Source organism: Tenrec ecaudatus, chromosome 5, assembly GCF_050624435.1.
Source record: "Tenrec ecaudatus isolate mTenEca1 chromosome 5, mTenEca1.hap1, whole genome shotgun sequence".
Lineage (NCBI taxonomy): Eukaryota > Metazoa > Chordata > Mammalia > Afrosoricida > Tenrecidae > Tenrec > Tenrec ecaudatus.
In genome coordinates this window covers 10,433,785-10,505,873 of record NC_134534.1, presented here as the reverse complement: position 1 = coordinate 10,505,873, position 72,089 = coordinate 10,433,785, and the positions used below count along the sequence as shown (strand labels likewise).

Sequence of the window (72,089 nt, the reverse complement as noted above, 5' to 3'; positions counted from 1 at the left end):
GTACATTATTTAATCCAATCCTTCTCAAGCCCAGTGAAACAGGGAGAGTGGGAAATGATGCAGCTCAGAGAACTTGAGTTTTCTACATTAAACTCTATGTCTATCCTGCAGTACAAACCTCAATACCTCTTTCCATAGCTCTCCTAAGATACAAAGCTGTTAGTGGTAGCATTATATTCAGACATCTACTAGAAAAGCCTGCGAGCACAACTATGACTCACCAACCACTAACAGGAATAGCAAAGTAATTCAAGACAGCTACCAACTTCTGCAGTCGAAAACTGATGGAAAACCAACCAAGATGCATTGGTCATTACTGTTCACTCAAATGTAAAGATTGGAAACAAAGAAGGATTTGCAGTCAGAAAATATGGCCACAGTGGAAGAAGCAATGCTGGAGATCACATGATAGAACTTTATAAGACCAAAAACGTATTCATTGCACATACTTGTTTCCACAGCATCAATATCCACTATACATATGGACCTCACCCTATGGAATACACCCAAACCAGATTCACTACATCCAGAGAAAGACAAAGTAGAGAAGGACATATCATCAGGGTCAAGAGCCAACTCTGGAACAAGCCATAAATTGCTCATATGCAAGATCAGGTTGACACTTAAAAAGGCTTCAAGAGACTTGAAGTATATCCCATCTAGTTCAGAGATCGTCTCAAGAACAGGTTTGATACAGTGAACACTAAGAGCTGAAGCCCTGAAGGGCTGTGGGGCAACATCAAGGACACCAGACACAAAGAAATTTAAAATACAGGAAAGAAATATATATATATATATTATATCAGAAGAAACTCTGACAATTTCTCTAGGACATAGAGTAGCCAAGACAAATGGAAGGAACGATGACCTACCAAAGTTGAACGGACTTCACCGCGGTTCTCAAGAAGACAAAGTATAACAGTGAAATGAGCAAAGTCCTGGAGTTAGAGAACCAAATGTGATGAACATGCTCAGCATTTCTCAAGCTGAAAGAAGCCTTGAGTTGCAATACAGAAGGCATTGAGAGATGCAGAAGGCATCGAGAGGAAATGCTTCAAGAGGAGATGCTTCAAGAGCATGCTTCGAGAGCATCGAAGCATCTTTTCTTCAGCTTCAACCTGAACTTGCATATGAGCAATTGATGGCTTGTTACAGAGTTGCTCCTTGGCCCTGGTGATATGTCCTTCTCTATCTTGTCTTTCTCTGGATGCAGTGAATCTGGTTCTGGGTGTAATCCATATGATAAGGTCCACATGTATAGCAGACATTGATGCTGTGGAAACCAGTATTTTTGGTGAATAATGGAAGCATTGCAGTGCTTATTCATAAGTTATTGAGCAATACCATCCTCACCATACACAGGTACATTTTTGCTCAGACAAATTCAAAAACGGTCACAGCAGTACCTACCCAGTGATTTGGAGTCAGAAGAGGAAGTGGAACAAGAGACATCATTGTTCATGTCAGATAGATCCTGGCTGAAAGATTTACATACATTTTAGTAAATATGCAAAGACATTTGACTGCATGGATCACAACTAATTATGAATAATATTGAGAAGAATTGGGAATTCTAGAAGGCTCCATTGTGCTCATGAGGAGCTTGTCCATAGACCTAGAGGTAGTCATTTGAACAGAATAAGGGGATATTGCCTGGCTTAACATGAGGACAATTGTGTCAGGGCTGTGTCATTTCACCATACTTATTCAATCTGTGTGCTGAGCAAGTGATCCACTCACCTGGACCAGATGAAGAGAGCTGGAGGAAGATGCCCTAACAACCTGTGCTATGCACGGCATGACCGTGCTGGCTGATGTGAGAAGGGTGGAAGCACTTAGTGATGAAGATCAAGGATTGTAGCCTTCAGTATGGATTATACCTCAATGTAAAGAAAACTCAAATCCTCCCAACTGGACCATAATGGATGGAGAACATACTGAAGTTGTCATGGATTTTGTTGTCCTTGGATCCACAATCCTCTTTAAAGTGGTCAAAGTCAACGACGGCACTTTGAAAACTAGTGTGTGCCTAACTCAAGCCATGCTGTTTTCAATCGCCTTATATGTTTGCAAAAGCTGGAGAAGACCAAAGAACTGATGTCTCTGAATGATGGTTTGGAGAAGAATATTGACTACAAAACAGACTCCTACAAACCCTAACAAAACTCTCTTGGAAGAAATGCAGATAGAATGCTCCTGAGAAGTGAGGATGGTGAGACATTGTCTCACGTACTTGGGAAATGTGAACAGGAAACCAATCCCTGGAGAAGGACAACACGCTTGGTAGAGTAGAGGGTCAACGAAAAAGAGGACGACTCTCAGCAAGATGGACTGGCACAGTGGCTGCCACGATGAGCTCAAACAGAGTAACTATTGTGGGCATGGTGTGGGATCTGGCAGTGTTGCCTCCTGTCATCGGTACGGTTGCTAAGAGCTGGAGCTGACTCAACAGCTACACCTAACAACAAAACTAAGTATACATCACAAAACTAGCGTCACACCTGCCTCCAAACCGTGAGTTCTCTTAGCCTCCCTGATACCGCAATCACATGTCTCCTTCCTGTTTGAAAAGAAGCTTTCTGTTTCCACCATGTCAATCTGAAGGTTCCCTCCACCCTCCTCTCTTAAGTTTAACTGCGGGAGAGTTTAGTGTCCTGTGAATTTATTCAGAAATAATATTTCCCTGATTACTCAGGGTACTTGAAAGCTCCAATGCTAGCTTGTCCCAGTGTGAGAAGATCAGATGTATCATCACAGAACCCATAATAAGTCCATCATCTGCCCTGACATTTCACCAAGCCATGATGGTGTTAGGTTCCCTCGAGCCGGTTCCAACTCGGAATGATCCCAGGAGACCAGCGTTCATCTACTCCTTCTTCCCTGCCCTCATTGTCCCAGTTAGCCCAGCATGGATGAGGCTGAAAGGGACACGGAGAAGGAATGGGGAAAGGGGGGCCTGTGAGCAACCAGTGAAGACCTCTCTTAATGTTAAGTTCCCAAAGCAAGTCAAATGGAAACATCACTGGAGCATCAAGTTCCCTGACGTGTGGCAATGCTGCCACCTTCTGGTATAAATTGGAAAGAGTAGATACTGTCAGCTTCCCTGAAGAAGCAGTCTTGGAAACACCATATACAGGTGCCGTGTGTCTGCATCAATTCAGTGGCAGTGGATTTGGTTTACTTTGTTTTCTAATTTTTTGTAAACAAAACAGTCGATTCCAACTGCGTGTTTCAGAGTCTAACAGCCGTTGACAAGGTTTTCAACAGCTGTGATCATTGAAAAGCCAATTGGCAGTCCTTTCTAGCAAGCTGCTCTTGGTGGATTCGAACCACCAACCTCTCTGGCAGTAGCTGGGTTCTTAATCATTTGAATCACCCTGCACCAAAACTCAAATCCACTGCCATCGCCTTGATTCTGGCTCATAGTAACCCTATACAGCATCTCCAAGAATAACTTTTTTCTTTTTTATGAAAGCAGAGTTTCATCTATATCTCATCAAGCAGCTAGTGGGTTTGAATCAACAAACTTGCATTCAGTAGCCCGACACTTAACTAACAGCATCACCAGAGTTAAGGTCAACAAAACCTCTAAACTCAAACTCACTGCCATCGAGTTGATGCTGACTCATAGCAACTGTCTGTGAGTTTCAGCGACTGTGACTGTTTACAGGAGGTGAAAGCCCAGTCTTAAAGAAGTACAAAGCCCAGAGTTAGTATTACTGTCACCCCCCAGATCCAAACTAACTGCCATCGTGTCATGGCAGACTCACAGAGCCCCCCATAGGACAGGGCAGAGCTGTTCCTGGGGGGCGCTGAGACTTGGAGTGGGAAGCCTCACCTTTCTTTCTCCAACACTGCCCCCCAAGGACTTCAAAACACTTCATCTCAGTTATCAAATCAGCAAATGTGTTGCTAATCCATTTTTTAAATTTTGATCCGATATAGTTATATTTATAGTATATACCAAAAAGGTTAAAAACAATACAACTCGGTACCAGGCACCCCTGAGACGTCTTTAAACTTTAATTGAATCTATTCCATTTTCAAAGACCCATCATTTACCACCACCACTTGTCCAGCAGTTTGTCATCCTGTGGTGGCTTTTGTGTTGCTGTGATGCTGGAAGCTCTTGTCACCAGTAGTTCAAAGACCAGCATGGTCATCCAAGACAAACAGGTTTCAACAGAGCTTCCAGACTAAGCGGACTATGAAGAAGCAATGGGCTGTCTGCTTCTGAAGGATGAGTCACCAAAAACCTAATGAATATCACATACAAGTAAAACTTTGCTGAATATCATTCAACAATGGTCCTAGCTGTGCATTGACATAGAACTACCAAAAATTCAAGAAAGATTCAGAAGAAGATGTAGAAAAAAAGGTTATACGTTATGATGTTACATAGGTCTTGGCATAAATCAGAGAATACTAGAAAGATGTTGTGTTTTATTGACAAGGCAAAGACATGTGACTGTGTGGATCATCACATACTATGGATAACATTGAGAAGAATTGGAATTCCAGAACACTTCATTGTGTTCATGTGGAATGTGAACTTGGACCAAGAGGAAGTCATTTGAGAAGAACACAGGGGAATGTTGTTGTTGTTGTTGTTGTTGTTGTTGTTGTTGTTTCCACTGTCATCAAGTGCCATCGAATGGATTCTATGTTAGCCTGGGTTGACCAGAGAAACAAATTCCTAAACGCACACATGTGTATAAGAAAGCTTTATGTACAAGAGCAATTGAATATTGAGAAAACATCCCAGTCTAGTCCAGAACAAATCCATAAGTCTGGTATTAGCCCATAAGTCTGATACCAATCTATAAATTCCTTTTCAGACTCATGAAACCCATGCAGTGACACCGAATGCAGGAAAATCACAGGCCAGGGGGTGGGAAGTCTTGTGGATCCAGCAGCTGTGTAAGCATCTCAGTACTGGCAGAGGTCTCCACATGGCTTCTCCAGTTCAGGGCACTAGGCAGCTCCATGTGTCTTGTCAGCTGCAATGTCTCCCAGGGAGTCTGCCTGTGCCCCACCTCCAGCAAGCTATTTATCTCCTTAGCACCTCCAAAGGAGGTCATCAAGCTACGACCTGATTGACAGGCTAGACTCCACCCCTTCACTCTTAATCCTTTCAAATTGACAACAGATTATGTAACAACCACAGGTCCCCACTCATAGCACTCGCTGACTCACTGCCTGCTCTGCGCCATTCTCACAGTTGCTTTTATGTTGGATGTTTTTATGTTTTTGTTGCAACCACTTTGCCAATCCATCTCATCAAGGGCCGTCCTCTTTTCTCTGCCCCTCCACTCTGCCAAGCATGATGTCTTCTAGAGGGACTGGTCTCTCCTGATCACACATATAAACTATGTGAGATGAAGTTTCACCATCCTTGCCTCTCAGGAGACACACCTCAAGATAACAGACAAAAACAGGCTGAGAATCAGAGGCTGGAGAAAAACATACCAAGCAAACAGCAATTCAAAAAAAGCTGGGGTTGCAATGCTAATGTCAGAAAAAAATGACCTCAAAGTGCAAACCATAAAAAGAGATAAGGAGAGACACTATATAATGCACAAGGGAACAGTACACAAAGAACCACTAAGCATTCTAAACATTAACTCACTGAACAAGCATTCAGCAGAACATGTCAATCAAATGCTCCAAAAGATGAAAAAAGAAATCACAGTTCAGCAAATTTCAATGGAAGTTCTGGGAATAAGAAGGCCGCTATGAAATGTGTACCATGGGTTCTGACTGACCAGCAAGAAGAGTGGCCAGTGGGAATATGCTGGAACAGTTCCAGAAAAGCCCAGACTTTTTTTCCCAAGACCATTACTGGTGATGAAACATGGTTCTATTCTTAAGACCCTGGAAGCAAACATCAATGTAGTCATCATCACCTCGCCCCAAAAGACTTGTCAAGTAAAATCAAAGAGATGCTCATTTGTCAACTAAAATCAAGATGATGCTCATTTGTTGTTTGTTTGTTTTTTTAAATCATTTTATTGGGGGCTCATACAATTCTTATCACAATCCATACATGCATCTATTGTGTCAAGAACATATGTACATTTGTTGCCATCATGCTCATTGTTTTTGAAGTGAGGAAGATAGTGCATTTGGAGTTTGTTCCACCAGGTCAGACTGTTGTTAATCAAGTTTTCTATTAGAGGTTTTGAAAAGATGGTGTAACAGTGTGTGACAAAAAAGGCCTGATTTGTGGCAGACAAAGGGCTGATTTTGCCACCACAACAATGCATCTCCTAAGGCAACTATCTCAGTACACCAGATTTTTGACAAAAAAAAAAAGCATGCCTCTCTTATACCACAGACTTGACTCACCTGACGTTGCTCCATGCAACTTTTTTATTTCTGCCCATGAAGAGGGATATAAAAGGACAGCTGTTTGATGAAATAGAAGAGGTGAAGAAAAAAATGAGGGAGGTGGTGTCAGTCATCCAAACAGATGTGTTTGAAAATGTTTCAAAGAATGGAATCGCAGAATTGGGAAGTATATTGTCATGGAGAGTACTTGGAAATGGTTGTGCTCCAGAGTGTCATGCTTAATCATGCCAAATGCCATGCATAGTCAATAAAACATAAGTAAACATCTTTCTAGTATCTATCTGACATAATCAATGATATCATTTGGTCCATGTCCTCTTCTGAATCGAGCAATTTCCCCCCAACACCTGCAGCTATTTTAAAAATTATCTTCAACAAAATTTTATTTGCATGTGATATTAATGATCGTGTTAAAAAATGTCCACCTTCTGTTGGGTCACTTTTCTTTGGAATGGGAACAAATATAAATCTCTTTCAGTTAGTTGGCCAGGCAACTGTCTTCTTGATTTCCTGGTGCAGATGAGTGGGGGCTTCCAGTGCAGATTCAGCTTAAGGAAGCATTTCAATTGGTGTTCTGAGAATTCCTGGAACCTTGTTTTTGGTAAATGCTTTCAACGCTGCTTGAGCTTCTCCCTTCAATTTCATTGGTCTGTTTGTTTTTTTTAAACTTTAACTACTTTTTATTGTGAATTAGGTGAGGGTTTACATTTCAGATCATCAATTTTGTACTCAACAGTTAAAACTACTAATCAACCCCTCAAGATTTTACATTTACACCTTCCTTTGATTTTTCCTCTCTCTCTTGTGGAATTCTATTTTTTTTTCTTTCACCCAAGTTAATACTGTCAACCCTTAAGCCTAGTGTGTCATCTTCCCTCTCTCTCCCTTCCTTTCATGGGACCTCCAAAGTGACACTATTGGTTCTTGATCATATGCTACCACTTCAAATGGCATTTCTTTTTGTTACAGTGTCTCTGTGCAGCCCTTTCATTGTCTATTGATGCTTCCTCCATCATTCAATATTGTATCCATAAAATCCTTCAGTTTTACAACTCAAGGCTTAAATTTTTGTCTTCAGTTTTCAACTTGAGCTATAGTGAGTTTGTTCCTCATTTTGGGCTTCCTAATTCTGGGTCTTTGCACATTTCATTACAAATGCTTTCATGTGTGATGATCACAACAAATGTACAAAGTGCTTAACAAGTTGAATTGGATGCATGTATGGATTATGATAAGAGTTGTACAAGCTTCCAATAAAATGAATTTTAAAAGATACTTTCTTGTGTATTCTCAAGCTGCCTTTTGCAATTGTCCAATGCTTACTTCATTGTTTCTTCCATTCATTTTAGCTACTGAACTTTCAAGAGCAAATTTCAGAATCTCTTCTGACATCCAACTTGGTCTTTTCTTTCTCCCCTGTCTTTTTAATGATACTGTACTTTCTTCATGTATGATAGTCTTGGTTTCATCCCACAACTCTTGAGTTCTTCTGTAATTTGTGTGCGAAGTTCAAATCAGTTCTTGAGATGGTCTGTAATTCGGATGGGATACACTCAGTCATATTTTGGTTCTTGTAGATTTGTTTTAATCTTCTTCAGCTTCAACCTGAATTTATCTCTGAGCAATTGATGGTGTGTTTCACAGACAACCCCTGGTCTTGTTTGTGGAGCTGATATTGAGCTTCTGCATCCTCTCTACCTATTAATGTGGTCAATGTGATGCCAATGCATTCCATCTGGTGTCCAGTACATATTAATGTACATCCATCATATTAATGTACATAATGTACATCAGTCATATTAATGTATATCAGTCATAGTAATATACATAATGAATTTGAATATCAGTCATATTAATGTACATCTTTGTAAAGGGATAGATATTATCCTATCACAGACAGTGTTGTATTTCAAGATTGACCTTGAACTTTCCTTTTTAACTATCAATGCAGTGACATGCATTCTTTTGAGATGTATCATCTCTGGCATAAAAAATGATATAATTGTTTGACTAAAAAAGACCAGCAACATTCCATTTCAGCTCAGTAATGGCTAGAATATAAATCTTCTGTTTCTTACTTTTATTGGGGGTTCTTACATCTCTTATCACAATCCATACATTCACCCAGTGTGTCAAACACATTTGCACATATGCAATACGTACACATAAATCTTCATGCATTCCATTTCATGTTTGCCCACTCTAAATTTTCCTACATGCATACTTTATGCATTCCTATTAGTTATGTTGCTTCTCATTTTCTTTGTGCCATGTCAACCCGTGTTGCCCCCAGAAGCTCTGCTCAATCCATGTCCTTAAGACCGAGTCTTCTTTGGGGAAGCACATCTTCGCTAGGTCTTACTCTGAGAACCTTCCCACCTGAGGAGCTTATCTTCTGGTTCTAGAGGAGACAATATTCTGATGTTATTCATAAGGTTTTCCATGGCCAATTTTTCCAAAGTAGGCCAGTTCCTCCTTCTTCCAAGTCTGTAGTAGCCTGGAAGCTCAACTGCCACTTGTCCACCACAGGTGACCCTGCAGACATTGTTACCTACCACTGGCATGCACAAGCCACCACAGTACACAGAAAACATATGAGAAATAGACAAATACATACATATGAACACACAAACATGCTTATACATACATAGACTCAGATAATCAAACACTGGCAACTATTCCGCAAGGAAAATCTTACTATCACAACTTCATTGCTAAGGACAAGACTCTATGATTTCCAATAACTTGCCTGAGGTATGATGAAGATGTGACTCCTTACCCTGACAAAGTGCTTGCCCTCTCTGTTATGCTACATGTCTCTTGATTCTTGCAAAAGTTCTTTTCTTTTTGAGCTCAAAGGCCAACTTGTATATCTGACAATGTTTCTTCCAGGTAAGGAGCATCGTGAAGCCAAATTTCAAATCCCCCAGGAACATGTGCATCCCCCTCCATCCGGAGCCTTGCACCCCTCCAAGATGAAGGCGCTGACATCACTTATGGCCTGTGGGAGGAGTGTTGTCTGATAATAGAGTTGAATAGTCCCAAGTTGACTTGGGATTTAGAAGTCAAGGAGCCTCTCTCTACCTATGTCAGAACTCCCTCGCTGTTGCAGCAACTGGCTGGTCCCTAAGCCCTGGCTGAAATAAGCAGTCAGTTCAGAAAGGTCTGGTCCCTCCACATGCCTGGGCTGGGAATGTCCCCTGTGGATTCAGAAGACATAGGCTCCTGCCTATCTGCTTTCTGTGATGAGTAAAGACAAGTGTCAACTAGAGGGAGACTTGAGGGAAATTTCTGAAATGAGGGAAACATTTCACATCTCACATAACTCACAAAATTCATTGAATCAAATGTTCAATATTTGACCATTTCTCTAAAGGAAGATTTTGCTTCAAATCTGTAAAAAAAATGAATCATTAACTCTTGTGAGCAATATGGCTTCTGATTTGTTTGGCTTGTTTGCTAATTGTTTGTAACTTGCTTTGGAACGTATCATGCACACAGAAATAAGGTAGCTGAATGGATGGCTAGAGAGCCAAATCAATATGGTAAAAAGGTAATAACTGGGGGCCTAGGTGACGATTATAGCAGAGTCGTTCCTTATTCTTGAAATATTTTGTAAACCTGAAATGGAATCAAAATAAAAAGTTCCAAAAAGATGTATACAGCCAATTCTCATTTCCTGAAGGTGTGTACTATAAAGTCAACACAAACACTAGACTATCAAATAAGAAACACTGATTTTAAGAAAAATATAGGGTTGAGATCCTGTGAGCATCTTGATGTCGTTAGATGCCATCAGACTGGTTTTGACCCACAACCATCCAATGCACAACAGAAGGAAATGGTGCATGGCCCTGGGCCATCCTCACAATGGTTCCTATGTCCAAGCTCATGGTTGCAGCCTTGATGTCAGTCCATCTCATGGACGGCCTTGCTCTTTTCGCTGGCTCTCTACGTCTTCAAGGACTGGACAACATGTCCAAAACACGTTGGAGGAAGTCTTGCCATTCTTGTCTCTTAAGAAGCCCTCTGGTCATACTTATTCTGAAACAGATTGGTTTGTCCTTTTAGCAGTCCATGGAGCTTTGTTTGTTTGTTTTGTTTTTAATTTATTAACTGGGAGTTAATACATATATGATTCTATTCTTGAATCACGTCAAGACTTGGACAGTTGTTACCACAATCAGTTTCCAAACATTTTTTTTCTTCCTATTCTTTTTAACTTCAGCTCCCTTTTACACGCCACCACCACTGTCCCTCCTGACCCCCGATTCTACTTGCTGTCCCTATAGGTTCATCAGTCCTGGGTTTCATAGAACAAAAAGCAGAAAAACATATAACACAACTTCAAGAGGGTGACTTCCAATGACATAACACCTCTGAGATACAAGCTAATGTGAACAAACAAAAACAGAGCAAACCAAACCACACATACAGAAAATGTTGGAAACCAGATCTAGTCCCGCGTCCATCAGAGGGGTGGTCAACTGACACAGTTTTAACTGTTCAAGTCGGATTTGCCCTTAACCTTCTATACTCACCTCTCTAATCCCCTTTGTTTAGTAGCCACTTTCCTCCCATCCCTCAACTGTGGGCATAGGAAGTTCACCAGAAGTTTATTTCCTATGTAGTTCCCACAAATGAGTCTTTCAATATTCTTCTCCAAAACCATAATTCAAATGCATCAATTCTTCTTTAGTCTTCTTTATTCAATGTCTAACTTTATTTTTTTAAATCATTTTATTGGGGGCTCATACAACTCTATCAAATCCATACATCCAGCCATTGTGTCAAGCACATTTGTACATTTGTTGCCATCATCATTCTCAAATCATTTGCTTTCTACTTGAGCCCTTGGTATCAGCTCCTCTCAATGTCTAACTTTCACATACACATGAGGTGATTGAAAATACCATGGCATCTGCAAATAACGATAGTTTCACCTCCTCCTCTCCCAACTGGATCCCTTTGATGTCCTTCCGCTGTCTTATGTTGTTAGCCAGAACCTCCAAAACGATATTGAATAGAAGAGGGGACAGGGGGCATCCTTGTCTTGTACTCTTTTTCAGTGGTATTGTTCTTGTCTTTTCTCCATTGACTATGATGTTGGCTGTTGGTCTTTCATAGATAGCTTGTATGAGCTTGAGGAACTTACCTTCCAATCCTATCTTCATGAGTGTTTTGATTAGGAATGGATGCTGGATGTTGTCAAATGCTTTTTCTGCATCTATGGATATTATCATATGGTTTTTATCCTTTTTCTTCTCGATGTGGTGTATGATATTGATGGATTTTCGGGTGTTAAACCATCCCTGCATCGCTGGGATGAATCCTACTTGGTCGTGGTGAATGATATGTTTGATGTTCCTTTGTATTCTATTGGCCAATATTTTGTTAAGGATTTTTGCATCTATGTTCATTAGAGATATTGGTCTATAATTCTCTACACTTGTGGGGTCTTTTCCCTGTTTGGGTATCAAAGTAATGCTGGCTTCGTAAAATGAGTTTGGGAGCTTGCCGTTCTTTTCTATGTTCTGGAATACTTTGTGGAGGATCGGTGTCAGCTCTTCCCAACTACCATGATCCGAATTCTACCTTGCAGGGCTGGATAGGACAGAGGCTGTACACTGGTACATATGAGGGTTGGAGATACAGGGAATCCAGGGTGGATGATACCTCCAGGACCAAGGGCGTGAGGGACGATGCTGGGAGAGTGGAGGGTGAGTGGGTTGGAAAGGGGGAAGTGATTACAAGGATCCACATGTGACCTCTTCCCTGGGAGAGGGACAGCAGAGAAGGGGGGAAGGGAGACCCCGAATAGGGCAAGATATGACAAAATAACGAGGTATGGATTACCAAGGGCATATGAGGGAGGGGGGAAGAGGGAGGGAGGGGGGGGAAAAAAGGAGGACCTGATGCAAGGGGCTTGGGTGAAGAGCAAATGCCTTGAGAGTGATTGGGACAGGGAGTGTATGGGTGTGCTTTGTACAATTGATGTATGTATATGTATGGATTGTGGTAAGAGTTGTTGGAGTCCCTAATAAAATGTAAAAGAAGAACAAAAAAAAAAAAGAAAATACCATGGCTTGATTCAGACACACCTTAGTCCACAAAGGTGTTTTTCAACATTTTAAAGAGGTCTTGGGCAGCAGATTTACCTATTACAGCCCATCTTTTATCTCTTGACTGCTGCCTCGATCACCACAGATTGTGGGTCCAAGTGAGATGAATTCCTTGACAAATCAATCTTTTCTCAGTTTGTCATGAGGTTACTTAATGGTCCAGCTGTGAAGATTTTGGTTTTCCCTACATTGAGTTGTATTCCACTGTGAAGGCTGCAATCCTTGATCTCTATCAGAAGTGTTGATTACATTGTGTGAAATCCCATCATGGAGGATTACTAAATCTTAACGGGCAAAGCATATCAACTCCTGACCCATGCAAGCGTATTCAAAACTGTAGCCATCACATTCCCTGATACGTATTTTTAACTAATTTTAAAATGCCAGCAGCATTTAAATCTATTGGCCATTTTCTTCCCCTTAAAACACCTTTTCTAGATTATCAATAGTTCAAAAGCTCCTTGTTTCACTCCTACCCTCTGACCACCTGCAGAAGTTTTCTACTACAGGGCAGCAAAGTACTACAGGCTTAGTAGCCTCTTAAAACACACTCTTGTTATTTCATACCTCTTTCGGTCAAAAGCACACCGACTTGGCTATCTGGTTAGTGTCTCACATGGAGCTGGCTAACTGGGCTCTTACCAAAAGATTCTGTGAATCATATGCTTTTGTATGAAACATATGAATTCAGGTTGATGGACAATTCCTAACAGTTACAGGACCAGGGTCCTGAATGATAGTGACCTATCTGTCAGCTCCTTGAAGGTGCCCACATTGCTCCTCATGTGTTGCGCACCCACCTTCAACATCAGCAGTGATACATCCATTCCATCTCATACTTCAAACTACTCGGACTTCCCCTGCCCTCCTCTTTTGCCACCAGCTAATGAAAAACTCTGCTTTAACGAGTTTATGTACAATTTTTCCTTTGGGAGCTATCACTGATGGAGCAGCAGCCGACATGAAGTTTAATCCCTTTGGGACTTCAGACCCAAGCAAAAACCTGAATATTTCAGTGCACCTTCCCATGTTTGCAGGAAGATTATGTCTTCCCCTCTTTCCAAAGACCTGAGACAAAAATATAATTTTTGACCATGCCCATTGGCAAGGGTCATGAACTTCAAGTTGTACCAGGACACTACAATTTTAGCAGACTGGGAAAGTGGCCCAGGTTTACAGGAAGCAATATGTCATGGACATTGAGCAAATGCAGTGAGGTAAAGCTAAACAGCACAACTGCCCCTGCAGGCATTCACCCCAGCAAGGATGGTTACCATACCCCAAGGCTCAAACTGGACAAAGACTGCAAAAAGACCCTCGAACAGAAAGCCAAAGCTCAACAAGTAGGACAGGAAAAGGGGCAAACACAAGGCCGAATCACTTGCAAAGATGCAAGAGTCAAATGTCTTGTACACAACTTCCATGAAACTGGGCCCCTGGTGGGGTGGGGAAGCACTTCTATAACTAGATTCACCCAGTGCAGCTACTCGGGTGATTTGCTCACCATGCAGACTGAGTAAGTGAGCAGGAAGACATGGGGAAAATGCAACTGACACACACCTGCCCAATAGTTCCTCTGGAATGACTGCCTCATGAGCTCCGTGTAGGGCCCACATGAGCACAATGCAGGGTTTTGGAATTCCCATGTTCCCAGTGTTATCCATGATTTCTTATGACCCACGCAATTTAATGCATTTGCATAGCCGGTAAAACACATTAAACACCATTCTGGTACTCTCTGCTTTCAGCCCAGATTCACTTGACACCAATAATGAAATTCTCTCATCCCATGTCCTCTTCAGAATATCTGGCAGGTTCCTGTCTATATATTGTTGCAACTATTTTTAAAGTACCTTCCGCATACTTTTACATGTAAGTGATACTATATGATCATTTGTGCATTTTATTGGAAAGAACACAAATACGGATCCCTTTAAGATAGCTGGCCAAGTAGCTCTTTTTTCTGGAATGAAGGAAGACTCATTAAGGACCAGCAATATGCAGATGACACGCTTTGCTTTCTACCAGTGAAGAGAAGCTGAATTTCAGCAAGATGACAAATGAGGCACACAAGTTAGACACATCCTCTACCACAAAGACACCAAAGACCAAATGAAATCAATACAGATGATTGTTCTGGGGCACTAGCTTCAGAGGAAAGAATATAGAAGTGAAATAAATATTGATCAAGAGAAATAGTTGAACAAAAGTGAGCAGAGAGGAGAGAGAAGGCTGCCCTGTCAGCTGGCCTGAAGGGATGCAGCCATCTGTGCTTTGGCACCAACGTGTCATTGACACAGAGCCTTGGTGGCACAAGTACCCACCAGGGGCTGACCAGAGGAAAGGTAAGATCCCCTTTGTTCCACACCATGTCATGGTGACCAGAAGGACTCCCATCTTCTCCCACTCAGAGGCTGGTGACACCCTACTACACAATCCTGTTCTACCTGAAGTCAGAGCATTGTGCTTCATGAATGATTTTGCAATGTCCTCTTTGACAACGAATGCTGTGCCATTCCTCTTGATTGAGTTATTCCTGGCATAGGAAATCACATGATTTTTTAATTCCAAATGGCCAATACCAGTCCATTTCAGCTCATGGATACCCAGGATATTGATCTTTATGCATTTCATTTTTGATCACTTCCAATTTTCCTAGATTCAAACATTGTACATTCCAGACTCTGGTTATTCATAGATTTCTGTAGCTGTTTGTTCTTCACTTGCGTTGTGTCCCATCAGCAAATCCCACAGGCTTTCCTCCATTCATGCCGCCATGGCCGACGCTATGTTGAGAAAGCAGCTCCTCCTCGAGCACATTTTGAGTGCCGTCCAAGATCCAGGCAGCTGATTCCTTCTTGGCTGTCTGTTCTTACTTTGGCAGCTCCACTGAGGCCTGTTCACTCTGTGCCGACCCTGCCAGCATTTGAAGTGCCAGTGACAGAGCTTCCAGCACCGCAGCAACGCATGAGCCACCACAGGACAGCAGCAAAACATCTCTGCCTCTGAGCTAGGTGGCCGCTTGTTCACCTTCAAGCCTTTAAGACCCCAGACACTATCTCTTTTGATAGCCGGGCACCATCAGCTTTCTTCACCACATTTGCTTATGCACCCATTTGTCTTCAGCGATCCTATCATGGAGGTGTGCAGTCAATGAAATGATTTTTTGTTCTTTGATGCCTGGTAACTGATCCCTTTGTGACCACACGATCACACAGGCTGGTGTGTTCTTCCATGTGGACTTTGTTGCTTCTGAGCTAGATGGCCGCTTGTTTATCTTCAAGCCTTTAAGACCCCAGTCACTATCTCTTTTGATAGCCGGGCACCATCAGCTTTCTTCACCACATTTACTTGTTCACCCACTTTGGCTCCAGCCGTTGTGTCGGGAGAGTGAGCATCATAGAGTTCCAATTTAATAAAAGAAGGTATTCATGCATTGAGGGAGTGTTTGAGTAGAGGCCCAAGGTCCTTCCGCCACCTTAATACTTGACCTATAAATATAGACACATAGATCTATTTCCCCATCCTCCTATATATATTTGCATGTACATGTCTCTGTCTAGACCTCCATGGATGCCCCTTGACTCCTAGTTCTTTCCTCCATCTCCTTTGACTTTCCTCCTGCCCTACTACCATGCTTCATCGCCACCTGGGCTAGAGTATACCTCTTCTCTAAGCAACCTTACCCTTGATCATTTCCCACCAGGCCTGCCACTCCCCCTTCTCTACCATTTGGGTTCCCATGTTTTTCCCTTGTCCCTGGGTTTGTTAACACCACTTCCTTACCCCCCCATATCCCCCACCCCAAGTCCCCCCGGAACTGTCGGTCCCGTTGTTTTTCATCCAGATAGTTCATCCAGCCTGTCCTATTCAGACAGACCTGTGGAGTCACTAACATGCACGAAAACAAGACAGAGGAAAACAAAGCAACAGTATACAACCAGACAACAAAACAACAAAATCAAACCACTGACAAAGAACAGAACAAAACAGTTCACAAGAGAAAAGCTTGTAGTTAGCTCAGGGATCGTTTGCTGTCCCTTAGGAGCGTTTTCCAGTCCAGTCTGTTGGGGCACCACACCCTGGTCCCAAAGTCCACTTTCAGCATTCCCTGGGGACCTTGCCACTCCATTCCCTTGCTGTTCCGCTGCACTCCCCCAGTGATTTGCCTCGGTGTGGTGGGATCAGGTCAGGTGCAATTCCCACACTGTGTCTCCGGAGCCCACATGGAAGAAGCACACCGGCCAGTGCGATCACGAGGTGCCAAGGGACCAGGTATAAGGCATCATGCAAAAAAAAAAAAACAACAACGACATAAGTGTGTGTATGTATGTGTATATATGTGTATATGTATATGTATATATATACCATATTAAATGAAGGGGAAGTGCAGAGTGGAGACCCAAGGCCCAAGTGTCGGCCAATGGAGATCCCCTCATAGAGGCGTTTAGGAGAGGAGATGGGTTAATTAGGGTGCAAGGTAGTACCGATGAAGAACACAGCTTTCCCCCAGATCCTGGATGCTTCCTCCCCCCAACTACCATGATCCGAATTCTACCTTGCAGGCCTGGATAGGACAGAGGCTGTACACTGGTACATATGAGGGCTGGAGGTACAGGGAATCCAGGGTGGATGATACCTTCAGGACCAAGGGTGTGAGGGACGATGCTGGGAGAGTGCAGGGTGAGTGGGTTGGAAAGGGGGAAGTGATTACAAGGATCCACATGTGACCTCCTCCCTGGGAGAGGGACGGCATAGAAGGGGGGGAAGGGAGACTCCGGATAGGGCAAGATATGACAAAATAACGATGTATAAATTACCAAGGGCACATGAGGGAGGGGGGAGCGGGGAGGGAGGGGGAAAAAATGAGGACCTGATGCAAAGGGCTTAAGTGGAGAGCAAATGCCTTGAGAATGATTGGGGCAGGGAATGTATGGATGTGCTTTATACAATTGATGTATGTATATGTATGGATGGTGATAAGAGTTGTATGAGTCCCTAATAAAATGTAAAAAAAGAAAAGAGGAGAAAAAAATGATTAGGGCAAAGACTGTACAGATGTGCTTTATACAATTGATGTATGTATATGTATGGATTGTGATAAGAGTGGTATGAGCCCCTAATAAAATGTTATAAAAAAAGAAATAAAAATGTTGAATGCAAAAAATATAAAAATAAATTTTAAAAGTATTACTTCTCTAAAAAAAAAAATCTCTGCCTTCAACACTTTCAAGAGGCCTTGTGCAGCAGATTTACCTAACGCAACTCATCTCTTCGTTACTTAACGGCCGGTTCCAGGAACATTGACTGTGGACACAATGCAAGCAAGGCAAAGTCCCCGACAACTTCCATCTTTCTCCCCTGTCATGATCCTGCTTATTGGTCCAGTTATGAGGATTTTTGTTTTTCTTTACGCTGAATTATAATCCATAGTGAGGGCTACAATCCTTGATCTTCATCCACAAGAGCTTCAAGTCCTCCTCACGTTCAGCAAGCAAGGTTGTGCTAGCTGCCTATCACAGGCTGTTCACAGCCTTCCTCCAATCCGATGCCATATTCTTCTTCATTAAAATCCAGCTTCTCTGATCATTGGTCAGCCCACAAGTTGAATGAGTATGGTGAGAGGCTGCTACCCAGATGCAAGCCTCTCCTGAGATTAAAGCATGTAACATGAGTGTGTTCTTTCTCATAACTGACTCTGGATCCACCTACAGGTTCTTCAGCGGTGGTGTCGGGAAGGTGAGCTGCACAGAGTGCCAGGTTATTACGGAGTTTTTGCACTGACGGAGGACTTGAGTAGAGGCCCAATGTTCATCTGCCAACGTAATACTTACATATGTACATAGGTCTATATTCCTAGCATTATATATCAGTATATTTACATATAAACATACTTATATTTATGCCTTTTGCCTCCTACTTCTTTCCTTTATTTCCTTTTACTTTCCTCCTGTCCCACACTCATGTGTGACCTTCATTTGGCTCTCAGTAATTCCTCTCGACTGCATTACATTTGACCAAACCCCACTAAGCATTCTATGTCCTCCTTGCCATCGATTTTATACCTCTTGTTGTTCCCTTGTTCCTGCATTTGTTGGCTCCCCCTCCCCTTCCCCCACCCCCTCCTCTCCTATGTCCCCAAGAACCATCATTCCTGTTATTTTTTCCTCAGGATTGTAAACGATCCTGCCAATCTTATACACATAAACATGGTGGGTTTGGGGGTGGGGGAAGCCTATAAATAGTTTCAGGTCTGTCTGCTGACCCTTATGATTGATTTCTGATAGGGTCTGATGACGTGCCAAACCCTACCCCCCAAGTCAGAAGTCTGTTTTCAGACAAATCGCCCACAATTATCGATGCATCTTGACTATATGTTTAATCAATTTCTGACTGAAGACATTAGAATTTTTTAATTTCTTTATTACTGGTTTTTGTGCTTGGTGCCTAAATTTGAAAAATATTCGTACTGACTGAATTGCTTTGTATGTGGATAGATACTCTCCCATCTCGGACAGCATTACACTTCAAGACGGATCTTGAGATAGCCTTGTTGACCATGAATGCAGTCCTCCTGAATCTGTCATTTCCACCATAGGAAACCATATGATTTTCTGATTCAAAATGATCAATACTAGTCCGCTTCAACTCACTAACCCCTAGAATATCAATCTCCATGCCTTACATTTCATGTGTTATGACTTCCAATCTTCCTAGATTCATACTCCCTACATTCCAAGTTCCAATTTCTAATAGAAGTCAAACTATAGATGACTCAAATAAACAATACTATTCTAGTGGAAATTGTTACTTTGAGCAATCAATTGCATGAGATCTAAAGGACATTGGCCCAAAACAAAGATGTGCAGACAGAAATGGATAGAAAATCAAATGAAAGGAGAAGGAACCCAGGCAGAAGAGGAGAGATGTTCAAACGTTGTGGGAAATGTCACCAACGTTGAACCCCAAGCGAGCCAAATTCATCATTGTCCCTTGTCTTCTTGTATAAGACTGCAAACAGGTTGCCAAATAGTTGTATTTTATTTTTTAATAATACTTTTATTGGCCTATCTTACACAATCTAATATATCCATTCACGTTGTACTGTGTAAATGAACTTCATCACAGCAAATTGAAGATGAGTAATGAGCCAAATAAGGTGTTGCAACTACAGTGACTGTAAATCTGAGTCGAAACTTGCAAAAGTTACTATTGTCGTCATTAAAGAACACTGCTCCGGGAGTCCCCAGCTGCCTTTCTCTGGACGATTCAGCAGTGACAGGTACCGAACACTATCAGATTCTGCTCCTCATCCTGCGCAGGAGAAAACTTGCCCGATCCACAGAGACACCTTGGCAGGAAGAAGGCAGAACAGAATCCCTGAAGAGTATCCCTGGAGACATCAGAAAACCTGAAGGTTGGCAGAGCCCATACTTCATCTCACTTTTCCTCAGCAAACAATTGTCATCTGGTAAGTTCTCGCTGGAGACGGGGGCAGGAATAGGAGGAGACGTACTCTGGGCAGAGCCTGAGATATTCAGGCTGGATTTGGGAATGGAGTAGACGGATTGTTGTTTGTTTGAACATTTTCACCCCAAAGCGAGGCAGCATATCTCCATCAGTTCTCCTTAATGGGGGGGCAATCTTGAGAACATCCACAGGCAAGCCTGCCAAGGCAACAGTTCATCTTTGTCAGATTGACTTTACAGACGCTGCTTGTTTCCCACCTTCCCTCATGATCACTGATTTCTTCCTTGGCCAACACCACACCGGATGGAATGCTCCCGGGGGCTTTTCCATGAACTCTGGTGTCAGATGTATGGGACATGTTCCAACTGTGTTCTACCTGGAGTTATGTGCCTTTTTGAGTTCCTCAATCAACGTGTTTGTTCATTTTTCCCTCCTGTTGTTTCTTACTAGTCTTGCTATTAGTGTATCTACTATATTTTTATCTTCCTAAAGCCAGTTTTGATGATTGTTCCTGTTCTCCAGCAACATTTCCCTGTGGGGGTCATTGATTTCTAATCTCCCCTTTAAGTATCTTCCCTCTATTTGTTCCTTTGTGTTATAATTTCTTTTTTGAACTTCTTGGTTTAGATGGGTGGCTTGTCTCTCTTCAGCCTTTTTATTTAGTAAAAGTATCTCTTGGTCCATCTTAGCTGTATGCAATAAGCTTTTATTTGTGACATTCCCATTGTCATTTTTCTTTGATCTAGCAGTACTTTGGTAGGAGTGTGCTTTTATTGGGTTTCCAAACATTGGGATTCTAAATCTATTTTTATTATTTATTTATAATTTATTGACATTTATTTATAATCTAATGACATTGTAATAAAAATGTAAATTGTAGGAGTACATTTTAAAGTATACTTTTTATATCACATGCAGATTTTTGTATATTCCCATTAGATAAAGTTTGCAATTGCATTTCTCTCATCATCTAAATCTTTATTTTAGTATTTAAAATCATTTAAAATCTTTATTTTAATATTTGACCGAGTTAGTTATTGATATCACTAAATAGCAGTATTTACATGGTTTGAGGATGTCAGATTTAGTTCACAGAAGTTTTGAGCAGTTATTATTGAATTATCCTCTTTAGCTTAAAAGTCTTTTGGGAGTTTCAGTTAATTTTGTCTAATATGAATATGTATGTGCTATTTACATATTCAGTAATTTTGTCATTGGCTTGTTTTGTCTTTTTCCATGCCTTCAGATTTCACTTCCTAACCTTAATATAGATGGAGCCCTGGTAGCATAATGGTTATATCTGGGGCTGCTAACTACTAGGTCAGAAATTCAAAAGCACCAGCCACTCTGAGGGAGAAAAAAAGACGTTCTGCTCCTGTAAAGAGTTACAGTCCCAGAAACCCACAGGTGCAGTTGAGTTGGCATAGACTCTTGGTTGTTGCGAGAATTTTAATATTCAAAATGCATTTTTTGTCACAATAGCATGTTTTTAGATTTTTGTTTCTTATCTAATATGACAACTTCTGATTTTTACTTTGGGGAGAGTTAATCCATTTATATTCATTTTATATTTTTATTTACCTCTGTACTTTTAACACGAGTAGTCTATTTTTTTTCTGCCTTTTCTGTGCTCCCTTCCTTTTTCCTCTCACTGATCTAGATACTAAATATTCCATTTTTATCCACTTAGTACTTAGCCTTGAATTGTTAACATGCATACTATATTATAAGACTGCTACTTCCTTGCAAAGGGCCTGGGTGGTGTAGTGGTTGAGAGTCAGGCTGCCAAACTGAAGGCCAGCAGTTCAAAAGCACCAGCCGCTCTGCAGGACAGAGACGAGGCTTTCTACTTTCATACAAAGTTACAGTCTCAGAAATTCACAGGGGCATTTCTATCCTGTGCCTTAGGGTCACTGCGTCAGAAAAAAACTTCATGGCACTAAGATTGGAGGCCTTTTAGTTACTTCCTTGAAAAAAATGAGAAGATATTTTAATATTTTATTGTGATTTCCCTCCCCCTAATTTCTATTATTATAATCTAGAAATTTAGTCATAGCTAGTATTGCAGCCCAAATTAGTTGCTATAGATAATTTGTAATGTAGATACAAAGTTTTTTTTTAATTTGCACATGTTTGCTCATGCTTCCTTCTTAGATTTCAAAACTATCCTTATTGGGGAAATGTCATTTCATCACAACTGCACAATCCAGGAGTCCTGTCAAGGAGAGTCCATTATATCTCCCTTTGTTGGTTGTTTACCTGATAATGGCCTTATTTGTTATTAATGTTAGGAGGGCAGTTTTGTCAGTGTGTTAGTCTGGGTAGACTAGTGACCCAAATTCATAGACACTCTTATGTGTACAGGAAAGAGCTTTATATATTATATATTAATATTATATACTGAGAAAACATCCAGCCCAGTCCAGATCCAGTCCATGTGTCTGATATTGTCCGATACCAATCTATAAAGTCCTCTTCAGGCTCACACAACACAAGAAAGGACGCCAAATGCAGGAAGATCACAGCCAGTGTGCGGAAGGTCTTGTGGATCCAGGGCCAGTAGAAACATCTCAGTGCTGGCAGGGGTCTCCCGTGGCTCCTTCAGCTCCAGGGCTCTAGCGTAACTCCATGTGTCTTGTCAACAGGAATGTCTCTCAGGGAGTGATCATGTGTTCGCCTCCAGCGAGTTAATGATCTCGTTAGCGCCTCCAAATGAGGTCATCAAGCTCCCACCTGATTAACAGGATAAACTCCATCCCTTCATTCTTAAGTGTCAAATTGGCAACATGTTATGTGACTAACAGTCGGAATGAAATTTTGATAGAGAGTAACTTTTCTTAGTATTTCGAAAGTGTCATTCCATTATTTTCTGGCATCTACTGTGGCACCTGACAATTCTACCCTCGACAAACTGCTGTTGTGAGCTTCCTGCCTTTCAACCTGGGATCACGACACCTTTATGTGCAGCAGGTGGGAGTGCTGTCTCCTCCTGTGTCACTGCACAGTCACCAGCATGTGTCGATCTGGGAAGGTACCGCTGCATGGCCATCACCCCAGGTCTCTGTTGGCCTCACCGGCTCTCAACTTCACCCAACACCACATCCTCCAATGGCAGTTGATTCCTGCTGAGGAGGCACCCAAGCCAGTCAAGCGATGTTCGACTGAAATCTGTAAGAGCTTCCTTGGCTGGTTTTAGGAAAGAGGTCACCAGCCCTTTTGTCCTAATCACCTTAGTCTGCAAGTTTCACTGAAACAGGGCTCTGATGAGTTTTAAGATACAAGTGGCATAGCTTTCCACATCACAACTACACATAAGCCACTTCAGTGCAGCAAATAGCCAATGAGTGGAATTTCCATAAACGTCGTACCGCTCCAGATGATCCCGCTTTTGTTTGGAGAGGTATTGAAAATCTTCGCGTGTTGCTATTCCACAGTCTCATTATCATGTGATTATCTGTGGATTTCTTTATTACTTATCTATTCAAGACTCATTGTGCTACTTAAACTGAACATTTGTGTTCTTTAAATATGGAAAATATAGTCATTTTTTCTCTTTGACTAGTGCTTTGTCTCATTTTTTCCTATTCTAACATATATACATTATATCCCTTATTATATCCCCATGTCTTAATTTTCTAAAGTTTTGTTTCTTTATATTTCTCTACTGAACTGTAGTTAAGTTCTAAAACCCACCTGCTAGTTCACTAGTTCTCTCCTACATTAACTCTATTAGACTTAGATCTTATTCATTGACTTAATAGCTATGATGCTATGTTTCATTTCTAGTGTTTGGGGGGGACATCTTTTTTCCAATTTTCCTGGTCATTCATAAGGCAACACTATCTTTTCTCTCAGTGTTTCCTTTGTTATATGTTTAAAAAATTGGATATGCTTCTCTTATAATTCACATTTACTTATGGTTAAGTTGATTCCCCCTTGGGTTTCATGTTATTGTACTGCAAGTTCACCTTACAAGGGACTTTACCTATGCATCTCCTATGGAGCCTGTATTGAGTGGGTTTGACTTTTCCATCTAAGGACTAATCGGCCAAACCCTTAGTAGCTTCTTAGATGAGATCCAATCTGTGTTCAGGGCAGCACAACCATAGGCAAGTGATGTTTGCTCCAAGGAGCGTTTCCATTTGTATCTACCAAACACCTCAGGATGACTACCAGCTGAGGCTCATTTATATTAATCACTCCTCTTTAAAGCTTTATGCTGAGTGTAATTTTGCTTTTAGAATACCCAAGGCCCCAAATTACTTATAGAGAATGGCCTGGCATGAATGCTACCAGAACTTTTTCTCCCCCCAGTTCATGATGTCTCATTCCACTCCCACCACTGGTTCCACTACTATCTATTTCCATCATGGGTCTCCAGCTCTACCACCTGAGATGGTTAAGGTTTATTGTGCCAACCTGGCCAAGGTTAAGCACATATGGGATTAATTGAAGGACAGAGTGCTAAATGGCTCAGTGAGCCTCACCTTTCTGGTTCTATGGTCTCTTGTTCTCTGATGGTAGGACCATTGGCCGACTGTCTTAGCTGGCAAGGCTCACTTCCTGTGAGACATCCCTGAGGAGAAGCCACATGGACTTACCCAGATGCAGCCCTGGGTGCTTGAGTAGCCATGTGGAGACCCCTGCCAGCACAGAGATGCTTACACTGCCACTGGGTTTAAAGATTTCTTCCCACTGGCCTGTGATCCTCTTGCATTGGGCGTCATTGTGTGTGTTTGTGAATTTGAGCATGACTTTGTAGATCTGTGTCAGACATTTGGGCTAAGGCGGACTTAAGGGCTTGGAGTGGACTGGGTTGAGATGCTTTCTGAATGTATACTTGCCCCATATATAAAACTCTCTCCTATACATATGAGCTTATATGAATTTGGTTCTCTAGTTTACCCAGATGAACACACCACAAGGGCTATGTACTGCTGGCTGTCACTTCTGCATGTGTTTCTCTTTCCTCCCTCCTGTGTTAGTTGCCACTACTCATTCTTCACATCTACGTAATCCCTTCCTTAAGGAGCACCTTCCTTACTTCTCCATTGCCCCAACAACCAATTTGCAAGGACCCACAGCACCCCCTCTCTCACCCCCTTCATTGTTTAACCATTCCATGTCTATTCCCATGCAGGCTAAAACCTGCTCTTAAGTCAGTCACAGAAAGATTGTGTACAATCCTGAAGGACAGAGGCTACAAGTACTGTCTACAGGGAGTTTGCACCCATATATAAAACAGCCATCTAGTTGGTAACTACAAATCATGTCCCTTGACCAGTTGGATCTTAACCCACTATGAGCTAAGAACATGCATGTTTATCCTCTACAAGGGAATGAGTCTTCTTTGCTACTTCCAACACATTAGCCAAGTGCTCTCTAGGGTCCCCTGTGTCCTGGCAGGAGCTTAGTCTAGCTATGGTATCTCTGGTGTCTAAATACCATCCTGCTACATGGTGATTTAAGTCAGATTTCAGTAAACCGATCTGTTGGAATTACTAACATGGGCATCACTAGTGTGTGTAAGCTGTTCTATTGTGTGTCTATTCCAAAGGCTGTAATCAATGGGTGAAGTATTCAGTTCACCATGCCAACACTCTCTCTGTCTGACAAGGTTTACTTAACAATGACCTTCTGAAATTACCAAAGGGGTGAGTCCATGGCAATTAACCCAGCTTGTCCTTAAAAGTATTGACAGTATTTTACGTGCCAGATACATGTATCCTTTATTCTCCGGAAGTTTCTGGGCCAGCTCCTGCTTTCTTATCTTAGCCACTTTGCCAGTGTGGGACCCACCCTCCTTATCTTACTTTATGGCGCTGACTCCCTAACAAACAGCCCAGTGCAGGCCATTCTCCTTCTCTCTGACACACAGCACTTTCCCCAGGTTCTTGTACTCCATGTGTCGCTTCTCTGTACTGCGTGCCAACACTGTGGCCCAATCCAGCGCCAGCACTTGTCTGTCTTATTGTAATTCCTGTCAAGCGAGACTTTCCACTTACACCTTTACAACAATCCCTTGTCAACAGCAACCCAGATTTTTAGAAAATGCATCAGCTATGCCGTTCCTGTCTTTAAAGGCCTCCAAGGTGCCTCAGGTGCCACACCCTCTGACCTCCAGTGTTTTTAAACTCATCTGATTCTTTCCGCCTCACTTTTCCCGGGCTAAGCTTGCTCTAGAGTCTTTACACATACTGATTCCTCCTCTTGAAATCTTTTTTCCCAAGATTAGATATAGGGTTTGCTTCTTTCCTGCACTAAGTCTTTGTCCAAATGTCATTTTTTGGTAAAATTGCAAACTTACCATCCCCCATCCCCATGTCCTCTTTTCCCACTACTAACATTCTCTCTGATCCTTCAGTTGACAACAAAATCAAGGGCAGGTTGTGGGGGAAACAGGTAGCTAATCAGTGAGGACAAGAAAGAATGAATGTTCGAAAACTGATTGTGGTAATGATTATATACAGCTCTTCTTGATATCATTGAACAATAGAGTTGTATATGTGGATTATGTGCCAATAAAATTGTTTTAAATTGATAACAAAAATCAAAAAAATCCTGGGATTTCACACTCTCCTTGGGTTGAGGGCTGAGGAGCCTCGAGTCTTCCTTATTTCAGTCACAAGGAGCAAGGAATTTGAAAGTTTAGAGGGTTATAATTTAGTCCCTATTTCATGCTTAGCGCTGGCAATTGCGTAACTAAATCATTTCTCTTTAGGAAAAATGTCAAAGATCTCTAAGAGAACTCTCACCTTCTTCTCCCTTCCAATTTAACTTTTAACTTTGTACTCCCTTCCTGTCTGATCCTAGCAACATGCCTTCCACATTGGAGAATTATGTGAAGAAACTGCTCGAGAAGACTGGAAAAGGAGATCTGAAGCCCATCAAAGACATCAGTGTAGCCAACAAATTGCAACAGTTTAACGTGATATGGAAGGAGCGCCGCTCATTTTCATTGTTTTCTAAGGTAGAGGACAAGCCAGCAGAATTCTCCATCTTGGACATCCTGGAGGACTCGGGTTCTTCATCAGCCCCAGGTACTGCCAGACAGTGGTGAGGGGACAAGGAATACAGTAGAAGGTGCCCAGATAGAGGTAGCTCACCAAGAAAGACTCCCTGAAACACCAGACGGGCAGGTCTCTGGATCACCCTTCTCTACAGACAAGGGACAATGAATTAGATTATATCAGAATCCACTGACTAACTGGGTCCAGGAACCATGGGGTCATTTAGGACTTACATCAACTTGTAGAGGTAGGGATGTTATACATGAGAAAGAGAAGGTAATAAAACCATTTGGTCAAGGCTACAGTCCTGGTTGAACTAGGAGACAAAGCAATGTTTGTCTGCTCCAAGCAGTTTCGGCTCCAGTGTGCTGCCACCCAGGAACAGGTGCTGTACCTGCTCCACCAGGAGACACTATGTCAGTAAAGACAATTCTACGAGGCTCCGATCCAAGTGATGTTATCATTTCTTAGGATAAAGCTATAACTCTGCTAATCAACCCTTGGACGGAATCAAGCATATGAGATTCTGACTTAAAACATTAAACAAGATGAAGGCCTGAAGCAAAATACCCAGTAAATGGTTGCACAGAGCCCTGGTGGCGAGGGGCTTATACTTAGCATTGCTTGCTAACCATGAGGTGGCTGTTGGTATTGTTATTGTTGTTGTTGTTTCGTTGAAGCCACCATCAAGTCGGTTCCAACCCACAGAGTAACAGAACAATATATAACACAGTCCTGGGCCATCCGCACAGTCTTTCCCTGCTCAAGGCCATTGTTGCCGTCACCGTGTTAATCCACGTCTTTGAGGGTCTTCATCTGTTTTGTTGCCCCTCCTCTTCACCAAGCACGGTGTCCTTCTCCAGGGACTGGTTTCTCCTGACAATATATCCAAAGTATTTAAGTCAAAGTCTTGCCATCCTGGCCCCTTACGGAGCATTCTAGGTGTATTTCTTCTGAGACAGATTTGTTTGTCCTTTTAGTAGTCCATGGTACTTTCCGTACGTAATCTTTGCCAGCCCTATAATTCAAATGCATCTCTTCTTCTTCAGTTCCTTATTCAGTGTTGAGTTTTCACAGAGAACTTTCTGTTTCTGTGAAACACCAGAAACTACCATGGCTCAGACCAAGTGAACCTTAGTCCTCAAAGTAATATCTTGGCTTGTGAGAACTCTAAAGAGGTCATGAGCATCAGAGTCATCTAATGGCAATCATCTTTCAGTCATCTAATGGCACTCATCTTTTGATCTCTTGACTGTTGTTCCCATGAGCATCCATTGTGGATCCAGGCAAGACAAAGTCCTTGACAACTTCAACCTTTCTCTAATTGTTATGATGTTACCTATTGGTTGAGTTGTGACGATGTTCGTCTTCCTTACATTGAGCCCCAATTGATATTGAATGCTACAATCCTGGATCTTCATCAGCAAGTGCTTTAAGTCTTCCTCACTTTCAGCCAGTAAGGTTGTGTCATATGCTTAACACAGGTCGTTAATGAGCCTTCCTCCCATCCTGATGACACATTCTTCTTCATATAATCCACTTTCTTTGATGATTTTGCTCAGCATACAAATTGAATAAGTATAGTAAGAGGATACAACCTTGAATCACCCCTTTCCTGATTTTAAACCATGCGGTATTCCCTTGTTCTGTCCCCACAACCACTTCTTAATACATGTAAAAGTTCCCGATGAACTGTTAGTCTGTGTTGACTAGAGAAACAAATCCAAGGAGACTCATTTGTGTTTAAGACAGAGCTTTATATACAAGAGCAATTGAATATTGAGGAAACATTCCAGCCCAGTCCAGAGTAAGTCAATAAGTCTGATGTTAGGCTATATGTCTGATACCAATCTATAAATTCCTCTTCAGACTCACAAAACACATGCAATGAAGCCAAATGCAGGAAGATCACAAGCCAGTGGTTGGAAAGTCTTGTGGATCCAGCAACAGTGTAAGCATCTTAAATCTGGCAGGGGTCTCCCCGTGGCTGCTCCAGCTCCAGGAAGCTAGCATAGCTCCATGTGTCTTGGACTGTCTTGCAGGGAGAGGGCGTGTGCCCCACCTCCAGCAAGCTATTTATCTCCTAAGTGACTCCAAATCAATCCATCAAGCTGCCACCTGATTGACAGGCTAAACTCCACCCCTTTGTGCTTTTTTTAAAATCATTTTATTGGGGACTCATACAACTCTTATCACAATCCATACATTGATTGAATCAGGCATGTTTGTACATGAGTTGCCTTCATTCTTTCCTAGACATTTATTTATAGTGAGCCCTAGGTATCAGGTTTTCTTTTTTCCCCTCCCCACACCACCCTCATAACCCCCTGATAGATTATTATTTTCATCTCTCACACTGACCACTGTCTCCCTTTCCCCATGCTTTCTGTTGCTCTTCCCCCGTAGATGGGTGTGTTGTTATGTGTTGATCATTGTGACCAGTTCTCCCCCCCTTTCTACTCCCCTTCTTCTCCCTACCCTTCTGGTATCACTATTACCATCTCTTATCTATACTTGTGTACATGTTCTGGTCTACTCTGAATTGAGACACAGCACAGGGGGTCATGATAATGGGGGTGAGGAAGCTTCAAGGAACCAGAGGAATATAGTGTGTTTCATGGATGCTTTACTGCACCCTGGTGACTCGTCCCTTCCCTGTGGCCCCTCAGTGGGGTGATTGTTCCCTTGTCTACAGATGTGCTTTGGGTCTCTGCTCCAACCCCATCCCCTCATTCTCAATAATATATTTTTGTTTATTATGTGTCTGCTGATGTCTATTAACTGCTCCCTATGACTCCTTATGATCGCACCTGCAGTATGCTTCTTTCATGTGGACTTTTTTCTTCACTGCTGAATGGTGGCATGTGTAACTTTAAGCCATTAGACCCCAGACACTACATCTTTTAATAACCTGCCACCATCTGCTTTCCTCACCACATTTGCTTATGCACCTGTTTTGTCTTCAGCGATTGTGTCAGGATCATGAGCATCCCAGACTGCCCATTTGTTAGAACAAAGTGTTCTTGTATTGAAAGGAGGGTATGAACAGAGGCCCAAAGTCCATCCTACCTCAGTGTAATGCCATATAAATACATGTACATGGGCCAATACCTCCATTTTGTGGATTAATGTATTTGCATATATACACTGCTATGTTTATATCTGTACCCATTACTTTGTTTCCTAGGTCCTTCCACTGTCACTTTCCCCGTATTTCTACCTCTCAGTACCTCTTCTTAGCTAGTTTGCTGTTGCTCCGACACCCACCCCCCTTGGATCCCAATCTCCTCCTTGTCATTGACTCCAACACCCCAGTTGTTCCCCTGCCCATAGCGCAGCCTGCTTACCACCCCCTCCCTCCACTGCCCTCACTCCAAGGTCTTCCCAGGACCATTTGTCCCACTGCTCACTCCTCAAGCATGCCTTCTGTGCCTTCCTATATAAGTCGGCACACTGACTATGACATAGCCCGAACTGATAACAAATAATAATAAATAAGAAAAATTTTTACAACTTTTTAAAGAGATTAAATATACAAAAATCCCAGATCTGTTTGCTGTCCTTCGTGACAGTCTAGAAGGTGTCCCTCCAATGCTGCAGTGCCCCCTTGGGGGCCCCTCAGGGCCTTCTTAGCTCTGCTTTGCCCCAGTTGCTGATCTCATATGCTCCTTTCTTAATTAACTAAGTTTTGCGGTTTCAGACCACACTGCCTCCCCACCATGTGGCCCGAGAAACATTCTCTGTTGCAGTCTGCTCCAATAAGGGGACAGTGTGACAGGTGCTATTGTCAATTGTCCAGTGCCCTCTGTGTCCCATTAGCTCCCCGCATGGATGTCATCCTCCAGGCCTGGTGTGCCAGTGTGGGGTCCAGTCCCACTCTCTCTTTATCTTCCTCCCTCCTGGCCTGCCTCCGTGTGGGTGTAGTATGCTGTCTCCTCTCCCCAACTTGTAATTTCAGTGCTGCTGTCTGCCACAACCACTTCCAGGGTGGGGGTCAGTTTGGCTCTGGTTGGTGCCAGCCCTGTACCTCTCTCTTTTCATGCATTCTTCCAAATGGCCACGCTGTCCTCATGGTTTGGTGCACCATGGTAGGAACTGCATGCCCACTCCCAATTCTGATAAGAGCAGCCAAGTACTGTTGGTTAATGCCCTGCACACTCTGTCATCCCCAATTGACAAAAGATTATGTACTGACCACATGACCATAATCAAATGTTCTGGAATTTCCATCCTTCTCAAGGTTATCCGTAGTTTATTATGACCCACACAGTCAAATGCCCTGGAACAGTCCATAAAACACAAGTAACATTTCCTTGTTTGCTCTACTTTGACCCAAGATCCACTTGATATCAGCAATGTTGTTCCATGTCCTCTTCTGAATCTGACCTCAGGCAGTTGTCGGTCAATGTATTGCAGCATCCATTGTTGGGTGATCTTCAGCAGAGTTTTGCTTGCACATGGTATGAGTGATGTATTTCTATTGCTTGAGCATTTTATTGTGTCACCTTTATTACAATGGGCACAAATATGAATCACTTCCACCTATTTGGCCTATTGGCCGTGGCCTCCAAATTTCCTGGCATAGACTAGAGCGCTTCCAGTGCTTCATCAACTTGTTGAAACAGCACAATGATAGCACTTTGAATCTCCAGTCACTCCATGGAGAAACATGAAGCTTGCTACTCCTGTAACAGTTGGAATTGACTCAGTGGTAGTAAGTCTGGTGATTTTCATTTCATTTCATTTTGTTTGGTTTTGAGTAGCCATTGAATGCCCTCTAACTAAAAATGACTCCATCCACACGAGAGCAGAACTGTGCACCACAGAGTTTCCAACAGCTGCTCTATAAGAAGCCTATCATCAGGTCGTGCTCATAAAATGCCTCTGGGTAAACTCTAACCTCCAACCTTTGGGTTTTTTCAGGCAAGAACATTAGCCATTTGCTCTAGTCAAGAAATCCTGAAGCTGGATACCAGAACCAAACCCAGCCCACTACTAATGAGTCCATTCTGACACATAGCGACCCTATAGGACAGAGTAGAGCTGATCCCAAGGGCTTCTAAGACTAGAAATATTCATGAAAACACACCTGCCTCCCAAGAAGCTGAAGTGGGCTTGACCCATCAGCCTTGAGTTTAGCGGCCCCATGCTTAATCCACTGTGCTAAGAAGGCTCCTGAATGGGGAATGGACTTCAGTCACCCCATTTATTAAATTACATGTGTCTATGTTAATTCTTGGCTAAACCTAAGGTCAACTTTTCTCCTCCCCAGAAACTGTCTCATCAAAACCAATCCCCATTCAACATCTTGGAAGCCAGGAGAAGAAGCTTGACGTGGATGTAGGCACAACCACAGGCCTAGAAATGCAGGTGTCGTATGAAACTACTGAGTTCAAAGAAGTAGCTCTTGAATTTCAGTATGTTACAATTCCTCTCAAAACCTGGACAGAACTTCAAAACAGGTAAGTCCATGAGAAAGGACAAGACCACGTCAGCAGTGTCCCAGGGAAGCTCTCCTCTTGGTTATGTGGCATCTAGAGGCTTTACTGCTGAGACAAGGAATGAGGATGATGGTGTCACAGATTAGACTTCCCTTGTAGGGCATGCATTTCTTCATTCAGCAAATAGTCACTGAGATTTACCTGGCCCAAGCTAGGGCATCTTCCATTTGTCTCCCAGCCATGTGAAAGTGGAACACTGACTAAAAAAGCCTGAAGAAGAGTTCATGCACTTGAACTCTTTGTGTTGCTACCAAAGAATATTGGAAATGCCATGGACTGCTACAAGGACAAACAAATCTGTCTTGGAAGTACAGCCAGGGTGCACCTTAGAGGCCAGGATGGCAAGACTTCCTCTTACATACTTTGGACATATGGTCGGGAGAGACCGGTCCCTGGCGAAGGGTACTGTGGTTGGTAAAGTGGAGGGCCACTTTAGGGAGGAAAGCCCTCGGGGAGATGGACTGACACTGGCTGTAACAATGGGCTCCTGTGTTGTTGTGTTCTGTTGTGCATAGGGTGGCGATGGGTTAGAACCATCTCAAAGGCACCTAACAACAACAATCCCCCAGTTAGTCAGCTAGCCTCCCTCCCCTTCATGGTAACCTTCAAAAATGTTTATTTTTGTGTGTAAATTTTCTCTGGGCTTTTAAAGTCTTGGCCCCATACAATAGGTTCCCTGGGATTGACTAAGTCACATGGCATAATGTTCTCTGTGTTATGATGAATGTAAGATAAAGTTCATTCCTGTTATAAGGTTATCCTTTATTGCTATATAGTATTGAAATCTAAACTTTAAATGGAGGAAAGAAAAAGGAGCTAGGTGCCGCTGGTGTGATCATGATGTGTCAACAGGAAAAGGTTTCAGAAGTTCAAAAACAAACAACCAAATTGGTGTGAAGGGGTGGGAATATAGCAGAGACCCAAAACCCACCTGCAAGATAATTGGAAATTCCCGCTCAGAAGGGCCACACAGAAGGAAATGGTTTTTATTTGCTTTACTGCAGTAGTCACGTTAGACTTTCGTATGTTCATTTCTATAAATATGATCGTTCATGACATGAAAGCCAAGATAGATAACCTTCAGAAACAGCAACAGGAGTAATGGTTCCCAGAGGGAAGGGGAAGAGACAGCATTGACGCCTCTATAACCCCACTCAAGGGGAGTGAACAAAGGAACCGTATGTGAATGAATACATGGGATGGTGTAAGACGTGGGGAAAGAAAGGAAAAATAAGAGTCCCTGGGGGGTAGGGTGGGATGAAGGTGGGTTTAAAGGGGAGCTGTTACCAAGGATCTCAAGAGGAAAAAATGTTTTGAAACTGATTGTGGTAGCAATTGTAAAATTCCACTTGAAGTGATTGAACTATGGAATGTTATGCCATCTGAAAGAGCTCCCAACAAAATGATTTTAAAAAAGAAGAAAAAAGAACTAAGTCCTTTCAGTAAATGCCAGGAGAGGCGTGTAAATTTTTTTTTCAGTACAAAAGTACTGAGATAGATTCACTGACAGCTATGCTGAAGGCAATAAACGGGACCAGGTGAAAGAGGACAAGGATGAAGGAGTATTTTAGGTCTCTTGATGGTGCAAGTATTTGACCCGAGACCAGAAAGGTCACAAAATACAATCAAGAGAAGGAGCAAAGGGGTCTATATGAAGGGTCTATAGCATCAGGGACAGGACAGAGCCTCATGTTTTCAGGAATCAGAGAAAGGCCAGCTGGATGGAGACTGGGCCAGCCAGGACAGAACCAAACTCCCTGTGAGTTTCCCAGATTGTATCTCTTTAGAGCATATGCAAATGCATATGTTGGTAGGAAGTGCGGTCTTTTTCCTGAGGGTGGGTGGTGGGTTTGAACTGCTGAATTTGCAGTTAGCAGCCCAATGCATAACCACTAGGGCTCCCATCCACACAGGACAAGGGGAGTGGGCTGTAAAATGAGGCTTGGGAGATAAGCCGTAAGATAGGACAAAAGATCTCAAAGACACAGTAAGGAGCTCAAATTTTACAACAAGAATCATAGGAAAACCCGCGAGCAGATATCTTGAGTAACCTCTCCCCTTGTACAGGAAGTCAAGTGCCTCAGTATTCGACACACCTGGTATGTAGAGCAGTAACCCATGGTGGCCTTGTGGACAATCAGTGTTGGGGCCTCAACCTTAAATGAAGATGAAGTTTGTCTGGAGGGCTTCAAACCTCTCACTTTCCCCCCCAAAAAAACTGTCTTCAATTGTCCGATCCACCTACCTAGGACACGGAATCCATTAAGACCCACCTGTGCTAGTCTTGAAAATGATCCAGGATACTCTGTTCCCTCCTGCTTTATCCATTCTGCTCTAGTCCCCATCCTGATTGGGTCGGCCCTGTGGCATTTTCCTAGAGACTTGTCAATCATCTGGATTGGTTACTTCTAGGCTTTTCTACTGGGATGCCCTAGTAGGAAAGTGTATACCCCTTATGGAGCCCAGGTAGCATAGGGTGTTGTGCCAACTGTAAGTTCAGAAGTTCCAAACCACCAGCCACTCCTCCGGAGAAAGACAAGGCTTTCTACACCCATCAAGGGTTGCAGGCTCAGAGTTCTCCCTTGTGCTATGGGGTTGCTGTGCTCAGAATTGACACGATGGCAGTGAGTTTGTTTTTTGTTTTTTCATGGTCTATATTGTTTTACAACATGAAGATGCCCTTAACAATAGAGCACACATATTCTTCCACCCTAACCATCAGGAAAAAAATGTTCTGTTCCCATAGGTAATGGAGCTTCTTACGCCAGTAGCTTCCAACTTATTGAGGATTCACCTATCAGAGCCTACATGTCCTGCCCTCCTTCTCGGTCCTCTGCAGAAGTACGACCTAGAACAAGGCAAGAAGCTTTCCTCTTCCAACTCTGATGCTTCTCTCCCTGCCTTACATCCCCAGGAAACAAGTAGAGAAAGACCCATGGTTTCTGCAGCAGCTCCGCAGGAAAAATGCTAACCTCTATGTGGTGACTGAGATCATGAAACTGACCAAGCGTACTTCATTGCACACCAACGGAAGTATGCATGGTGGGGGAGCATTATCAATTCCTCAGATTCCATATGTCAAGGTAAAGATCTGTCTTATAGTGGGAATGAAGGCCCAAAGGTCCAGCCAGACTTGCCCCCCTCCCTTATGGCTCTAGGTCCAAACCAGGGCCGCTGTCTGGGACTTGGGGTCAGACAGAGTCATTATTTCTGATTTCTCAGCTACTGAGATGTAGTCAATTACTCAATATGGTCCTTCCAGCCATCATCCCTTCTCGGTTGTATTCCTCTGTGCCTGTGGTTTTAACCCCACTGGGAGGGAGGTGTCTGCTATGCAGTGGACAGGATTAATGTAGGATTAAGTTTCCACCTGTGTGGTAGTTAGGTTTATTGTGCCAGCCTGGCCAATAGAAACATGTGTGACTCATCGGGTTGCCATTTGATTGGAGGGCAAAGATACATGGCTCTGCATGGCTGCTCCCCTCCCTCTTGCTCTCTGCTGATTGGAACGAGCTGGAGGGTTCGTGCTGCTGCTTTAGCTAAGTTCTCTGCCTCAGCCTGTGAGCTACGCCACCTGTAGGCCCGACCAGGCCAGTCTGTGGATCGTATTGCTAGAGCTTGATGCTCCTTCCAGAAATGCTTCCCCATTGTTGCTGGTGTGTGCATTGTACATCGCTGGACTAGAGGCTGGTGAATTCAACATCACATCCTGGCCTGCTTTGCTAAGCTCCTGAGCAACTGAGTGTTGGTGACCCACCCTGCTGCTAGTTTCCTATGGGCACAATCTGCTTGCTTTGCCCCAGGGAGGACTCTGCTGTTTCCTTCACCTTGGACCCAGCACCCCACGTGAGTTGAAGGACTTCAGTACATTAACTGTTCCACGAAAGTGAGTTGAACTGAATGCTTTATAGTGCAGTGTGGACTAACTAACTGTTATATTCCTTCCCGCTCTATAAACTGTATACATATAAAATCATAAGTGCCCTGGTCTCCTTTCTCTAGAGAACCCTGCCTAACGCAACCTGCCTAAAATAAAAGATGTACAGAATACACAGTCACTATATCCAAAATAATCGATCAATATTCAACCATTTCAACAGATAACCTACTATCAAGAACCACAAGAGCTAAAATATGACCACCTTGGCACATCCTCAGACTGGCCCCATTGTTAAAGACTGAAAGGACCTTATTGTTCTGTTTTCTTGTTCATGGTCAACAGTTATTTCTTGTGGCTCCCCTGAACCCTGAGTTAATGTAAAGCATCTACATGTGACTTCACAGGCTATACATTCTGTGTTCTGATTTGCAATATAACACCACCAAGACCATCTGCTTTGTGATCCATCTGGTGCTTCCTTAGATATTTGGGAATACAAATACTATATAATCCACCTATTGCTCTACTTAGAGCAAGAAAAGCCATGACATAAATAGATATAGGGGACCCATGATCACTGCAACACCAGCCACAAACACCAAAAGATGGAAACTATCTAAATGCCCATCAATAAAAGAAATGGATTTTCAAACTATGTTATTTCCATATAAAGGAAGAGCAAAGGTGAATCTCTGAAAATCTTCATTACATGTAACCCAGCATTCTGTGATGCTCACCTTCCCTGCCACGATTACTGAAGACAAATGGGTTCATAAGAAAATGTGGTGAAGAAAGCTGATGGTGCTGGGCTATCAAAAGAGATAGTGTCTGGAGTCTTAAAGGCTTGAAGATAAACAAGCAACTATGTAGCTGAGAAGCAACAAAGCCCACATGGAAGTACACCTGTATGTGTTATCATAAGGTGTTGCTTGGATCAGGTATCAGGCATCAAAGATTCAAAACAACAAATCATATCAGTGTGAATGAGGGGCATGCAGAGTAGAGACTCAAAGCCAATCTGTAGACAATTGAACATTCTCTTACAGAAGGGTCACAAAGAAGCCACAAGCCAGTCAGGGTGCAGTATAGTACCGATGAAACATACAACTTTCCTCTAGGGCTTTAATGCTTCCTTCCCCCTTCTATCGTGACCCCAATTCTACCTTACAAAACCTGATAGATCCCAACATGTACACTGCTACACAGAAGACCTTGCAACAGAGGGAATCCAGGAAAGATAAACCCTCAGGACCCACATTGAGAGTAGTGGTACCAGGAGTGGAAGGGGAAGTGGGGGAGAGAATGGGAGAACCAATTACAATGATGGACATATAACCCTCGCTCTCAGGGGGGTGGACAACAAATGTTGGGGTTGACAACAAATGTGGGTGAAGGTAGACAGCGGTCAGTTTAAGACAAGAAAAAAATTATGAATTTTCAAGGGTTCATGAAGGAGGGAGGGCAGGGGAAAATGAGCTGATACCAAGGGCTCAAGTAGAAAGAAAATGTTTTGAAGAGGAGAATGGCAACACATGTACAAAAGTGCTTGACACGATGGATGGATGGATGGATGGATGGATGGATGGATGGATGGATGGATGGATTGTGATAAGAGCTGTAAGAGTCCCCAATAAAATGATTTAAAGAAACAACAAAAACTTCATTACATGATGAAACTTGAGGACATCATGCTGGGCGAAATAAGCCACAAGAGACAAATATTGTACAAGTCCACTATGGTAAAATTCTAGGCAAGAGTATCACATTAAAAGAAATCTTATTTGATGGTCACCAGGAGTGCTGAGGAGGAAAGCCTAAATCACTGGCCAGAGCAGAAATATAGGTTAACTTATGCAAACAGAGAGCAACAAGCAGTAAGAGTGAGGTCAGCAGGCATTGTTTTAATTATGGCAGAGATGACACTGGGAGGAGTGCAAGGGTTAACAGAGGCAAGTACCATTAGATACTCAATCCTGCAATCACAAAAAGGCAGGAGACAATGCACCAAGTGACACACAGGCTAAGTGAGTGTGGAAAGGAGAGTGAGACTACAGGCAGGCAGACATAGAGGTTGGACAGAGCATGCTTCTTCATGTACATTGACTTTTAGTGCAAAGTAAAAGCTCCATGACTGTGGTGCCCACACAGGGGGAAGCTCCAAACACTTCTTAGATGAAACCAAATGCCTTCAGGGAATGACTTATGGGGCTGGGGAGTTCAGGATCATGGTCTCAGGGATGCTGAGGTCATTTGGCACACACAGTTCACAGAGACAATGGTCCATCTCCTACCTTGGTGCGTAGCCTCTGGGATTTCCCAAGCTCATGTGTAGCCATCTAAGGTCTCTCCCTGTTCAGAGCAATGAAGAGTTCAAAGACATGGAAACCATCAGTCAAATGGAGCAATGGACCACCTGAAAACCAGTCTCTACAACACTGAGACCAGAATGAGAATGCTCCACCTGCTCACAGGAAAGGGTCCTAGATAGAGTGGAAGAGAAATCTAGAATAAAACTAAAATCATAAAAAGACCAGGTTTACTGGTCACCCCGAGAATGGTGGAACCCTTGAGATTATGGCCCTCAGCCACCCTTCAGGTCTAGAAATGAATTCACCCCCCATGGCTTAATGTTTGGGCCAACGTTATACAGACAACAAGGGCAACTTTAACACTACGGAAAGGCTCACACTTTGCAACAACCAACATTTGGGATCCAATGAAGGACAAAGTGCAGAAGGGTCAGGAAAGGAGAAATGGAAACAGGCAACACAGAAAGTGGGATGAGTGATGGAAGAGTGTGGGGATTAAAATCAATGCCATGGAACAAAGTGCAAATTAATCATTTAACGGAAAACTCAGTTCCTAATAAAAAGCTTAAAGAGAAGGGAAAAATCCAAACATTGCAATATAGTTATTAAATTTAGAAATATGAAGATAAAACCGATTTATATAGGACAAAAAAAGAGTAATAGCTGAAAAATCAGAAACCAGAAGTGGGGAGGTGACTGTTGTGGATATTTTTTGCTCTCAGGAGCTTTTTAATCAATTTGCCTTCTAAATATTTACATAGATGTATTATTTTGATTAGAAATAAACATCATGTTTTCAATGGTACTGTGAGGCAAAGAACTCTGTATTTCTGAACCTGGTTTTTCTCCTCAGGGTAAAGTTCAGGGGAAGGGTCTCAAAGTGCACAAGGAGAAGATGGACCTGCCAGAGGACACGGTGATAGCCTATCAGAGGAAGCAGCTGGTTTTCAAGGAGGATGGCTGGCGTAAGCAGACGCTGAAGGAGGCGGGTGGGATGAGGGAGTCTGCAGGTCCAGAGAAGATCATCTGGAAGGAAAAAAAATCATCCACTTACAATCAGTTTCTGTTTCTGTTTGAGGATGTAGGAGGTTTCAGGATATACACACAAGTATATGTCTTCCAAAACTCCCAAGAATGTCTCAGCTCCCTGGGAGATACAAACTGCCTATGTGGAGAGGCTTAAAGGGGTGCCCAACGTTGAAGTGGACTTAAATAGAACCCTCATTACTTGGCCTTGAGCAGACTGAGCTTCTTAACCATTACAACCCCCAACCAAGTAGCTTTTTCCAGTTGGCCCCTTCTCCCCACTAACTTTCCTCCCACCGCCCACTTTCTCAAAGGCTCTCGCATCGAGTCATGGTGTCATTTCCTTATCTAAATGTCATGCCCCAAACCATTGAAGTCCGCCTTCCAATGAATTCACTCAAAGGCAGTCACCAATGAACACACTCCACTAGTCCCTCCTGGGAACGCTCCTCTCCCTACATACAGACACCACCCAGTTGTACCAGGTCTCCTTTTCTCCTCTGCTCCCCACAGGCTCTTTTCCCTCATCTAATATTTACATGGTGGTCTTGTCCAGAGACAAATCTCTCCATGGGAAAGCTGCATCACCCAGGAAGATGGCAGGATTAGGGTAGGTGAGTCAGGGCAGGAAATCAAAGGAGAGCAGGAAGACAGTCCTACAGGATGAGGGTGGGAGGAAGCCCATTTATTTCACCAGATAAAGAAGTTCTTAGATGTCAGAGCCCAGAATTAGCACATGAGGCACCTGTTTAAAATGCAGTTCTGAATCCTCAGGATTCAGAGAGTCTGAATCAGAAGACAGATTGAGGAAATCTGTCTTCACAAGCAAAATAGGGAATCATTTTAACAAGCAAGTGATTGTCCTACCAGAATTCCCAGGCCACTCTGAGAAGAGCTGCCACAGTCTGGCCTGACTGAAGACACCATGGAGGCTGCAGGTACAAGGCAGTGACAGTCTCCTCACAGAATAACTTAGCTCTCTCACCCCTCTGCTTCCCCTCCAGACATTCTTTACTACTCAAAGGATGATGAACAGGAAACATTCCAAGACAGTGAGTTCCCACGTTGACTCCCTCCCACCTCCCCCTCTCCCCTGCCTTTGGCCCTGACACTGACCCCTGGGTCACAGGAAACTCAGACAGTCTCCTTGCAGCCCCAGGATCTAGGGTGGGGTGAGGCTGCCTAAGACCTCCTCAAGGATTCCTAAAGTCTCTGTTTTGCAATTGCAGAATTTTCTATACAGCCACAATATGGAGGTAAGACCCAGTAAGGGAAAGGAAGAAAGAAAATATACGAGGAGAATGAAAAATGGTAACAGAAGGAAAGGGGAGGAGGCAACTCATGAACGTTTAGTGAGTGAGCACTTTTGTCTCTCTTTCCAGGAATGGAAATAAAATTGTTCCGTTCAGGTGAGTGGATTTAATTTGATCACTCCACCACACAACTGTACACGAAAGTCCAAACCAAAACCCAACCCAATTGTGGTGGTTGATGATACCAAAGACTTTGTAATCTGGTCTCCTGGGCAAAGCGTGTGGGGATGGACAGGAGACAGTTGGGGAGGGAGGGTGGGAGGGAGGGAGGGAGGGAGGGAGGGAGGCTGGCAAAACCACCCATCCTCTGCAACTAAATCTTGAACGAGAAGAACTGACTTTCTCTTTCTTTCCAACACAGATGTTCTCCCAATAGGTGAGTGGGGTTGCTGGAAGCAGGAGGGAAACTGATGGGGTGAGCGGGACAGGTGGCCCCTGCCTGTGTCACCCCAGCTCTGTGGCCTTGGCTCTGCATTTACCGTGGCGTGGGAATGAGCCCAGAGAACTAATGATCCAGGAAGGGGCTAGATCAGTGGTTCTCAATCAGTGGGTCGCCACCCATTTGGGGGTGGCACAACCTTTCACAAGGGTTGCCTAATATACCGTGCATATCAGATATTTACATTATGATTCATAACAGTAGGATAATTACACTTATGAAGTAATAAAGAAAATAATTTTATGGTGGGCTCACCACACGGAGAATTGTATTCAAAGGTTGTAGCATTAGAAAGGTTGAGAACCACTGGGCTAGGTGGAATGCAAAGGGTCTGGGGCAGCCGGAGGAGGTGAGGGATGGACAGAATGGGGCAGGAAGGCATTAAGACTATAACTCACTTGCTATTCTCTCTCTAGGAAGAATAGAGCAGCCCCCTTCTCAAAGTGAGTGTGCGCTCCGGGATGACCTGCGTGGGAAACCACAAGGCTGAGTATCCCACTGGAGGTTTACATGAAACTCACACAATGGAGCTCTAGTTCCTTTTTTGCCTTCTCTTCAGCCCATTATTCATTTATTCCTTAGCGCATCCACGCAGGAAAGGTTTATGCAAAGAACTGAGCAACAGAGATTCTGGGCACAGGAAATATAGTCATGATCACTCTGGGCACCGGGCCTGGCAGGGGGTGGGGTGGGCAGAAGCAGGGAGGAGGGAGGGAACAGTAACAGTAATGTACAAGTCAGACAGGAAGGTGAGCCTCCTTCAAGCTTCCAATATACTGATCACATCTTCTCAGCAGAGGACACAGTGGTGAGAGGAAGTCTCTGGGAGGGGCAATGCATGTCCACCATCCACCCATCAATTACTTTTTTCTTTTATTATTATTATAACATTTTTCACTTTTACAATTGAATGAAACCAACTACATTAATCATGTTCCAGTGTCTGATTTTCTATTCTGGTTACGACAAGGCGCGATGACATAAAAACAAGGGAAGCTCATGTATGCCAGGCACTACCCCAGTCACATTACACACAGGAACACACTGAATTCTCTCAATAGGAAACAGATGCAGCAACTGATGTGGAGACTGAGCTCAGCCACTGAAAAACCAAACACTCAAAAAACAAACAAACAAAAACAAAACTCCCTGATATCCAATAAATTCTGACACATACCAACACTATAAAATAGGAAAGAACTTCTCTGCAGGTTTCCAAGACTATAAAATGTTTATAGAAATAGAAAGCCACATCTGAATCCCAAGGAAATCCACATCTGGTGGATTTGAACTGCTGACCTTGTGGTTGACAGCCCAAGGCAGAACCCACTCCATCACTGCCACCCCATCACTGTGGGTCCTTACTGGAATAACTAAATGCTCTTCCTGACATTTCCTAGAAAAGAACACTTGGTCATTTTATTCCAGTGACCCCTTTTAATATTTTTACCTTAACCTTCCTGTGTGCTACCCTAAATGCAAACATGTGACACTGTCCCTCTTCTATCCTATCACGGTGTCTCCATCCCCCGGATTGGGCATCTCACTCACAGAAACACTTGTGGTCAGCCAGCAACTGAGAGAATTAGAGGAGGAGATTGGCTCATTTTGATGGGGGAGGGTTGATGATCCCAGGAATATGCTAATCAATTCGTTGTTCCGTTTTCTGTTTGCCGGTGATCTCCGGGGGAAGATTTCAATCTTCTACAAGAGGAGATAGACAATCAGATGAGAGCCTTGGACAAGATCCCAAGAAAGCGTCACGATACCCTATTCCATAGCATTCAGGCTATGCTCAGAGATGGGGAAGATTTTCAGAATCTTATGAATCTGGTGAGGGGCGCAGCCCCATTGGTACCCAGGGGAAGGGGGTGGGTGGTGGGTGAACAACACAGAGAGTACAGACTTAGTGATATGGATACTTAGATACACAGGGGAGAGGAATGGAAAAACACAAGAGGAATGATGTTAAGACAGAGATCAGAGGTTCTAGTTCCAGGGAAAATCACCAAGGCAAAAGTGATAGACATCCCCTGGGAAGATAGAGAATGCTTGCCTTCCCCTCAGAGGTATTATGTATTTTTAGATCTAAAACACAATGGGAAAATGACATGTAATGGTACTATTTTTATTATTGCCAATAATACTCATGTCCTCTAGTTGGAAGAGAACAGCTCGGGTCATTTGGAAGGCCATGGTGGCACCATCCTAAGTGAACTACAAAAGAATTCTGAAGATTCAGGGAAGATCCCAGTGCGCTGCTTGCTTTACCTCTTGGAAGCCGTAATGGGTGAGAGTGATTTCAGGGGGAGGGAGATTCACAGGCTGGAGCCCCGGGCCCTTAAACAGCATGCATTAGAGGCCACATCCCAGAAACCCTTGATATGCCATGATTTTTCATTCTCACATGGTGCCTATCACAAAAGGCAGGAGGACTTTGTGTAATAGACTTATATTTGACTCAGAAGCCTGAGACCTAGAAAGCACCTGCCAGGATATCACCAGAGAGAAGGATCCCCGCACCTGCTTTCTAGATCTGAAGACTGTTGCCTAGAGCAGAAAGACTTCCTGTCGCTGAGAATTCGGCTTTCCAGTCTAATGAGACTTATCCTTCCCCATCAGGTTCCCCTCACTGGTTCTACTAGTTCCCCAGGGGCAAAGGGCCATCTGGACTCAACACTCTCTTCCCCAAATGTCTCCCACCCCAGTGCTGACTGACATCCAACATGACCTGCTCGCTCAGTCTATGGAGAGGAGGATCCTGGCCCAGCAAAGAGAACTGGTAAGGGAGCCCTGGGGGCTAGCAGACAGGGGAGGGGGTAAAGGAACCTAAGACAAGGATGATTCTGAGAATGATAGGATGCAGCTCCACCTGGAAGGGATGATGGGATTCCAGGGAGTATGTAAACCTCTGCTGCGGCCTCCAAACGGAGGGCAGGCAAAATAGGTGTGAGAGGACCTCACCAGGGCCTGGTTCCCCTGGAAACTTTTGAAGTGGGGCCAGATAGTTCTACATTAGTCACAGGGATATAAGTCCTGCCTTGGGAGCTGAAGAGAGATGAGTCTGACTGCCACTTTTACCCTCTCTTGTACATGCTGCTCTCTGTTTCTCTCCCCATAGAAATGTATGTTGTTACTAGGTGTCCCTGAGTCAGTGCTGACATCTAGCACTGCTATAGACAACACCACCACTCTGCCTGGTCTTGCCCCATCCTCACAATGAGTGTGTTTTCAGTCCATTGTTGCAGCCACTGAGTCAATCTGTCTCATCCAGGCTCCTCTTCCTTTTCTTATTCCTCTACTTAACAAGCACGAGGTCCTGTTCCAGGGACTGGTCTCTCCTGAAACATGTCCAACATACGTGAGATGAAGTCTTGCCATCCTCACTTCTAATGAGCATCCTGGTTGTATTTCTTGAAAGACAGACTTGTCTGTTCTTCTGGTGGTCAAGGGTACATAGAACACTCAGCATTAACACTGTAATTCAAATGCATCAATCCTTCACCGGCCGTCCTGATTTACTGTCCAGCTCTCACATATATATCACTCAGTTGAAAGTGCCATGGCTTGGGTGCAGCTTAGTGCTCAAAGGGAAATCTTTACTCTTGGCACTTTAAACAGGTCTGGTTCAACCGACTCACCCAATGCAATACATCCTTGGAGTGATTTTTTTCTTATTACTACTGTTTCTTTTTTAATTTTTAATCATTTTATTAGGGGCTCATACACATCTTATCACAATGCATACATACATCAATTGTGTAAAGCACATTTGTACATTCATTGCCCTCATCATTCTCAAAACATTTGCTCTCCACCTAAACCCCTGGCATCAGCCCCTCATTTTTCCCTCCCTCTCCGCCCTTCCCTCCCTCGTGAATGCTTGATAATTTATAAATTATTATTTTGTCATATCTTTCCCTGTCCAAAGTCTCCCTTCACCCACTTTTCTGTTGTTCGTCCCTCAGGGAGGAGGTCACATGTAGATCCTTGTCATCGGTTCCCCCTTTCCAACCCACCTTCCCTCTACCCTCCAAGTATCACCACTCACACCACTGGTCCTGAAGGGATCATCCACCTGGGGTTCCCTGCGTTTCTAGTTCCTATCTGTACCAGTGTATGTCCTCTGGTCTAGTCAGATTTTTAAGGTAGAATTGGGATCATGATAGTGGGGGAGAAGGAAGCATTTAGGAACTAGAGGAACGTTGTATGTGTCATTATTGCTACATCACACCCTGATGGGCTCATCTCCTCCCCGAGATCCTTCTGTAATGGGAAGTCCAGTGAACTACAAATGGTCTTTGATTCTCCACTCTGCACACCCCCTATCCTTCACTATGATAAGTTTTTTTGTTTTGATGATGCCTGATACCCGAACCCTTTCAACACCTCGTGATCACACAGACTGGTGTGCTTCTTCCATGTGGGCTTTGTTGATTCTGAGCTAGATGGTCACTTATTTACCTTCAAGCCTTTAAGAGCCTAGATGCTATATCTTTTGATAGCCAGACACCATCAACTTTCCTCACCACATTTGCTTATTCACCCAGTTTGTCTTCACTGGTTGTCAGGAAGGTGAGCATCATAGAATGCCATTTTAATAGAAGAAAGTATTCTTGCATTGAGGGAGTACTTGAGTGGAGGCCCAAGGTCCTTCTTCTTTCTTAATACTAAACCTATAAATATATGCACATAGATCTATTTCCCCATCCTCATATATAAACATATTTGCATATGTACAAGCCTTTATTTAGACCTCTATAAATGCCCTTTGCCTCCTAGCTCGTTCCTCCTTTGACTTGTCTCTTGTCCCACTATCATGCTCAGTCTTCATTTGGGTTTCAGTAATTCCTCTTGGTTACATTACTCTTGATCACGTCCTACCAGGCCTCTTATACCCTCCACACCACGGATTTGGATTACTTGTTGTTCCCTTGTCTCTGGGTTTGTTAACACCACTACCTTTCTCCTCACCTCCCCTTCTTCCATGTTCCCCAGGAACTGTCAGTCCTGTTGTTTTCTCCTCCAGATTGTTCATCCAGCCTATGTTATCTGATAGACTTTCAGAGATAATAGCATGCACAGAAATAAGATAGAGCAAAACCAAGCAACAATATACAACAAAACAACAACAACCAATGACAAAGAAAGAAAACAAAACACAACACGAAAGAAAAGCTTGTAGTTAGTTCAAGGACTGTTTGTTGGCCTTTAGGAGTGTGTTCCAGTCCCATCTGTTGGGGTACCACACCCTGGCCCCAAAGTCCACATTCAGCATTCACCGGGGAACCTCGCCACTCCGTTCCCTTGTTGTTCTGTTGCACCCCCTTAGTATTTTGCCACAGTGTGGCAGGATCAGATCAGGCGCAATTCCCACACTGAGTCTCCGGTGTTATCCCCTGTAGGGATATGGGTCATGAGGGATGTCATGTCTCCTAGTGGGACCAGCCATATGGTCCTTCCTCTCTGTGGACTGGCTGCTCTAATCAGGAACATCGCCCTCAAGGTCTGGTGGGTCAGGTGTGATCCACTCTCTCTTCCTCCCCTTTCAAATGCTCCAGTGTGCTCTGATCAAATATGTCTCTCTCCTGGAGCAGCAGATTCAATGCCGTCGCTTGAAATAAATTCTTCTGCGGGGAGGGGCAGGTGTCCACATAGTAGTTGGGATTGGGGCCGGCCTCTCAGACCTCTCCACTGGTTCCCTACTCCATGCTGGGATGTTGCATTCATGTCTTAGAGCTCTGGGTTGAAGTCTGGTCCCTCTTTCCCTGTGGAAATATAAACAATACCCTCCCCTTGGGTGGGTTAGTGCCCTATGCCCCTGCTACCCATTTCTTTTTTATTGTTTTTTTTCCTTTCCCCACCTCCTTTGTAGTGGTTTACCATATGTATCCTTGTATTTGGTCTGCTCCCTGACATATTACTTGGTCCTCACCCCAGGAATGTTTGTATACAATAGCTTTTCCCTATGCCCCTTTTGCCTGTTTTGTTTTAAAAGCTTACTTCAGCGGACTCATGTTGTACTTGTACTTTTGTGCTTGACTTACTTCACTTAGCATGATGTCCTCCAGTTCTTTCCATGCAGCGATGTGCTTCATACGTTCATCACTGCTTTTTAGCGATGTGTAGTACTCCATTATATGCATATACCACAGTTTTTTAATCCAATCATCAGGTGATGGAAATTTGGTTTGCTTCCAACTCCTTGTAATTGTGAACTGTGCCACAATGAACATCAGAGTACAGATGTCTGGCTTTGGTTTGTTTCTTGCCTCTTCTGGGTATATGCCCAGTAGGGGGATTGCTGGGTTATATGGTAACTCGATTTACATCTGTTTTAGACATCACCAGATCGATTTCCATACTTACAGGTCCACCAGCAGTGGATGAGAGTTCCTGTCTCCCCACAGCCCATCCAACACTTGTTGCTTTCTGATTTTTTGAATTGGGCTATCTTTGAGGATGTTAGGTGTTACCTCATTGTTGTTTTAATTTGCATTTCTCTTATGACTAAAGATCAGGAACATTTTCTCATGTTTGTTGGCCATTCGGATTTCTGCCCCTGTGAAACTTCTGTTCAGGTTCTTTGCCCATGTCCTCAGTAGGCAATTGGTGTTTTTCTTTTCAGACACTAGCAGAGTATTGTATATTTTAGTAATAAGAACTTTGATGTGTCATCACTAAAGATATTTTCCCAGTCCGTGGACTCTCTTATTATTCTCTTGGTGAATTATTTCGATGTACACAGGTGTTTTATCTTCCGTATATTCCATTTGTCAATTTTTGCCTCCTCTGTGTTTGTGTCCTTCCTTATTTCTGATAGCCTATGGGTTCCCTGTGCCAAAGTTCTCAAGGTGGCCCATTCCATCATTGATGGCCCTAATAGTTTGGGTTTTAACTGTAAGGTATGTGATCCACCTTGAGTCTATTCTTTTGCATGGAGTGAGATAACGGTCTTGCTTCATTCTTCTGCAGGTAAATATCCATTTATTCCAGAACCACTTGTTAAAGAGGGCATCTGCTTCCCATTTGATATTTTGGAGGCCCTTATGAGAGATCAGTTGTCTGTATGCTGATGATTTTATTTCTGAGTTTTCAGTTCTTTTCCATTGGTCTGAGTATGTGTTATTGTACCAATAACATGCGGTTTTGACAACTGTGGCTGTATAGTATGTGCTAAAGTCAGGTAAAGCAAGCTCTCCCACTGTGTCCCTCTTCTTGAGGAGTTCTCTACTAATTCTGGACTTCTTCCCACTCCATATGAAGTTGGTAATCAGTTTTTATCATTTATTTGATTAAAGAGGAGGGTAATTGTTTTTGTTTTTAAATCATTTTATGGGGCTCATAGAACTCTTATCACAATCCATACATACATCAATTGTGTAAAGCACACTTATACATTTGTTGCCCAGATGAGGGTAATTGTATCAGGATTGCATTAAACTTATATAGTGCCTTTGGCAAAACAGATATCTTGACTATATTCAGTCTTCCAATCCATGAGCATGGGATATTCTTCAATTTGTTGGGGTCGCTCTTGGTTTCTTGTAATAATGTTCTGTAGTTTTCCCCATAAAGATCTTTTGTTCTTTTAGTCAGGTATATCCCTAGATATTTCAATTTGTGTTTGGCTACTGTGAAATGTACCACCTTTTTGATCTCCTCTTCTGTGGTCTTATCCGATGTGTATAAACAGTCCGATGGACTTCTGTTTGTTGATCTTGATCCTGCCACTCTGCCAAACTCCTCTATTGCTTCCAGTACTCCCCTTGTGGAGCTTTTGGGATTTTCCATATATAAAATCATATCATCAGAAAATAACAATAATTTCACCTCTTCCTTCCCCAGATGAATACCTTTGATATATTTTCTTTGCCTTATGCTGTTAGCTAAAACCTCCAGCATGATATTAAATAAGAGTGGGGACAAGGGGCATCCTTGTCTGGTCCCCTTTTTCAGTAGGAATGTGTTAGTCTTTCCTCCATTGACTCCCACGTTGGCTGTTTGCTTTTCATATATACCTTGTATTGTCCTGAGGAATTTTCCTTCCATTCCTATCTTCTCAAGTGTCTTAAACATGAATTGGTGTTGGATGTTGTCGATTGATTTTTCTGCATCTATTGATATTATCATGTGGTTCTTATAGGTTTCATGTCAATGTGATGAATAATACTAATGGTCTTTCGTATATTGAACCATCCCTGCATCCCTGGTAGGAATCGCACTTGGTCATGGTGAATTATTTGTTTTATATACTTTTGCATTCTGTTGGCAAGTATTTTGTTAAGGATTTTTGCATCAATGTTCATTAGGGATAATGGTCTGTAGTTCTCGATTCTTGTGGGGTTCTTGCCAGGTTTGGGTATCAGAGTTATACTAGCTTCATAGAAAGAGTTCAGGAGTTTGCTGTCTTTTTCTGTGTTCTGGAAGAGTTTGTGTAGGATTGGTGCTAATTCTTCCCTAAATGCTTGGTAGAATGCTCCAGTGAAGCCATATGAACCAGGGGATTTTTTTTGTTGGTAATCCCTTGATAACCCTATCTATTTAGTTTATTGGATGGGTCTGTTAAGATTCTTGAAGTCCATTGAGGATAGTCTAGGGAGGGATTGTTTCTCCAAGAATTTGTCCATGTCCTCCAAATTGTTGAATTCATTGGAGTATAATCCTTTGTAATACTGTGTAATTATCCTTTTGAATTCATTAGTGTTTGTTGTAATGTCCCCTCTTTCATCCCTTATTCTTGCTATTGAAATTTGTTCCTTCCTTTCTTTGGTTAGGTTTGCCAGCAATCTGTCGATTCTGTTTATCCTTTCAAAGAACCAATTCTTAGCAGCATTAATTTTTTCCATAGTTTTCTTATTTTCCCTCTCCTGAATCTCAGCCCTGATTTTTATAATTTATTTTCTTTAGCTATTACTAGGATTGTACTCCTGACTCTGCTCTAATTGTTGTGATTTTTGTGCCAGCATATCAGTCATGAGTCTTTCTTTCTCAGGTGTGCATATATTACTATGAAACTACCTCTGATAACTGCCTTTGCTGTGTCCTATAAGTTTTGGTATATCATGTGTTCATTCTCGTTGGTTTCTAGAAATTTCCTAATTCCATCTCCGATCTGTGCCAGTACACTCTCCTTTTGCAGTGGAGAGTTATCCATCCTCCAATTGCTTGATCTTGTTTTCTTCATCTTCATTCTGATGATTTCCAGCCTTATGCCACTGTGGCCACAGAAAGAGGTCTATAAGATATCCGTGTGCTTGAATTTATTTGGATTCGCCTTATGCCCCAGCATGTGGTCAATCTTCAGATATGTGCCATTGGAACTTGAGAAGAATGAGAATTTTTTTATTTGCATGAAAAGCTCAGTAAATATCTATGAGGTCAAAGTGTCTAATTGTAGTGTTTAGATCTCTAGCATCCTTGTTGAGTTTCTTTTCCTATGATCTATCTTTCTCAGAGACTGGTGTATTGAAGTCACCATCATTGTTGAGGTTGTGATTTCTTTTTTCATCTTTTGGAGTGTTTGGTTGACGTATTCAGCGCTTCTCTCATTCAGGGAATATATGTTAACACTGATTAGTGGTTCTTTGTTTACCATTACATTGAGCATTATATAGTGTCCCTCCTTATCTCTTCTTATATGGTTTTCACTTTGAGGTCAATTTTATCCAAGATTAGGATTGCAATCCCTGCTTTTTTAAATTGCTGTTTACTTGGTATGTCTTTCACCAGCCTTTAATTCTCAGCATAATTTTGTCTGTAGTCTTGAGACATGTCTCCTGTAGGCAGCAGATGGTTGGGTTGTGTTTTCTATGCCAATCTGCTAGTCTCAGTCTTGTAATGCCTAAATTCAGGCCATTGATATTCAGGGTTATTATCTACATAGGTGGACTCTGTAATGTGTTCTTACACATTTTGTGCTGAGTGTTCTCCTACTTTCCTTTTTCATTAGTGTATTGTGTGTGTGTGTGTGTGTGTGTGTGTGTATCATTCTTGACTTCTTTCCATCCATAGCTAATTCTATCTTGGGGTCTCTTTTCTCTTTGTTACCCTCTGGGTGAGGTTGTTCTATGTGGCGGTCTCTTATTTATGCTTGGTGAGTGTTGTTCTTCTGCCCATACTGGGTCGAATAGCATCTTTGGTAAGGCTGGGTTTGTTCTAACGTATTCTTTGAGTTTTTCCTGGTCTGAGATAACTCTTACTTCTCCATCTATCTTGATCAATAATTTGGCTGGGTAGACTATACTTGGGTTTGTGTTGTTTTCCTTCAATTTTTGGAATATGATACTCTACTCTCTCCTCTTCTTCATAGTTTCTGCCTATACGTCTGAGCATATTCTTATGTGGGAACCTTTATATGTTATTGTTCATTTTTCCCTAGCTGCTCTCATGATTTTCTCCTTTCCCTCAAATTTGGATAGTTTAACTATTATGTGCCTTGGTGACTTCTTCTTGTGATTAAGTCTAGCTGGTGTTCTTTCAGTCTCCTGAATGGTTTCCTGGTTTTTATTCATTAAGTTGGGGTAGTTTTCCTCTAAGAATTCTCTCACTATGGTTGCAGATGACTTCTTTGTTGTGTCTTCCTCTGGTAAGCCAATAATTATAATGTTGTTCTTCTTCATAGCATCAGGCATAGCTCTTAGGTTGTCTTCAGCTTCTCATATGATCTTATTAGATTTTTGTTCGTGTTTGCTTGGCTGTCCTCTAAGTCACTGATGCGGTTCTCTGCTTCCTCCAGTCGATTCTCGAGGTCCATGTTTCTGCTACTGGTTTTTGTTATCTCCTCACTAAGCTCCTGTATTTCCCTTTGGTGTATGGCCTTTATCTCCTCTGTCATTTTATCCTTTTTCTGTATTGTTTCCCTCATATCCTGTATGACTCCAAGCAGCATTCTGAAAATGTCTTTCTGTGGCAGCTCAATGTCTCTTCTATGCATGTCGTTATGTTCAGGACATCTTCTGCCATTGCCTTTGTTTCTCCTGTTTTTTCATTGAGGCCGTTGGAGCTGATGGCTGTTTGCATTGCATTGTTTTAGAGGAGTCAGGTGCCATTTTCCAGGGAGTCGAAGGGCACTGGTTCTCTCTGGGAGACTTGTAGGAATGCTTAATTGAACTGCCTACAGTTAATTTCACTATGGAATTAACCTACCACTTTATCCTCCAGTGGCTTTCCTCTCAGGGGAGTGCCCCAGATAACTGGTGGGTTGCCTGCTTGGTGTTACGGAAGTTCAGCAGAGGTTCCGTCAGCAGCTTGGATTGTTGATGAGTGTTGGCAGAGCTGCCTTGGACCCCCAGCCAGACAGGCAGGAATTCCCCAGTAAGAAGGTGGGCCTAGTATAACCTGGTGGAGGTCGGCAGGGCATTCCACAGCCTCAGGGTAGCTGCCCAGGGTGGAGCTCACCTAGCTGTGTGTGATGCAGGTGTGAATGCTCTAGGCTAAGGGGAGTGGTCTAGAGGTCAGCATTGGAATGTGAGAGAACAGGACAGAAACCAAGAGGAGAAAAAAAAGTAAGTCCGCTGAGACTGTGGGGAGATATAGAGTAGAAAGGGAAACTAGAGTAACAATAAGACTGTGTGGAGATATAGAGGAGATGGAAACAAAAGTAACAATGTAGCTGAATCCCCATCCCTACCCATGGAGCTGCAAGGGTTTATTCCCTGCCCGGAGGCAGCAAGCTGTGGTTGTGTTGATAAAAAGGCCCTACACAGCCCACCGTGATTGTGGGGGGTTATAGAGAAGAGTGGGAAATAAAAGTAACTATGTAGCTGAACCCCAATCCTTTCCTTTGGAGCTGCAAGGGTTTGCTCCCTGCCCCAAGGCAGGCTGTAGCAAACTATGACTGCGTTGAGATTAAGCCCCAAATGATCCCGGCTCCAGCAGAGACAGTGGCAGGGCTAAGGGCAAGCCCTAGCCAGCCTCCACTGTGGTAAACCAAAAGCACTCAGCCCCTCAAAACCTTGTGGCTTTGTGCCTACTTATCTTAATGATGCTCCTCCTGCTTTCCAGCAGTGTTGAAATTCCCTCTGAGCAACTCTCTGGGACTGAATTCTGCAGAGTCCCTCTGGTATGTGTTACTTCATCTCCATTTTCCGGGAAGTCCTCTTGACTATAATTTCTATAACAATTGATTATGGATCCAAGTATCCTGAAATCCTGGACAGCTCAATCCTTTCTTTGTTTAACATGAAGTTGTCTTGATCCTGTGATGAGGATTTTGGTCTTCTTTGCATTGAGCTGAAACCCATACTTAAAGTGACAGTCTTCCCTTTTCATCAGAAAATGCTTCAAATTCTCCTGATTTTCATCAGGCAAGGTTTGTGTCATCTGCACGTTACAGGTTGTCCATTAACTGGCTTTCCTCCAATCACCACATCACATTCTCCCTCATATAACACAGTTTCTCTGAAAATTTATTCAGCTGACAAATTGAATAATTATGGTCCAAGGATACAACTGTGATTATTCAATGACTCTCTCCACGTAGAGGTTCCACACAAGCACAGTAAAATGTTCTGGAATTGTTTTCTTCTCATAATTGCCCATCGTTTCTTATGATCCACAAAGTCAAATTCCATCATAGTCCATAAAATACAAGTACACACCATTCTCCTTATCTCTGTGTTCAGCCAAAATTCATCTGTCAGCAATATTTCTTATTCCATATCCACTTCATAATCAGCCTTGTATTTTTGCACCTGTAACCATTTTTAATTTTTTAAACAAAATTTAATTTGCATGTGATATTGTCTATTGTTCCATAATTTCCACATTTTGTGGTGTCACCTTTCTTTGAAAGGCATCAAAATATGGATCTCTTCTATTTGGTTGGCCAGGTCACTGTCTTCCAAATTTCGGGGCATAGACTAATGCATGCCTCCAGTGCTCCAACTGCTTGTTGAAACATTCCAATTGATACCCCATCCATTTCTAAAGGTTTGTTTTGGTCAAAGCCTTCAGTGTAACTTGAAATTCTTCCTTCAGTACAATGGATTCTTGCTCATATGCTGCCTGTTCATTCATTATTTTACCAAAACAAAATGTTTTGAGCCCATTGCCATGGAGTCAATTCTGACATAAAAACTCTACAAGAGGGTACCCCCCCAAAATTGGATTTTATTCTGTTTTATAAAGCTGTGTACTTAAATATTTTTTTGCACAAAACACTCTTATCACCTTCAAAGTACTTTCTACTACATTTAATATATTTGTCAATTATGTGACTGCATTCAGGGAAATGTGTTTCAAATTCATCTGTTTGGATGGCTGATAGCATCTCCCTCATTATTTTTCTTCACCTCTTCTATATCATCAAATCACTGTCATTTAATGCCTTTCTTCATTCCAGCAAACAAAAATAAGAATCACAGAAGTAGTTTAGGAGAATAAGGTGTGTAGGGCCATAGAGGCATGCTGTTTTTTTACCAAAATGTGAGGCACTGTGATGGCTGTGTGAGCAGGTGAATTGTTGTGGTGGCAAAACTAGTCCCCTGTCTACCATAAATCAGGCCTTTTTGTCACACACACTGTTTGGAAATCTTTTCGGAAAATCAAAATAGAAAGTTTGATCAACTGTCTGACCTGGTGGAACAAACTCCAAATGAAGTGACAGTGGACATCTTCATCTGTTCAGGAAGTGGACATCATCCAGAACGAGGATTGTCATCAGTTAACATTTCACCTTTTTTGAATAAGAAAACCACTCACACAGTTGAGTTTTCCCCATAGCGATGTCCTGTCCACTGTGTTTAACATCACAACAGTTTCTGCGGCATTGTTCCAGAGTAGGAACCCCAAATTCACAGCTGCATGCTGTTCTCTTAAATTGGCTATTACATAAAAAGAGGTTCAAGTGAAACTACCTTTATGAAAAAATTAATGTTGACCAGAGAGAACCAGCCCAAGAAACACCACTGAGTATACTAATTCAGAGTGAGTTGCTACAAAAATGTGAACCTATGAAACTCTGCTCTGCCAAAGGCAATTCCATTTGTTGCGATGTACCCCCATATATATATATTCTAAGGCTGTAAATCTTTATGAAAACATATAGCCTCCACTTTTATTTCTGGAGCTTCAAGTGGGTTTGAACAACAACTTGGGGTTCACGATAGGACTCCTGACAGTACCAACTGCACTCCCAAGTTTGCCGATATAATCCTTTAATGCAACAATACAAGGTTTGATACTTTTCTTCAGTTGTTTCAACGTACAATATGCTTTGCATACTCTTTTTTATGGCAATCCGTGCACATTTAATTCTAATACTTTATCTTTGCAAGCCTCCTTTGAGTCACTGTACCAAAAAGAACTGGTAGACATTCAATCACTTCAACAGAGAACATCTAATCAAGAACTGAAGGCTTTGAAGGGAGAAGTCCAAGCTGCGCTCACTGCAGTTTGCAAAAACATTTCCATTAAGCTATTTCACTTCATTATTTCTTCTACTTGATTTTTATATCAAGAGGGAATTTCAGACTCTCTTTAGGCATCTACTTGGTACCACTCTTTCTCTTTTTAATGACCATTTGCTTTCTTCATCTATGATGTTCTTGATGCCATTCCACACCTCATCAGGTCTCCACTTATGAATGTCCATTGGGTCAGATTTGTTATTGAGATGTTCTCTAATTAAATTGGTACATACTCAAGGTCATGTTTTAGCTCTCATGAACATGTTTTCATTTGCTTCAATTTCAACTTACATATAAGCAATTGATGGCTTTTTCCACAATTGGCTCTGGACCTTGTTTTGGAAGATAACATTGATGATGTGGTTTCTCATCAGATGTAGTCTATTTGGTTCCTGTGTATTCCATCTGGTGGATCCATGTGTACATTCTGTTTGTATTACTGAGACATTATTTGCAAGAAGATATCCTTAACTTTGCAGATTTATACAATATGATTGATCTCTAGCTTGATGTCTATCACAAAGGCTACATTGTTCAACTAATCATCCTTCCTCTTTGGTTCATAATTTTGCATTACAATCATCAGGAATTATCAAAGCATCTTGATTACTTTGATAAATTTCAGGCTGAAGAAGCTCCTCGATGACTTTATTATTGGCTGTTTGGGTTTGTGCATAAATTAGAGTAACAGCTTTTTAAATTAAATTTCCATGTAGGTTTGTAAACATCAACCTATCACAGACACCACTGTGCTTTCAGATAGGTCTTGAAATGTTTTTTCTTAAGAATTAATGTTACTTTTCAATTGACATTGGCCCACATGGTAACCATGTGACTGACTGAAAACAGCACACACTATTTCATATTGACCTCATGAATTCCATTTTATTTTTCACTTCTTTCAATTTTCCTAGATTCAGACTTTCTCCATTCACATTCCAATTGTGAATGGATGTTAGAAACCCTTTCTTCTCATTTTGACTTGGTCTCATTAGCAAGGGAGGGTCCCCAAAGCTTTATACCATCCAAGTCATTAAGTTAGAGTCTGCTTTAGGGATCCTTGTTCGGTGAAACTTACAACCTGAGGGGATTACCTTCTGATATTCAATCAGAAAATGTTCTTCTCATAAGGTTTTCAGTGGCTGCATCTTCAGAAGCAGACCGTTTCTTCCTTCTTCCTCATCTGTCTTAGTGTGAAAGTTCTACTGAACCCTGTCTACTACCTGTGACCCCAGTGGTATTTTAATTATGAGTGGCATAACTCCCCACATCACAGAAATACACAAGACACCACAGAGTGACAAATATATATTAGAGCTAGACCAATACATACACATGAGCACAAATATATGAACTCATATATATACACTGATATAATTTCAAACACTGACATTTATTCTGCAAACTACATTTTGCTGCCAAGGAGCAAAATTTTTAATACCTGTCCAACATTTCATGAATCACAAGTCACGACCAACATAGGACTCCTACTTCCCCTAAAAGCAAATCTTTTGACACAGCCCTCAGTTTTTTCAGAAACCTTTTCCTCTTTGCCTGAAAGGCCAACCTGTCCATCTGACCCTGGTTTCCTAGGTGAAGAGCATCCTGCAGCCAAACTTCAAATACCCCTGGTGCATACCCTTCACCCTCAAGCCCGAGCTCCTCGCCGGCCTCCATGATGAGGAGCTGGACATCACCTACGGACTGCTGGAGGAGTGTGGCCTTTCCATGGAGCCAAACAACCCCAGATCCACCTGGGATGTGGAAGCAAAGCAGCCTCTCTGTTCCCTCTATGGGACACTCTCATTGCTGCAGCAGCTTGTTGATCCCTAAGCCCTGCCTGAAATATGCAGTCAGTCCAGAAAGGCCTAGGCCCTCCACAGCCCTCTGCTGTGTCTTCAGTGGGTTCAGGAGACGTGGGGCCATGCCTATCTGCTGTGGGGGTAAAATTGAGGTTGACTAGGAGATTTGAGGGAACTCTCTGGAATCAGGGAAACAGTCTGTATCTTTGAGCAATTCATAACACTTTCAAATTACATGTTAAAGATTTGCATATTTCACTGTATGTAGATTTTGCTTCCAAACAGTGTACACAAATCATAACCCATCATCAGCGATATATTTTCTGGCATGGTGATTTGCTGATTGCAATGTAGTTTGAAACACATTTACAAAAATCATGTTATTGGAGGATTGAATGGATGGATATGTGGTCAAGCATGTGGCAAATGGTAATAATTGGGGGACGTGGGTGGAGGATATCAAAATTTCCTTTCTTATATTTGAAATATTTTGTAAGATTGGGATGGTTTCAAATAAAAGGCTGTCAAATATATGTGTACAGTCAACTCTCATTTGCCAATGTTATGTTCTACAAAGTCAATACAGTGTTTGAATCAGTGACTAGAGAGACACTGAAGTGAGGAAAATGCAAAATTAGGGACCTATGAGCCTCTGGTCACAAATTTCTTTAGCTGATGAATTCTTATCTGTGTTTTACATGTGTGTCTGTTTAAAGCCATGCAATAGACATTGTGATTCTCTCGCATTGAATTTATGGCCAACAACCCTTACTGATGCTGGATGAATATTATTTCACATGCTTTGCTCAGTAAGGCACAACACAGCCTTGTAGGGCTCAGTAATAGTTGACAGCACTTCAGCACTACACTGGGTAGTGGGGTGTTTTTGGTGGGGGGTTTAGTCTATTTAAATGGTGAAATCCTGATAAAACGCCTCCACAGAATAGAAATAGAAGGGAAATTTTTAATCCCTTATTTATTTATTTAGACAAATTTATTAGGAAAGAATCCCCATATCATACAATTCTATAGTTTAGTCATATCAAGACTAGTTGTACAATCATCACTACAATCAATTGTAGAACATTTTCTTCTTTCTTGCACTCTTTGTTATTAGCTCCCCATTTCCCCTCCACCCTCCTGTCAAATCCCCTACACACCATCAATCCAGCTACTGCCTCTATGCATTCACTCATTCTGAATTTCATATACTGGAAAACATTTTTTTTAAAGAAACAAAAAAGCTAGCAACAACCACAACAAAAATAGAGAAAAACCTCAATGAAAAAGAAAGCAGAAAATATTGAAACTAGAGTAACTTTAAAATGGCTCAAAAGGGATATTAAATGATGTGTTAGATTTTAATGTAACAACATCTGCCATAATCCACTTCCCTATGCAGTATGCATGACAGCTAGGCCAGTCACATTCCTTGTCTGTTTCCAGGGGATTCGCCAGAGGCTTAATCCTCACATATTAACTTAAGCTCTGATACCCTTCCCTCATTCAAATGTGCATGGTATTCCTTATAATCCTTTGATCACACAGGCTGGTGTGCTTCTTCCATGTGGACTGAGTTGAAACCTTATTTAGATGAATGCTTATTTGAGGACAAGCTTTTAAGAACACAAATACCCCAATGACCCCCAAATTTGTATAACCGAGTACCCAGAATCTAGTTTCTTCACCACCTGTATGCAGAGGTGAAAATATTTTTAAAACATAATAAAAGTTACCTATATAAAACTAGCAGCCAATATTACTCAGTTAGAGAAATTGAAAGCATGTCCTCTGAGAAGAGCAACCAGACAAATACAGACTTCATCACCCTTCTTATTCCACATTATTCTGAAAGTCCTAACTAGAGTAAAAGGGCAAGAAAAAGAAAAGGACATTCAAATTGGTAATAAATAAAACAATGTTTATTCACAAATAATATGATTCTTTAGAGCAGCGGTTCTCAACCTGTGGGTCGAATTCCTTTGGAGGTTGAATGAACCATTCACAGGGGTCCCCCAATTCATAACAGTAGCTAAATTACAGTTATGAAGTAGCAACAAACATAGCTTTACGGTTGAGTCGGGGGTTGGGGGCCACCACAACATGAGGAACTATTTTAAAGGATCACAGCACGAGGAAGGTTAAGAACCACTGCTGTAGAGAAAATCACAAAGAAAACTGTTGGGACTAATTTAAAAATTCAGTAATGTAATAGGACAGTAGATCAACATATAGAAAACAATTGGATTTCTCCATACAAAGAAAAAAAGAGGGGGGACATTGAAAAGGAAATCAGGGAACAAAAGAAGAAAAACCTCTTGCAACAGTCCTCAAAAGATTGAATACTTAGAAACAAACTAGCCAGGGATGTGAAATACTACACAATGACAACTACAAAACACGACTGCAGGACACTACAAGAGCCCTGCATAAATGAGAAAGCATACCATGCTCATCGATAGGGAGACCATGTTTAATGTCACTTTGTACCAAAATAAGTCTGTAGATGTAATGCAGTCCCACCCAAATTCCAATAGTGTGCTTTTAAGAGATTGAAAACTAATCAACAATTTCACATTAAAAGACCCTGGACACAAACAATATTGAACAAGGACAATATAGGAACCAGGTCTTAGAATCTACTATGTAGCCATGGTAGACAAAGTATCCTAGTACTGGAACAATGCTGACACAAAATGATACAAAAGAACTGAAAGCCCAGAAGTAAATCCATCCACCTGTGGACAGTTTATGTCCAACAAAGTGCTAAACTCCATTAAATGGGAAAGAGACAGCCTCTTTAAAACAGTGCTCACAAAATTTGATGTCCATCTGTAGGAAATAATGACCCATACCTTACACCATATCCACAAACGTACTCAAAATTGGTCAAAAACATAAAAATCAAACCTAAGACTAGACATATCATGCAATAGAAATACAGGGACAAAGTGAATAAACAGAATACCAAATCAAAATATATACAAATTGAAAAAGTTTAGCTCAATAAATGGAACTTTCTAAAAATTAAATAGTAATGTTCATCACAGGAGTAAAAGGAGAATCTACAGACTAGGGACAGTTTTGTCTACAACAGTCACAAAAACAATCTAATCATTAAAGTTTATAGAAAAATCAACAGTTCAACAACAAAAAGAGAAACAATCCAATCAATACATAGACAGGATATGAACAGAGAGACATTTAACCAAAGAAACCATTCAGGCACCTAACATTCACATAAAGATATGCTCACCATTGTTAGTCATTCCCACTGTCCTTGAGCCAATTCTGCCTCATGGCCACCCAATGCAGATATCAATCTTACCAGGAGAGAACTTCAACTGCTGAATGGCTGGTCAGTGTGAACCACAGACCTTGCAGGTAGCCGTCCAATGCTTCTGCAGCAGCACCTCCAGACCCCTTAGTAGTCTTCAGTGAAAGACCTCTCAAAACTACAAGGAGATAACTTACTCTAACGATAATGGAACTAATTAAAAACAACAACAAAAGAAAATAACAAATGTTGGTGAGGTTGTGGGAGATTAAAACTCTATATTTGCTGGCTGGGATGTACAATGGTACCACATCTCTGGAAAATGGAATGGTACTTCCTGAAAAACTAGAAATAGAAACACAAGGGGGCTTCAAACATTGCATGGAAAGAACGGATTTTTTCCCATAGACACTGTGAAGCCTGTTATACCTATGAATCAGCCATCCCTTGTATGAAACCTAAAGAAATAAGAGCTATGGCATGAATAGGTATATGTATGCCCCTATTCATTGCTGCAAAATCATGGAAACCATTTATCTGCCTGTCAACCTATAAACAGACATACAAATTTTGGTACAGAGACCATGGAATACTACATAGCAATAATAATTTACAACATCTGGAAGCAGGAATTAATTAGGAGGGTATAAAGGACGGGATATTGTATGTAATAACTAATATTGTAAAAGAAAAAAGAACAAAAATGTTTCCATCAGGAAATAAGCCAACAGGCACCTGTCATGAGTGGTGAAGGGAAAGGCAGGATACAATGTGAGAGAAGTCAACCCAGCCTTACCACAGCAAAGGAAGACACCAGGAGGAACACCGAGGAAGTCCAGGCTAGCCACTGGAATAATGGCAGAGAGCATTCTGCACCCAGAGTGTGAACAGTGATGTACAAATGGCTGCAATGGGAGCCAGGTAAGCTCAAGGGGCGTGAGATGGTTAAGGGAGCACACCATCCAACAGATACAGGTGGATATTCCTACATAGATAACTGGAGGCTTTGTCTGTGTGAGGGGGCTTTTAAAGGTCCATGGTATAAGAAGATGGCATCCAGGTAGATTTACACATCCGGAGCTCCTGCTGTCAGACCAGAAAATCAAGAGGAGAGGGAGAGAGAAACCAGGCTCCATCCGAATGCACAGAGAGGTGAATATAACATGCCGGCATGCACCAGGGAACCAATAGAAAGGTCTGCGAAGCTGGCCCCAATCCCAGCTATGTGGACACTTGCCGCCCAGAAGATTTCACCTCAGAGGACTGAACTGAAGCTACATCTTAGAGAGAGGGGTATCTCTGATTAGTCCACACATGAGAAACAAAGAGGGATGGAGAGGGAGGGGAGCACATCCTGACACACCAAGCCCCAGGACGATATTCCTGCTCACAGTAGACAATGCACAGAGAGGACTGTAGGGCCGGCCCCACCATGAGCCAAAAGGTCCCTCACTGAACCATAGTGCTATGGGGGACAACACTGGATACACAGTCTGGGAATTGTGCCCAATCTGACCATATCACACTGGAACTACACACTAATGGCAGGCAACAGAGCAGCAAGGAGAGCAAAGTGATGAAATCCCCAGGGAATACCAAAAATATAACTTGGAGACAGAGTGTGGCACCCCAACAGACTCAATTGGAAAACACCCATAAGGGCCAACAAGCAGACCTTGAATTAATTATAGGCTTTTCAGTTTCTGTCAGTGGCTTTCTTTTTGTTGTTGTTATTTTGGGTTTTTTAGTTATTATTATTGTTTGGTTGTGTAAGGTCTCTCTCTTTGGGCTAAATTCCAACCTCGGTCCTTGGCTCCACACGAGAAAGAATTCATGCTGAAACCTGGCTCATGATCCAAGTGAATTTAATGAGAGTTAAAAGAAGCTTCAGATTTTACGCGGCACCCATAGGATTCCCTTCGACCATGCAGCCTGGCAGAGACTGCTCAGGGTCACGCAAAGATCTCTCTCCCAAGTTTCCTCCGAAAAAAGACCACCAGACAAGACAAGCCCCTCTCCCTCTCGGTTCCTTCCTTTTCAAGGATTCCCAGGGGAGGCGTGGTGAACGACCCCAGGTCGATCCCATTGGCTGAGTTGCAATCACCTGGCCCAGGTGGGCTGCTCCAGGTTTAACGCCCATCCATGCCCACTGGCGGGAAAATCCAGTTTTGTCTTATGCTGGCTCTCCTGGGCATGCATCAATGGACTTCCCAATCCCTCGGCTAAGCTACCTAACAGTTGGTTTTTACTTGCTTTGTCGTTTTGTTTGACTTTGACTTGTTTTTGCCCTTATTAATAAAGCATGTCTATCTAGATAAGATAGGCAGGAATAATAATTCTGAGATGAAAAGAATGGGACTCATGCTTCCGGGGGGAGACAGGAGAAGGGGAGGTGGAAGAAAGGAAGGGGTGGGGAGTGGGGGAAAACCAACCCAGGGAAAAGGTGGCAACAAGTCAACTAAAAGCAATGGAGAGACGGGCGTAGGATGCTTAGTGGGACTTAATCAAGGGCAATGGAACAGCGAAGATTTACTAAACCCAAATGAAGGCCGAACATGATGGTGGGACAAGGGGAAAGTAAAAGGAAATAGAGGAAAGAACCAGGAGGCAAAGGACATTTGTAGAGGTCTAAATACACACATGTACATATGAAAATACATCTGTATATAATGAGAGGGGAATAGAACTATGTAGTCATATCTATATGTTAAGAAATAAGGTTTCAGATGAACATTGGGCCTCGACTCAAGTACTCCCTCAACACAAGAACACTTTGGTCTAATAATCTGGCATTCTGTGATGTTCGACTTCCTGTCATGATTGCTGAAGACAGAGTGGGTTCATAAGCAAACGTGAAGAAAGCTGATGGAGCCCAGCTATATAAAGCATATATATAAAAAAGAGGAGGGGAGAAAATGGTGACCAGATAGGACTCATCCGTCTGGACTCCTGCTGCCTGACCAGAAAATTGGGAGGTAAGGTGAAGGAAACCGGGAGGTGGAGTCCTGAAATTAGAACTAGGGTACCAGGGTTTCTCCTGACCCCTTTTTGTGTGGGATTTCCACTCACAATGCAAACCAAGAAAGCTTTAAAGTACTCTAGCTTTGGCGAGCCCGCAGGCGACGGCTATGCCCTTGCCAGGAGCATCAATTCCTGCAGGCAGATGTGGAGAGGGGACAGAATCCCGGACAGGAGGGGAACCCCACTCCAGAGCTCTCTGCATGGTTGGCTGTCTTGAGGTCATGCCCAGGGGAGTGGTGGTGGGTACCCATAATTTAGAGTAAAAGAAAAATATATATTATTACCTTAGGAAGATTCCGGTGTGGGAGACAAAAGGCGGAAAGTCAGGAGTCCAGGGAGCAAATCCAGTTCCAATTGGCAGAGAAGAAAATAACCCCCATAATAAGCTGGATTTCCCCCTCTGGGGGTCTGCCTGACAGCCCCCAAATCAGAGCACATTACAAGCATAGGAGGAGGAGGAGGAGGAGGAGGAGGAGGAGGAGGAGGAGGAGGAGGAGGAGGAGGAGAAGAAGAAGAAGAAGAAGAAGAAGAAGAAGAAGAAGAAGAAGAAGAAGAAGAAGAAGAAGAAGAGTGAAATATATATATTATTGGTTTAAAACTCAAACCCAAGTCTGGTTGCTCAGCTCCAAGGAGCACATAGGTGGAGGCTATTAACATAAATCAGCATAAGAAGCAACCTAGCTAAGGAATGCCAGAACTCAGCTACAGGGCCTGGCGGCTTTTAGCATAACAACGACACACTATAGCAAGTGTCAGCTTTAAACCGCAAGAGCTGCAGCCCAGTGACTGAGAGACAATTTCATTTGATTTTATTCTAGCTGACTAGGGGGATAAAAAAATAAAATTCTCTGATCTAGTAAACACCAGCAGACTAGGTAGGACAACAAGCCCAGCTTCCCTCTCAATGATTCTACACATAGCTGGGGAGGCCCTGCCTGTCCTGGGGTCCTAAGCAGGGCTGAGAAATACCCCAGTGGGCCCCTCCCAGCCCTCCTGCAGTGCTATATGCAGCACAGGGCAGGTACACCAGAGAACTCCAGGACCCAGTGACCCCTGGCCACTGCGCAAGCCTGCTTTTGGAGTAATCCCACACAGCAACTGTGGAACCCTACACCAAACAGGTACACCACCCCGCTACCTGGAAGAAGAGTTGGAACTCCTCCAGCCTCACGGACAGGCAGTCAAGCTTCAGTTATTTCCTTACCTACTACTCTATTTCTTCTCTCTATATTCACTACCCCTTCTAACTTTTCCACCACACTCAGTCTCAACGAGCTCAAGTTTCTGTTGGGGTTTTATTTTCTCTCTTTCTTCTTTATTCCTCGTCCCCCTCCCCCTCTTTTCCTCCTCTTTCTCCTCTTCTCTCCCAATCTCTCCTATCATATGCCACTACTGGCTTTCAGGTAAGTACCCTCCACTTAGGGCAAATCAACCCAAATAGCAGGAAGAACTCCAGCCTGCCCTCTGGGGCAATGCTGTCTACCACACAAGGCACCTGAGACAAACACTTACAACATGCTGAGCTGCTGAGGAAATCTCCTTCAGACCTCTAAGGCGATCTTGTCAACTAGGGCAATTCTGCCCAGCACCACTGGGTCCCAGCATTAAAAGGGCACCCCAACCTACCATTTGGGGGCAGGGTCTAAACCCCTTTGGCCGTACATCCAAGCAATCAGGGATCAGCTATCTCTTTATTCTCTATTTCCTCCTTCTCTCTCTCCTCCCTCTTTACCATCACAGCCAACCTTAGTGAACTCAGGTGGGTTTATTTCCTTCTTTTTCTTTCTTTCCTCTTTCTGTCTTTGCTCTCTTAGCCTCTCAGTTTGTATGATTCTTGCTGCTCCCTCTCATTCCTTGCAAATACCACTGCTGGTTCCCAGAACCCTACACTCAGCCTAGGGCAACCCTGTCCTCCCGGTGGACAGCCTGACCCCTAAGACAATGCTGCACACAGGACGAGTCAGTGCTACACACAAGACAGCACAGGGTCAGCTGTTCCTTTAACTATTTTAAAAATTCTCTCCTTCCTTTTCTCTTTCATTGCACTCTTCTTACACATTTTCTTCTTTTCTCCTCTCCTTCAAGCTCTTCTCTATTTTCTACCACAGCCTCAACAAATCTAGCTCTCCTTTTAAGTTGTTTTCTTTTCCCTTTTTTGTACTGTTTTCACCTTTGTTTACTCTGTGCATTTTAGTTGTGCATGGGTGAGTGGGTGTCAGTTGCTTGGCATTATTGCCCCAGTGTGTGTTTTTCTCTTTCTCTCTTTTTCCTCCCCTTTCACTTTCTTTCCTAGCACAAGACACTAGTGTCCTCCAGGCCACTTCTCTCTGCATAGGGCAACTATGAAGGCCCAACTGGGGGAGACCTGACCTGCATTTATTGGTGTGGCAAGCAGCTGGGGAATTCACGCCAGTCCTCTCCAACACACCAAGCAGCAAGGGGTTCTCCCCTAAAAAAGTGGGGGCATTTCCAGCCTAATTCCTGAGGCCCTACAAGTGACTGGAGGAAATAACCTGACCACTATTTGTGGGACACCACGCTAGTGCAGGAACATCCTTCCAACATCCAAGGCAATCTTTCTGCCTACGGTAATTCCCCTGCCAGCTACAGAGCTCTACACCAAGGAGGATATACCCGCACGCCCTCCTCAGCAATACCGGTACAGAGAAAAACACCATAGGACAGCCGAGGTGCTCCAAGAACTGTGAAGCCTACTTAGAGATAGACCAGGGAAGAGACACCATCATGGGCCCACAACAATCAGTCATGTGACAACCAGTGTCACATGAGAGGAATAGCCAACATTCATTTGAAGTAACATAATTCTGGATGGCTAGGATAAGAGTGAAACCACAGGAAGATATAGCGATACCCTGACCCCTCAGAACATCTACCGGCAGGTAGTTCATAGAAGGACTCATACAAATCCCCTAAGAGAGAGCCCAGGGATCTTCAACTCAGGAATATGGCTCCAGGCTCCTCTAAAACAACATGTAAACAGCAACCAGTTCCAACAGCTTCACGAAAAAGCAGGAAAAATAGAAAACAATGATGGAAGAAATCATGAGCCTAATGATGTGCATAGAAGAAGCAGATATTGACCTGCCACAAAAAGAAAGTTTCACAAGGCTGCTTAAAGTCATAAAGGATATGAGGGAAGCAATTCAGAAAAAAGATGAAATGATAGAGGAGATACAGGCAATGCACCAAAGGGAAATACAAGAGTTAAGGGATGAAATAACAGAATCCAGGGACAAATTGACAGACCTTGTAAATAGGCTTGAGGAGTCAGATAATCACACCAGTGACCTAGAGGACAACCAAGCAGACCTCAGCAAACAGGGAAAACAGTCAAATAAGACAATCAAAGAAACTGAGGAAAACTTGAGAGCCATGTCAGATGCTATGAAAATAAACAATATTAGAATAATTGGACTGCTGGAACAAGACACAGAAAAGAAGTCAACAGTGACAATAGCAAGGGCATTCTTAGAGGAAAACTTCCCCAGCTTAAACGAAAATCAAGCAACCATACAAGAGGCTGAAAGAACACCAGCCAGACTGAATCCCAAGAAGTCACCAAGACACATAATTGGCAAACTATCAAACTATGAGAAAAAGGTAAAGATCATAAAAGCAGCTAGGGAAAAGCAAACAGTCACGTATAAAGGCACTCCAATAAGAGTATGTTCAGATGTATCAGCGGAAACGATGAAGAAGAGGAGGGAATGGAGTAACATATTCCAAAAATTGAAGGAAAAGAATGCAAACCCAAGAATATATTACCCAGTCAAATTATTTATTAAGATATATGAAAAAGTAAGAGTCTTCCTAGACAGGCACAACCTCAAAGAATACATTTTAAAAAAACGCAGCCCTACAAAAGATCCTTGCTGATTCAGTATGGGGAGAAGATCAACACTTACCAAGGGCAAATAAGAGACCATCATCTAGAACAACTCCACCCATAGGGTGACAAAGAGGAAACAGCTCCCAGGATAGCATCAGCTCAATAGTGGAAAGAAGGCAAACATAAACCACTCACACAAAACAAGCGGATAAGATAGGTAGATAGGAAAATATCCATCACAAAAGGTACAATAAGACATCACAGTGTCTACAGATAGCTATAATAACACTAAATATCAATGGCCTGAACTCAGGCATTAAAAGGCAGAGGCTAACAGACTGGCTCAGGAAATATAATCCATTGATTTGCTGCCTCCAGGAGGACTCATGTCAAGCTTACAGACAAAAACAGGTTGAGAATTAAAGGCTGGAGAAAAATACACCAAGCAAATGGTAATGCAAAAACAGCAGGGGTAGCAATCTTAATATCTGACCAAATTGACCTCAAGATACAGGCCATAACAAGAGAACCTGAGGGGCACTATATAATGTTCAAGGGAACAACAGACCAAGAACCAGTGAGCATAATAAACATATATGCACCTAATGAGAGACCTGTGAAATTCATAAATCAAACACTCCAAAAGATTAAAAATAGAGATCACAGGCTCAACAATTATAGTTGGTTACTTTAATACACCACTCTCTGATAAAGACAGATCATTAGGAAAGAAACTCAACAGGGAGGCTACTGATCTAAATAGCACAATTGGATGACTTGACTGATAGATATTTTCAGAGCTTTCCACCCACATGCAAATTAATTCACATTCTTTTCAAGTTTACATGGCACATATTCAAAAATAGACCACATGCTGGGACACAAGTCGAACTTGAGTAAATTCAAGCACGTAGAGATTATACAGACACTTCTCTCCGATCATTGGAAATTAAAAGAAGGTCAGTGAAGAAAACAAGGGTCAAAAATTGGAGGATGAACAATTTCCTATTGCAAAAGGAGTGGGTATTGACCCAGATTAGAGATGAAATCAGGAAGTTTCTAGAAACTAATGAGAATGAAAATATGACATACCAAAACCTGTGGGACACAGCAAAGGCATTTATCAGAGGAAGGCTGATAGCAATAAATGCACACACTAAAAAAGTAGGGAGACTCTTGGATGATATGCTGACACAAAATTTACACCAACTAGAGCAGAGTCAACAGAACAACTCTACTAATAGCAAGAGGATAGCTATAATAAAAATCAGAACAGAGATACAGGAGAGTGAAAACAAGAAAACTATGGACAAAATTAATGACACTAAAACTTGGTTCTTTGAAAGAATTAACAGAATTGGTAGACATCTGGCAAACCTAACCAAAGAAAGAAAGGAACAAACGACATTTGCAAGGATGAGGGATGAAACAGGGGACATTACAACAGACCCTAATGAAATCAAAAGGATAATTACACAGTACTATGAAGGTCTGTATTCTAACAAATTCAACAAATTTGGAAGAATAGACAAATTTTGGAAACACAATCTCTCCCTAGATTATCCCAGATGGATGTCAATAACCTCAACAGATCCATAGCAAAGGAAGAAATAGACAAGATAATCAAGGGATTACCACCAAAAAAATCTCCTGGGCCAAATGGTTTCACAGGAGAATTCTACCAAGCATTCAGGGAAGAACTGACACCAATCCTATACAAACTCTTCCAGAACATAGAAAAAGACAGAAAACTCCCAAACTCTTTCTATAAAGCTAGTATAACTTTGATACCTAAAGCAGGCAAAGATAACACAAGAATCGAGAACTATAGATCAATATCCCTAATGAACATTGATGCAAAAATCCTTAACAAAATACTGGTCAATAGAATACAAAAGCATATTAAAAAAATAATTCACCATGACCAAGTGGGATTCATACCAGGGATGCAGGGATGGTTCAACATACAAAACACCATCAGCATTATTCACCACATTGGCAGGAAAAATGATAAGAACCACATGATAATATAAATAGACGCAGAAAAAGCGTTTGACAACATCCAACACGCATTCCTGTTTAAGACACTTAAAAAGATAGGAATAGATGGAAAATTCCTCAATATTATACAAGACATATATGAAAAACCAACAGCGAATGTGGTAGTTAACGGAGAAAAGATGAAAACAATTCCTCTGAAAAAGGGGACCAGACAAGGATGTCCCTTGTCCCCACTCCTATTTAACATCGTACTGGAGGTCCTAGCTAACAATATAAGACAAAGGAAAGATATTAAAGGTATTCAGCTGGGGAAGGAAGAGGCAAAATTATCATTATTCACAAATGATATGATTCTATACATTGAAGATCCCTTAAACTCCACAAACGGAGTGTGGAAAGCAACAGAGAAATATGGCAGAGTAGTTGGATACAAAATCAACAAAGAGAGGCCTATTGGACTGCTCTACACGTCAGACAAGGTCACAAAAGAGATGATTAAAAAGGTAGTACCCTTTACAGTTGCTAAGCACAAATTGAAATACCTAGGGATATACCTGACTACAAAAACGAAAGATTTGTATGAGGAAAATTAGAAAACACTACTTCAAGAAATCAAGCGTGACCTCAACAAATGGAAGAATATCCCATGCTCGTGGATTGGCAGACTGAATATACTAAAGATGTCAGTTTTCCCAAGGCACTATATAAGTTCAATGCTATCCCGATAAACATACCACTATCCCTCTTCAAAGAATTGGAAAAACAGATCACCAACTTCATGTGGAGAGGGAAGAAGCCCAGAATTAGCAGAGAACTCCTCAAGAAGAAAGAAGGCTTTCTCTACCTGATTTCAGTGTGTACTATACAGCCACAGTAGTCAAAACAGTGTGTTACTGACATAATGACAGATATTCAGACCAATGGAAAAGAACTGAAGACCCAGAAATAAAAACATCAGCATATAGGCAACTGATCTTTGACAAGGGCCCAAAAATATTACATGGGAAACAGATGCCATCTTCAATAAATGGTGCTAGAAAAAATGGATATGTACCTGTAGAAAATGAAATAAGACCCTTACCTCACTCCATGCACAAGAATAAACTCAAGGTGGATCACATACCTTGAGATAAAACCCCAAGCAATTAGGGTCATCAATGTGGGAATATGGACAAATCTGAGAACCTTGGCACAGGGATTCCACAGGCTACAAGAAATAGGGAAGGATACAAATACAGAGGAGACACAAATAGACAAGTGGGATATACTGAAGATAAGGCACCTGTGTACATCGAAAGAACTCACCAAGAGAGTAATAAGAGAGTCCACTGACTGGGAAAACATCTTTAGCAATGACACATCAGACAAAGGCCTTATTACTAAAATCTACAATATTTTGCAAGCTTTCAATAAGAGAAAAACTAATTGCCCACTGAAGAGGTGGGCAAAGGACCTGAACAGAAACTTCCCAGGGGCAGAAATCCAAATGGCCAATAAACATATGAGAAAATGTTCCCGTTCATTGGCCATTAGAGAAATGCAAATCAAAACAACTATGAGATATCACCTGACACCCTCAAGGATAGCCCAATTCAAAAAATCAGAAGGCAACAAGTGTTGGAAGGGCTGTGGAGAGATAGGAACTCTCATCCACTGCTGGTGGACCTGTAGGTATGTATAGCCACTATGGAAATCGATTTGGTGATTTCTCAAACAGATGGAAATTGAGTTACCATACGACCCAGCAATCCCTCTACTGGGCATGTGCCCAGAAAAGACAAGAAACAAACCATGGCCAGACATCTGTGCTCCAATATTCATTGCGGCACAGTTCACAATTGCAAGGAGTTGGAAACAACCCAAATTTCCATCAACAGACGAATGGATTAAAAAACGGTGGTACATATATACAATGGAGTACTATGCATCACTAAAAAGCAGTGATGAACGTATAAAGCATATCGATGCATGGGAAGAACTGGAGGAAATTATGTTAAGTGAAGTGCGCCAAGCACAAAAGGACAAGTATCACATGAGTCCTCTGAGGTAAGTTTATTTATATATAAAAAAGAGAGAACAGAAAGGTAAGTGCAAAACGGGCACAGGGAAAAAGCTACTGTATACCAACACTCCAGGGGTGAGGTCCAGATAGTATGGCAGGGGCCATACAGTAGCCAACTAAAATGGGGGTAGAGGGAGGAAAGGGGAAAAAAAAGATGTGTGATGGGGGAATAGGGCACTGACCAACCCAAGGAGAGGGTATTGTTTGTGTCTCCACAGGGAAAGAGGGGCCAGATATAAAGCCA

General features: G+C 42.4%; 1 protein-coding gene across 1 annotated transcript; it reads left to right on the top strand.

The window, feature by feature from the left end:
* Positions 1-26,760: 26,760 nt before the first annotated feature.
* On the top strand, positions 26,761-58,148 carry LOC142448585 (gasdermin-C-like). The gene is made up of 9 exons (XM_075550538.1): positions 26,761-26,983; positions 32,226-32,293; positions 39,497-39,632; positions 41,052-41,078; positions 41,838-41,864; positions 43,115-43,254; positions 43,582-43,711; positions 44,130-44,203; positions 57,426-58,148. Exons 1-9 carry the CDS (start codon positions 26,761-26,763, stop codon positions 57,663-57,665), a joined length of 1,065 nt encoding a protein of 354 aa, XP_075406653.1. The 3' UTR covers positions 57,666-58,148.
* The last annotated feature ends 13,941 nt before the right edge of the window (positions 58,149-72,089 follow it).

Bases quoted from the DNA above. Each gene is read 5' to 3' on its own strand.
- LOC142448585 (XM_075550538.1), top strand. From the start codon at position 26,761: ATGCCTTCCACATTGGAGAATTATGTGAAGAAACTGCTCGAGAAGACT. The intron at 39,633-41,051 runs GTGGGATGAGGG...CTCTCTTTCCAG, and splicing joins GCAGACGCTGAAGGAGGCGG to GAATGGAAATAAAATTGTTC. The intron at 43,255-43,581 runs GTGAGGGGCGCA...CATGTCCTCTAG, and splicing joins TTCAGAATCTTATGAATCTG to TTGGAAGAGAACAGCTCGGG.